At 32.9% G+C, this 72,089-nt stretch overlaps 3 protein-coding genes across 3 annotated transcripts; all 3 read right to left on the bottom strand.

Annotated features, from left to right (window-relative positions):
* Window positions 1-35,419: 35,419 nt before the first annotated feature.
* LOC149534049 (citrate-binding protein-like) lies at window positions 35,420-36,153 on the bottom strand. The gene is made up of 2 exons (XM_089805957.1): window positions 35,845-36,153; window positions 35,420-35,746 (listed from the first exon to the last, which is right to left on the bottom strand). Exons 1-2 carry the CDS (start codon window positions 36,151-36,153, stop codon window positions 35,420-35,422), a joined length of 636 nt encoding a protein of 211 aa, XP_089662083.1.
* Window positions 36,154-40,444: 4,291 nt separating this feature from the next.
* On the bottom strand, window positions 40,445-62,308 carry LOC149534048 (citrate-binding protein-like). Its single transcript, XM_089805956.1, has 4 exons — window positions 62,217-62,308; window positions 41,190-41,287; window positions 40,911-41,110; window positions 40,445-40,825 (listed from the first exon to the last, which is right to left on the bottom strand). The coding sequence occupies exons 1-4, from the start codon at window positions 62,306-62,308 to the stop codon at window positions 40,445-40,447; spliced, it is 771 nt and encodes a 256-aa protein (XP_089662082.1).
* A 4,144-nt stretch (window positions 62,309-66,452) lies between these two features.
* LOC149534047 (citrate-binding protein-like) lies at window positions 66,453-67,696 on the bottom strand. Its single transcript, XM_089805955.1, has 4 exons — window positions 67,626-67,696; window positions 67,265-67,358; window positions 66,934-67,164; window positions 66,453-66,845 (listed from the first exon to the last, which is right to left on the bottom strand). The coding sequence occupies exons 1-4, from the start codon at window positions 67,694-67,696 to the stop codon at window positions 66,453-66,455; spliced, it is 789 nt and encodes a 262-aa protein (XP_089662081.1).
* Window positions 67,697-72,089: the final 4,393 nt, after the last annotated feature.

The following is a 72,089-nucleotide window of genomic DNA, read 5'->3' as shown; positions in this document are numbered from 1 at the left end:
GAAGTTAAGTTCAACAATTAGGAATCTATTTATCATGCCAATACTAATCACACTATTATTATCTACAATTCCACATACTAATTAGTGTACGCACAAATAATAAAATTAACCCTCAACCACACATTTTAAATCAACAAGTATACTATGCATATTTCAACAAAACTATTCAAGTATAATTATATTCAATCTATATAGTTTGAAACCTTCTTAAAATTAAATTTTCATTTTTCCTATTGTTCCTCTAAATATTTGAGAAAGATTTGAATGTCATAATTGAATTTTCTTTGTTCCCATCATTAGAGATTTAAAGTTTACTATATAACAAAATGTTAATAATTTAAAGAAAATAATAATATTAATTTAAATAATAAATGACTTATATGTTAAAAATATCATAAACCTATTCAACCTACAGTAAAACAAATAACTATTCAACTCATATGCAACTCTATTTTTAATATCTATTTTTTATTATGATAATTATTTTCTCATTTTATTTTTACATCTTTTATGTGCCCTAATATTATTTAGGAAAAATTCTAAATAATACAATATAGATAATAATTAATTTGCAATGTGTAGGAAAAAAATGTAAATATTTAACTATAAATTGGCAACATTTCAGTTTCAAGTGCAAAGTATTATTTTCTTATGCATGGCGAATGTTTTTTTTCCATAATGAACCACACTCAAAATATTAAACATAATTTAATTTTTAGATTCTATTGTGTAAGTCTTTTCAATATCAATTGCACTATGTGATCCATCATTGAAATAAGAGAACAAAGATTAGAAATTACATGACAATATTGATGCTAATCTAGAATGAAAAATTCATGCTCATAAACAACAAGAGTGAATTTAGAGTGAGTAATAGGGTGGTCATTTATTCCAATATACACAAAAGGAAAAAAATTTCACTCGAATAGAGTAAGAAAAAGAAAAACTTTGAATTTCTTGTTCTAGATAATTTTGGGAAAATAATACATAATTTGAATTAAGGTTGACATATTAAACCTATCTACCTAAGAATTGTTAAACTATGGGTCTTAGATCCATAAGAAGGTTATATAATAAAATAAAGGGACATATGAGATTAATCTCAAAACAATGTCAAAGTAGATAATTCCAAAAGTTGTTGAAGCAACACAAATCTTATATGTTTTTATTAGAACATGACTGTAATAGTTTCTTATTATAATGCAAAGCATGTAACAAAAAATCCTAATGAAACTACAGTAGACAGCAACAAAATCTCAGATATTCTTAAAAAACAATAGGAAGAATCTTTGGAGACATAACTCTACTACAATATGCATAAAAGGAAAGCAGAAAAAATGCTAAACTAACCAACCATAAGTGTATATCTCTCTCTGCATATACGATAGTGGCATGGACAAATAAAATAGCCCAAACATGTAAATTCTAAAGGCTCCCAACAACCCTAATGTATCCCAAAAAAAAAAATTGTTGTCATACCTAGAAATGGCTGAGAAGCTACACAAAAATCTATATAGTTTGGAGAAAACAAGCACAAGTTTTGGAAATATTAAACATCCAACTAAACTTGAGTAGAAAAATTTCTTTATTCCCTTGTATCCAAATAATGGAAAACTTAAATGAAATATTTATAAAAGTGTACAAAAAAATAAAAGTTATAATCAACCAAAAAAAAATGTTGGGAGAATAGTCTCTTAATAGAAAATATAATATTATTTAATATTATTGATAATAACCTAACTTCTTGAGAGATGCTTAATGTCCTTTCTCTACTCTTTATCATCCTTGTCCTCCTAATTTGATTTCTTATTTTCTTCCCAATGGTGTTTCTTCAACTTTATTTTATGTGTGAAAACATTCACCACTACTTTGTTTATTATTCCATCCACCATCCCATGTATCAATAAAATCACAAAATTAAGGTCATCCAAATAGATTGTGTGAGGGACAACATTTTCTAGAGAAACGATTTGATTGTTGAGGCCATGGATGTAACCCATTAGTTTACCATTACTAGTGTACCCAATTCCTACCCCTTAAGGATATCATTGTATCTAGATTTATATTTACTATAAGGAGAAATGTCCTCAATATGCTTCAATTCCTTAATGTTATCCAAATCAATACTAATTTCCATAGATATCTTCTCTTTAGTTTCTTCTACATCATCTTCGCCTTTTCAAAATTTCTCCTCTTCAAACTGATTTGTTTCTTCAGTGTCCTCCAAATCTTACTCTTGATCAATTTCATAAAAAACCTCCTCTTCCACAATTATTTCTTTCTCTCTTTTTTTAACATCTGGAAGACCTATGTTCACTAGAACTACCCTCCTAATTTTTTTTCTCTAAAATATATATCTTCTCTCTTTACTCCATATTTTTCTCCTCATACAAATAGTCATTATCGACATCCATAAAGTTTTTCTTCAGGTTTTTAGTTTTACTCACCTTTAAAGACACAACCTTTTTTTAAGGTGGGGGGTTTCATTTACCTAGAGTTATGTTAAGAATAACATCTTCAAAGGAGACTAAGGGAGGATTTTTCAAAATGCCATAGATGGATTTAGACTCCTTATTGGGTTTACAATAAGAGTTTAGTTTTTCCTTTAGTGGTTGATTGTTTAGGAGATTATTCTTACTAAGCTTTGGGGAGAGTTAACTAATACTATGTAAGTGATATGTATACTAGTGGAGAGTGCGTGGATAAAATAACATCAATGTAGAACATACATTCCATGATAGAGGGGAGGGTTGTCACCTTTGGTAATACTCTTACTGACAAAAAAAAACAAGTAAAAAAAACATTAATCTTTTCAACATAGAGAATAAGGTTGAGAATAGGAAAGTAGTAGCCATGATCTAAAATATAGAAACCCTCTAAGTAAAAATAATTCATGATATACAAACAAACATGAGAATAAGGATAAGGAAAGGAGGATCTAGTATACCATCATTGGAAGGAACTACCAACAAATCTTCCCCAATATGAAAGAAAAGAAATCTTTTATTTTTTGTTGTCCCAAGAACCCTTGCACTCAACAAGGTCACCATTACACTCCAAACTAGTGGCTTCAATTGTTGGAAATGTAATGATGACCGAGTGACTGAGAGGTGGAGGGTGGGTGTGAATCAAGAACCATTAAAACTTCTTTCTCTTAATCCCACTTTATTAGATTGTATAATCTACTTGCATGCATGGAATATAAAGCAATAAAAGTAAAAACACCATAACACTTTGACACAATATTAGGTAACCCAGAAACCCTCCAAGGAGAAGGTAAAACTAGAGTGGGAATGACACCCACAATGGTTAACTACTATAGTAATAAGGTTTGGCCTATTAGGGCTTACAATTGATCACTTATAGTGATCTACTCAGTTAAGAGTAAGTAGGACTCCTAGGTCCACCTTGTGAAAGGATTTATACAATACAATGAAGGATGCACTCAACTAAGAGATTTTGTAAGGACTATTAGGTCCATCTAGTTAAAGGATTTGAGACTAATAAACCAATTAGGATGAATTAGAAAGTTGATCTCTTCTTTGTAACTTTGTTTTCTGGTGAAGATCCTTTGAATAATATACTGATCACCTTACTATGATAGATGAGTCTTTGTTTTGCCTTTGTACTACTTAGTAGCCTCCTAATCAATCTTCTCTTCCATTATCCTCATTTGCTTATGATAATGAATAATGTAACTTCATGATGATTTGGATGAAACAAGATATCTTCCATATTTATATCAATCCAATTAGTAACTTTGCATTAGGTCAGTTATAATAGCAATTCAAAAGTTTCAAAAATAATTACCATACCAGCTCAATATTGATACATAGGTCCAATAGCTTACCTGCATGATATGCAGACAATCAGGCAATACTGTCAACTTAGCTAACTCTAGCACTTAGTTGACTCTAGGTACTTGGTTCACATTGATCACTTAGCAAAATTTGTTGGCTCGATTCACACTGCTCTTCCTAGTCAGTTCTCATTCTAAAAATAGAATGTTTGAATAACTTAGTTTATACTAGAGCTCGGTTGACACTACTAACTTGGTTCATACTAGTTTACAATCGAGCTATACTAGTGGTTGTTGCCTGAGGGATTGTTTTAGTACTAACAAACTTCCCATGATCACTAACTATTTTGGCACTAATTGACCATATGTCTTTCCATAGGATCAACAATCTCTTGCTTTGGCATTAGTGGCAAAAATACTTGTCGTGCACAAGATTTTCAATCAAAATCTTTTAGCCAAGCTCCCCCTTTGTATGTGCTCTATTCTACAACTTGATTTTAACTAAAAGCTCTATAACTTGGTTACAACTACTTTGTTTTTATTTTCCAAAAATTATTTTTGTTTATCTTCTTTTTAAATATGTTTTATAAAATTCTTATGTTGTACATATTTTCTCCTTTCTACACATATATACCCCTTTATTTGCGTGTGTGTGTGTGTGTGTGTGTGTGTGTGTGTGTGTGTGTGTGTGTGTGTCTATATATATGTATGTATGTATGTATGTATGTATCTATGTATGTATGTATATATATGTATATGTATATATGTATGCGTAATGATTTCCTCTCTCATTCTGGCATTGCCTTGTAAATTTTAGCATTTGTAACAAAATCAAGGTGAATATTTACATACATACATACATACATACATACATACATACATATATATATATGTATGTATATGTATATATATATAGATATATACATACATATACATACATATATATACATATACATACACACATATGTATGTATATGTATATGTATATGTATATTTGTGTGTGTATATATATGTATTCATAATGATTTCCTATCTCATTCTAGCATTACCTTGTAAATTTTAGCATTTGTAACAAAACCAAGGTGAGAATATATATATATATATATATATATACATACATGCATATACATACATATATACATATATATATGTAATACATATATATACATATATACACATATTCACCTTGGTTTTCTTACAAATTGTAAAATTTACAAGGTAATGCGTAATGCCAGAATGAGAGAGGTTTTCTTACTATTTGTTGGCAACATTGGGAAACACATCATGCATGACATTACCGTGGGAGGGTATAAGGAAAACATTATCAACGATGCAATCGTTGTTGGGAACAACTATTTGTTACCATATTTCACTTTGTAGCTGGTTCTTAACCCCAACTTTTCTAGTTAAGGGTAGTTGCATTGGGGACGTATTTAAAAGTTTTAAACAAGAGACGTAAGCGTGTAACTTCCTGCTTATAATGTAAAGCTAAGATAAGTGAAATGAGAATGTGAGTAAGAGAATGAATAAATTTTGTAGGTTGTATAGAAAATATAAATTATTGTATATAGCATTTTTAGGACGGTGTTTCAAAATGGAAAAAAAATATTGTACCAGTGAGATGTCTAAATTTTAAATTAGACTCTCATGAATAGACATGAATTTTCCAAACATAAAATGCATATGAAATTTTGGAAAAAAGTACAGGGTGTTTCAGTAGTGAACCTAGGATTCCAATGATTGTGTGAAACCAACAAAACAATGAAATTACACATCTAAATTTTCAAAAATATTTGCAAGTCAATCGGAAATTGTGATCTGATATGGTAGATCAAACATTTAAAGAGCAAAAGAATGCTCCCATTGAAAAAGAATAATTATTTTAAGACGAGTAAAGCAAATAAAGCACAAAAGAAATTTGAAGATAGTAGAGAAGATACATTATTTTATTAAGTTGATAGTCCCCAGATCAAATAAGGGTGTTTTAAGAAGGAATTCCTTATTGCCAAACCGTTGATCAAACTTTATGCCCATGATATTTTTATTTTATAATAATTTCTTATCAAAAAGCAAAAGAAGTTAACATTAAATTTGTACAATACATATTGGTTATGGTCAAGTACTTTTAGGTAACCTTGTATAAAAGTTAAATATATTTAGTCTATTTAGAAACTAGATAGAATTTATAGTTACAATTGTCTAAAATCAAATTCAATGATACTAGACTTGTATATAAATCTTTAATAGTAGAGATAGTTGGAAGAGAATGAAAAAACTATCAAGGTTTTAAAAAGGATTATTTTTAAAAATATTTATGCATAATTATATCAAAAATTATTTGACCAACTTAGATTGAAGGCAATATCATATACACAATGATCTAGACAATGTGTAGAACCAAAAATATGATACATGATATCTATTATTAGTATATGTTTCAATTTAATCAATGACTCTTGATGAAATAACATGTTGGAAAAAATACATATGATTTACAATTAATATTTTTTTAATTGATAATTAAAAAATATAAATATGTTACGATAAAATGTAAGTTTAAAACTATATTGTTATCAAATGATTAAACTTTCTAAATAACATCTTGCTTAATTAGAATAATTCAACTTATAAATATATTAGAAATATTTAATGAAAGTAAAAGAGTTTACAATTTTTTCAGGAACACCTTATTAGTTTGTTGTTGCGGTTGTAGCTTCTTCATTAACTCTCATTTCCACATCAATTGGTTGAGCATCTAGTCTAGCTTTCCAAAGTGGACACGAGAATAAAACCACATATCAATACAATCCACATAGAAACTATGTTTGTAGTTGGGTAGCAACTCAAGGCTTTCTCCTTTTTGTCAAATTCAAAAAGGCAAACAACACAATGTAAGCTACCAATAAAATTGTCCAACCATCAAAGAAAAACTAGGAAAACATCCACCATAGATCTAATAAACCTTCTGTTAGCGATGCCAAAATGAAATCTTCCAACAATATCATTAAAAATCCATGGGAACATGAAATCCTCACCCATCGCACACCACGGTGGTTTGCAAGATTCCCCAAAATTATTTTTTGATCTATTTCAAATTTTTACAGATGGCCAATAACATAGTAAGAGATTCAAAAATAAACTTTATTGAGTAAAATGAAATGAAGGTCACAAAATAGTGATAGGGAAATTTACAAGGAAAAATAGAATTTATATAAAACTATTGAATAAAAAAAACTCTCCACGAATGATAAAAAAAACCCTTTGTCACCATGTGGCTATAGATTAGTTTGCAAATAGAATGCATGGCATTTTTCACAGTGCACATGTCTTGTTCGTGCTTGGACATCTTGGACTCTCTTCTAAATATGGCATCAAAATTTTTATACAAGTCATTTGTGAATTCCTAGACAAAAGACTCTCAAGTAGAACAAAGGAGGAAAGTTTGATGACATATAGAACTAACTCAAAATCAAGTAACAAGCTCAACAAAATTTTGAAATAAAATGAAGCTTATCAATTGATGCTGAGAAATTAGGTCAAAGTTTTTTTTCTTTAAGTGTCTTTCATGTTTTTTGTAAAGTTGTCAAATAATTGTGCTTATGTTGTGCATAAAATTGACATAATTAAAAAAATTCTTGAATTCATCAAGGAATTTTGAATTTCTACTCAAGTTGAAGATGGTCTACAAAGAATATATTTTTCAAGTTTACAATAGGATAGTAAAGTCAAGAATTTGATTCATTTCAAAATTTAGTTTCATATTGGACTCCTAAAAGAGACAAGCTACAAAAATTATCTTTAAATATTAAGTTGCTGAAATGGAATTTGTCACAATGGTATTGCTTAGGTTTGCCATCTAAGTGGAGTATAGAATGAGATTTTTTGATGTATTGTCTTATTCATATGATATCATTTGATCTCAATATATATTCCTTTAAAATATTGAATCTTTACCAATCTAATAAGTATTAATTTATTCAACTATTTTGATTCATTTCAAGGCATCTATCATATGGTAGATTGAAGGCTTCAATTATGCACTACGACTACTAATGGAGATAAAGTTGGGTTTTTTATATGTGTGAAATAAAATAATCTCAAGGTAAGAGATTTCATTAAGCATTATTTTTAAATATATTTAAAGTTTCAATTTCAAAAATATAACATTCTACATTAGCCATTGTAGGACCATGTAGGATATATCAATTCTTCAAATATTGAAGGGATTGAGGAGGATTTGGATTGCTTATTTTCTATAGTTAAAAAGCATAAAAGCTATTCAATAACTGAAGGGGGTCTGGATTGAGGAGGGGGTCTGGATTGAGGAGTACACACAACTGCATGGTGAATTTTTTTTTAAAGGGTCAAGGGAACTGAAGTGAATTTTCATCAAGTAGTGCAGAAGGCTACATAACATGCAAGACATTATTTTTTTAAGAAACCTAGAGAGTATCACGAAGCTACAAAATATAAGGGGTATTGATAGATTTAAAGACTTGAAGAATATGATTATTGTAGATATTCCTAAAATAAGTTTTGTCAAAGGATTCCAAGTATCAAAAGAAAATAAGTGTAGCTTTCTTGTTACTTGTCCATCTGTGTTGCAATTGTTGTGATTTTTTAACATATTTCTAAATATTTTAGTTTTAATTTTTCAAATATAGTGTTGAGATAAATTAATGAGAGCATTTTTTATTTTAGAGATTACTGTTAGAGCCTATAATTATGGTGGGAAGATCAAACATGCCACTTTATAATGAAGATGTGTTTCACAATGCATTGTCTATGACAGATGTTTTTTATATAATAAATGGTTGAATGTACCCTTACATATTGTGCTAGATCAAGTGTTTGATTTTGGCTATAAGTTTCATGTTGTGTGCTCTGCAAGCTTTTTACTGGAGACATGCAACCATCCAAGTTCCTAGAAGCTTACCAATGATATTCTTCTAGAGTTTCCTAGTATGAAATTTTGTTGCAGTGAAGCTTTCAATTGTGTAATAGTTGTTAATGTTAAAAATTGTATAATTTTAACTCAAATAAATTATTTTTCTCCTTGCTTGGGCCAATGATAAATAGAAAAGTCATATTTAGATATTATTAAAAATAAATATTAAATACTAACTATTATATTTTTATGAAAAATAAATCAATTATTTACTTTCATTGGTATTTTAACCAGTCAAAAAAAATATAGTACCTAAGTGATTCCATAAGTTACCTCCCTCACCAGGAACTAATAATATATTTAGTGTGATCCCCACCTCCTACATTTTTGAATTTTTTTTGTCTCTCTTATAATGATAAAAGTTTCAAATTAAAATTTTCTATGTTGACTATCTATCTCTATATTTTCATTAAAATGATTTTCAAAAAATGCTTCACTTTATATTTGTATGAATATCAATAGACCATGTTCTTTGTTGGTCCTCTGACAATGAAAGCTTTTTTAGGGTAGCTAAAGATGGATTCATTTGAATTATTTAAAATATATTTTTAATTATTATGTTTGTAAATGTCATTCAATTCAGTTTGTTATTGTCTTTACTTGTTCTTCTACTTTCTATTTGGTCCTCTAGCTTTGGCATAGTCAGTCCTCTGTTTTTATTTTTGTTGTGAGTTTTATATTTAAGTGTTTTGATACATATAAATTTATTTAATTCAAGGTCAACCTTTTGAAAATAATCCCACATATTTATATCTTAATTTTGATTTTGAAACATTGTTTTTAATGTGAGTAGTAAGTTAGTTATTTCTCATTCTCTTTTGTCAATTGCATGATTAAATTGTCTATAACCATCTATGTCACTCTTATAGGTAATATAAAATTTGGTGAAAAAGCATAAATTAAGAAATGCTTAGGGAAAATGTGTAGGGAAACTAAGTTGGGTCAATAATGACACTCTTACAATGTTTACTTCCTCTTTTTTATAATACTTCGATCTCCTTGACAAATTACATTTTCAAATTGTCTAAAATCTATCCAAATCAAAGAGTTCAAAATATTGCTTACTATTTCAAATTTAAATGTTAAAATTTGAATTAGTTTATATTTTATACAATAGTATATTAGTCAAGTATTTAGTCTTTATGACCACATTTAGTTGTTTGAAAGTCTATTCTATAGTCACAATATCACATCTACCATTTCATAAAGATTTAAAGTCTTATCATTCCTAAACCTAAAACAAACAAAAAAATTTATTTATGCTATTGTGTGTAGTTTTCATCTCCAATTTCTACCTCACTTTTCCTTTTTCAACTTTTATCATTACACTTTTTTGAGTTGTTAGTAGAAAACACATACTTGCCTTGTTAACATGATATGCTTATTCCTATCAAGCTTTTTTCCAAAATGTTGTAACATTTCGGTGTTGTCAAATGCCTGAGAAGGATTTTACTAGCAACTGACATTTGAGAAGGAGTTGAGAAATGTCTAAAATGGTATGTGGCATGTGTAGACATGTTGGTTATTACTTATGCATAATACCAGAATACCAGTCTTATTGTGATGTCAAGTGTAATTGCTTTCTGCCATGTAGATTTTCTTTAATTTTTATGTTAGTATTCTATGAATTACAATGATAATTAATATGTTCAATAGGTCAAAGGACAGTGAATATGCCAATCTATTTTTCTCTAGCTTATCATTGTCAAAGCATGGGTAATTACATCTTGGAAAGGTCAGTCAAAAATCTAATTTAGCACCCAAAAAATGTACTTTTCCCACCATTAACAAAATGTAAATCCTTCCATTTTTTTGTAATTATTCAAATAAGAATATGAATTTAGAGCACAATAAAATTGAGGAAGCTAAGAAAAATAGAGACAAGGCCGATATAGCAGGTCATGTAAAAGCCATCTTCACAAGCACCATGTGACAAGAGGCCTTCATCGTACTCACTACTATATTATCTATTATTAATGTCTCCACTTGGTCATTTTGCTTTTTCTTTTTTACTCTCCAAGTTTTTCTTGCAAAACTATATTTCAGAGAATGATAGCAATGGAATTTTTGTGGAAACATTTTGTGAATCATCTCTTGGAGAGCCACAAATGAAATCTAACAAGGAGGATATGGGATCATCATAGAATGAGGAGGAAGTGGAATTAGAACTTAGGAAGAGGAGAAAATATTGATAAGAAAATGAGACTTAGAGTTTGACATTTTTCATCATTCATTGATTTTATTTTTTCATAAAAGATCATCTACAACACCAGACAATGCACCAAACTACATTTGTGACACCCTAAAACCCTCTATATCGTGCTAATGATAAGTGATCTAAGATATGCAATATCTTGTAATTTATATTGTTGAAGAGATTTACCAAGAATGTCATGAAATGAATACAAAATCTCTACAAAATAGAATTTAGAAGGAGGATTTTCAAAAAACTCTGATTTTATACAAGTAGTCATGGCTCTATGTATCCATCAAAGAACATTAAAAAAAATAGTTAGATTAATTTTCTTACAAGTATCTTCAAAATAAGTTATTAGACTAATCATCTAGGTCGTCCATTGATGGGTGGAGTAACAAGATAAGGAGGTGAATTATGTTTTACTATGTAGAAGATGAAGAAAAGTTACAAATGCAAACTAGCAACATATGAGTGATAAAGGAATTAATTATGTTTTACCACAGCAATGTAAAAGTGGTAAAAGAAATTATTAGTTATAAGAAAATGTATGAAAGTAGAAAGATTGGGTGAAATTGGTAAATATGTCTTCACACATGGATAAGATGGGTGAATGTAAATGTATAAAATGATCATCTTGTGTAAATATTCGGTTAATTTTGAATGATATATTACAAAAAATAAAAATAAAAATTAACTGATGAATACACATTCAATTATTTTATTAATAATTAGTTAGATTTTATTACAATTTATTATAATATGATGTAATTGAATCAAAATTGAATAGAATAGGATGTAATTCAAATAAGATTAATGGATTTCCAATTTATATATCAAGTGCTATAATATAATGATATTATTCAATTATAATATGTTATAGATATATAGGAATAATATTATTAATAATTGAATTTCATTTTTAGTAAATATTAATAATTTAGATTAAGTTATCTTATTTTGGATTTCAATTTGTTTTTGAAGTATTAGATATCAACCAAAAAGATGGGGGGCTGACCGTGAAGTACAAAAAGGTTGAAAAGTCCGCTAGAGGTTACCTCCTAATCATCTAATCGATACAAACTTTAAACTTCAAAAACCATATAATATCCATAGTTAAATTAACAATACCACCAGTCCTTAAACTTGCAAAAAGAAAAAAACTAAAAAACAAACCAGCAGCACTCAAACAACTCACTACTATCAGTCCCACATATTGACATAAGCATATAATGTAAAACCTCATGGGTAACCAATTGATAGTAACCAATAGTATAACAACAAAAAGAAAAAAGAAAACCCAGGGATAGCTACACTCCTTTCCAAGATCCTCATCCTTCTTCTCCTCAGGTGCAACCTTGTTCACGTCCTCCCCCTCCACCTTGATAGGTTTATCTAAGATCTTCTTCAACTAGTCCTCTGCCAAGAATCCATAAATGGATTGGGTTGTCTTGGTCTCCTTGCCCAGGTCCTTCTAATCTTTATTCACCTAAAAAATTAAAGGGTGGTGGCCATGGAATGCATTAATTTGGTGAAGAATTCAATCAAAGTATCAAATTTCTGGAAGATACCAATGTGATTGTCTGCCAAATCCCTCATTGACTTCTCAAGCCTATCCAATCTAGCCTTGTTGTGGATTTTTCTATGGATATGCTTTCATTTTTTCCTCCCACCTTTAGGAGTATCTTTCCTACCCCCCTCCCCCCCCCCCCCCCCCCCCAGCCTCCCCCAACTCCCCTGCTTCTAGTCAAGGTAGCTTCAAGGATGTTAGAAATCTAAGGGAGATAGGGAAAGGCTTTGTGTCCTGAGGTAGTCTCTTCTTTTTGGCAAGTTTAACATCACTTTCAATAGATTCAAAGCTAGAATTGTGCTTGGGGGGACTTGAATTTTTCCAACTAGAGGCATTTTCTGGTTCTCCTAGCACTCTACTTACACTTCCTAGTGTTTGTATCTAAATAAATGAAGCTAATTTTAACCTTAGAGCTAGGGGTTTTCTTTGTATTTTTGTGGTTGGGACCAGGGCCAAGGTCCAAAGAGACTTGCGGGTGACAGAAGCTAGTGGATTGACTAGGACCAATAGGTTTTGGGCAAGATGATGTATATACAATTTGTTCATGAACCCCTAATGGATGAGATAAAAGGTTTTATCATCCCCTTGTTTCCTCCAAGCCTTATAGATACAATCTTTCATAAAATTCAACAAAAGAAATAGGAAGGAGATATGATCAAGGATTCTAAAGTGAAATTAAGAATGGGGAAATGGTAATAATAGAGTACTTGGAACTGATCCTGAAGGCTAATGTATCTCATAATAGCATAGCAGATGACATCCTAGGGTTTAGGAAGGGATTCCCTTGAAAATGCACCACACATTCACATTGGTTCCTCCTTAAATTTGAAAAAAATTCCCAGACTAGTTTCTTCATTTACCTTGGCTTGCCTATACCAGTTCTTGTTTTCTATGACAAACACTCCAACCTTTGCAATGATTCCCTTTGATATTTTGAACCCATCCCATTGATAATCACTTTCATGTCCTTCCACAAATTAAAGAATTGCATTGAGACATTCTCATCATGTTTCATCATCCCTTCCATAAATGGTAATAGGCCACCCTCCTATAAATAAACCATCATTGCTTCATTGTTATGGATACAAGCCTTCACTCCCACAAGTTCAATACAATCACTAGTGCCCATGTCGTCACCTAGTTCAACCACCAACTCTTTAGAATTTTTTGACATAGCCTTGTTGTTGGTTTGGTAGTTACTTAATATTAAATAAAAAGCATCCAAGATTAAAAGGAAAAGGCAGTGAATAACCATCACAAGTTTGCAAGCTTTCCCAAAAACCAAAAAACTCCCCTCAATGACACGTGTTAGTAGTCCCTTTCCATCCGTAAATGGTTGTTGTTGGAGTAGGAATTTAACAACTTGTCTTTTTTATCATTAATTGATAGTTTTTTTCATCTCGAAAAATATACCTTCTACGTCCTTTTTTTGAAAATACTTAAAGCTCACTGCAATCGAATCATTAATGTGAGTCATCATACAATCTTGTCAAGTGATCCCTTTATGAAGAGCCTTGTCCTCCCACCCACGCAACTAATTGAAAGCCTAGATAATTGAAGGCCTGTCACCTGTTGTGATGATTCATATGGAATTATTGTAAGTACACTCCTTTTCCATCATAACTTGAGTTGATGATGAAAACTGTCTGACGTCCTCCCATTCAATTAACCATGTGACACTATGGCCAAATTTTGCTAGCTCATCCACCATGCCATTCCCTTCATGATATATGTGATCCACATGGACCTCATCGCATTCTTCAATAAACCTTTGGATTTCATCAATTATTACTTTGATCAACCAGCTACTCCAACCCTCTACATTAGGAGCATTAATAATTGACATTGAGTACCCTACCCCATAATGGAAAGCTTGTTAAATCCATGTGCTCTCGCAATTCTCAAACCCCACAGAAGTGTCAAGGCTTTCACTTCATTATTTAAGCCCCATCTACAATTTCCAACATAGGAAACCACCATATTTCCCATACTATTGTGAAATACACCTCCCATCGTAGTGTTTCCCATCATGGCCAAACCATCAAGATTGAGTTTGATCCAAGACTTAGGGGGAGTGTGCCACATTGTCTTCCTTCTATCCATGGCTTTGCAATTGTCAAATTGTGCCACTATTGGGCCTACATTCCAAGAAGAAGCCCATTTCATATCAAGTCTACCTAGGGAGTTTGAGGGGGGCTTTCACTGCTAGATCCCACTATATTCTTTTAGAAGTCTAATAACATGATGGGCCACCCTCGAATAGGTAGTGGCTTGTTCCTTGAAAACTCTATTGTTCTGCTCATTCCAAATTTTCCATGAAACATATGGGGAAAATATAGACCATAAGTTTATGAGGTAAGGGTGGGAAAATTTTACCATCCCAATGAAAAATTATTGCAACTTTCCATCCACACACAACTAGACCTCCCATAAGGCAAGGACTTCCCTCCACACCTCCATGGAAAAAGGGCAGTGGATAAGAAGGTGTGAAATATATTCAACATCCTGGAGACATAAAGTGCAGTAGTTAGCAAGCTAACACTCTCTTCTTTGGAGGTTATCCACAGTGAGGATAGACCCATGCAAAGTCATCCACCAAAAGAAGTTTATCTTTGGTAGGATCCAAGGGTGCCAGACCTTTCTCCAATTTTCTTGGGCCACCTCCCCCCCAAGACAACTGAGGTAAGCTAACTTCAATGTGAAATCACCTAAGGGGGTAAGTTTCCAAACCAACGAATCCTCCACTAGGGTGAGAAAAATCCTGTAATTCTAGAGAAGGTCTTGCAGCTCTAGGGTAAGGCCCAGCTCTATAAGCTCCTAGTTTTGGAATTTAGTCCATTGCTGATCTGGGTTCATAAAGCTTTGAGTCAAAGAGCCATAGAATTTAGTGTACATCTCATGTAGAGGTAGGAACTTAGTGTGCATGAGGGGGTTTTCATGGAGCCATGGATCTTTCTAGAAGTCAATTGAGTTTTCATTCCCCATGATCTAGTGACAACCTATCTTCAAGGTTTTTTGGGTGTTAACCACATTGTTCTAGATCTTGGAACCATAGAGGAGAGCATGTTCCCAATGGGATTGATGGAAAAAAGACCCTCCAAGGTACTTAGCCATCACAATGGTACACCAACTACCCTAAGAATTCACCAATTTCCAACTGATTTTGGTTAAGAGGGCTTTATTCAAGTGTCCTATTCTTCTTATATTCAATCCTCCAAGTGCTTTAGGATGATAGACTTTCTCTCATCTTACCAATCTCATTCTAGACTTCTCTTCAGTGCTAGGCCATAAAAAAATTACATTGGATTCTCTCAAGAATGTCTCTAAATTTGCCTAGGATTTTGAAGATGGGGAGGAAATACACCAAGATCCCCTGCAAGGAGGCTAAGACAAGATGGAGTTTCCCTGCATTGTTCAAAATTTTACCTTTTCATCCCACCAACTTTCTTTGGAAGCATTCAACTAGGCCATTCCAATACTGATTGGGGACTTCTTTTATTGTGAGTAGGAGACTAAGATAAGTGTTTGAGAGAGACATAACTTGGAAACCAAGAATATTGATCACCTTTTCTCTCAAACTTGCAATAGTGTTAAAGAAATACACTTTGCTTTTCTTGTAATTTATGCATTGACCAGATACCAACGCATACTGATTCAAGGTTTCTTTCCATTTTTTGATTTCATGGATAGAGGAGATACCAAATAACAATGTATCATCCACAAACTACTGGATAATTTGTGGAGAGCACCAAGAGGAAAGTTTAATACCCTTAATTTTGCTAAAGTTAGTCAATGAAACTAAATTTATGCTTAAAACCTCTACCACAATGATCAATAGGTAAGGAGATAGGGGTCACCTTGATGCAAACATTGGGAAGAAAGGAAGAATTTTCCAAGAGCTCCATTAATAAGCACTAAAAATACTAAAAATATAATAGAGGTTACTAAATTTTCTATAATTCTAGTAACATTATCATTAAAGCCAAGCTTGGTGAGAATAGAAAAAAGGAAATCCATCCTAACCTTATCATAAGCTTTGGAAATATCCAGTTTAAGGGCCATACCTAGGTTCTTTCTCCTTTCCATTGAATGAATTAACTCATGAGTGGTTATTACTATGTCAAGAATCAACCTCCTTGGCACAAAACCATTCTAGTAGGGGCCTATGAACTTATCAAGAAGGGGCTTGATACAATTTACCATGACCTTAGCAAGAAATTTAAAAATTGTGTTGCAAAGGCTAATGGGTCTGAAGTCTTCCAGCCTTCTAGGGTCTTTCATCTTAGAGATAAGAACAATGAAAATTTTATTGAGTTCCTTCAGCAAATTTCAAGTTATAGTGGATATTGGCTGATAAATTTGTAACAAGAAATAGTGGATATTGGCATATGTGAGAAACAAGACTTATTTTTAAAACTATATGTAGAATAAAATTAATAGATGGTCTTCATCTTTGACTTTCTTTCACCTTTGATAGATAGTTGAAAATAAAAAGTAAAACATATATAGCTATACAAAAATGAGAGGAAACTCACCTAATTCATATTACACTTCAAAAAATATATAATTATTTTAGTCCTTCATTAGTTTGTTTCTCTTGTAGGTGGTGTAAATGGATTAAAGCTTGCATTTTAGGTGCTCACTTTTCTATTCTCATTAATAGAGCACCAACAGGTTTTTTTGCCTCCTCCCAAGGAGTTCGTCAAGGTGACCCTCTTTCTCCATTCTTGTCTATCATTACGGTAGAGGCCTTCAATAGACTTATTAACTATTTTAGTCAAAAGGGATTAGGGAAAGGTGTCAACATTGTGGGTACATTCTCTTCTATAGCTTATTCTCTCTTTTTTAATGATACTTTACTCTTTGGATAATCTACATATCAAGAAGCACAAAGTATGAAGAAAGCCATTGATCTATATACACAAGTTTCAAGACAATGTATCAATGCAACTAAATCTAAAATTTATGTTTTGAATACATCCCAATTGATTACTCAAATAATAATCCATCTACTTGGTTTTCCCCTTGATCATTTACCTTCTACTTATCTTGGTGCTCCCTCTTTTTATGGGATTAAACAAACCCTCTTATTGGAAATTTGTGAGTGATCGTATCAAAAGTAGAATTGGTGCTTGTAAGGTTCGTTGGTTATCACTCTCGAGTAGAATTTTGCTTTTCAAAATTGTTCTCTCTACCATTCCTAATTATTATTTCTCCATTTTACAAGCCCCCAAAGGTATCATCTCTCAAATTGAAATTTTAATCCATACCTTTCTTTGGTCAGAAAATATGAATGGACAACAGAAAATACCTCTGATTTATATTCATGCCATGTCAACCTCTTTGAAAATAGGAGGTGTTGAACTTCCCAACATTACTAATAGGAATAGGGCTTTTGGTGTTGAGCTAGTTTGGTAGATGTGTGAGAAATCCTCTGCCAAATGGTGTCACCTTTTACAAGAGAAATATTTAGATAACTTGTAACCTTGCAGGGTTTTTACTATCCTGGACCCATCAAAAGCCTTTGTTATTTGGGATTTCATGATGGCTTCTCGAGAGGTTATTACTTTATTCATATCTTGGGAAATGAACAATGGGGATAGTGTCAATTTTTGGTTTGATCCATGGAATGCCCCCCTGTCATTATTCATTCCTTAAAGGATTTCTTAAACATAATGATTCAAGCTTGGGGGACATCTTTTTCTAATTATGTCTCAGCTAGTCATAGATTCTCAAGGCTAGTCATTTGGAAAGACTCTTCAATTCTTCCTATATCCCACAACCAAGGTACTTTTTTCAAACAAGTATTAGCTGAAAGGAATTTTTTTATATCTAATCAACCAGATTGCCTCTTTTGGGTTCCATCTAAAGATTGCAAAAACTCTATTAAACAAGGATACTTAGCTCTCCAATACAATCAATTTAATCAGATCACATATCGTACTTTTAAATTCTATTGGGATAGTTCAGTTCTTCCAAAAGTAGGATGCTTTGCATGGCTTCTATTAAAGAACCAGATTTTAACTAGTGATCAACTTTATAGATTAAAATTTTTTTATCCATTTAATTGTGTGTTTTGTCTGCAAGTTATGGAAACAACATATCACTTCCTCTTAAACTGTCCTTTTGCCCAAGATTGTTGGCATTTTCTTCTTAATAAGCTTAATTTTTATATGCCATTACCTAACTCTCTATGGGATTTATTCTAGGGATGGCCAATCCTACATTCTGAATCAATATTTTCATGTCTTTGGAAGTGCATCCCTACATCTATAGTATAGGAAATTTGGTGGGAGAGAAACAAGAGAATTTTTAGACAGGCATTATCTCCAATCCCTCAATTTTTTGAAGGATTAGAGAGATCAATTGTTGAGATTGTTAATGCTACATTAAGTAAATATAAAGGTAAACATATTTTTTATCCTTAGGATGGCTATATTATTCATCGGTGGAAGGGTTTACTTTTTCCTCATCTTCCTACTCCATCATGCCCATCCAAGGTTCCTCTTATCCAGGAATAAACCAAGTGGATTCCCCCAAGTAAGGGTTATTAGAAACTCAATTTTGATGGGGCCTCTAGGGGAAATCTAGGTAACTTAGGTGATGGCATAGTCATTAGAGACTTTAAAGGTTGTGTGGTTGTAGAAAAATCATCTCCTCTCCCTTGAAGTACTAATAACAAAGTTGAGGTCTTGGCCTTTCTTTTTGGTTTGGAACATGTAAAATCACTTTCTATATCTAAGCTACATGTTGAAGGGGATTTGACCATTATTATTAATGTGTGTATTAAATGTCATGTATATAATATTTTCATACAATATAAATTCCATCAAGTATGGCCTCTTCTTGATTCAATCTTTGAATGTTACATCATGCATACTTATAGAGAAGGAAATCTATTAGGTGGTTGTTTAGCTAATTTGAGTACTTGGTGGGGTTTATATTAATTCTTTTCTTTCCCCACTTAATCACCTTGATTTCCCCAAGTTGGTTAATATTATGATAGAAGACTATGTTTAGAATCCTATTGAGCCCTTCTCAAATATTATTTGATAGTAAATAACGACTTCTCTGTGATTTCACATGTTTTACTTTTATGGTGGTCACTTATTCTTTTGAGATGTTGTTTGTAGTTTAGGGTCTTAGATTGCACTTGCATCGAATGATTTTTTTCTAATATCATGGCCTCAATTGGAGTTTTGGATGAAGATCAATGATGGCAACTTTTATGACCATTTTTGGCTTGGCTCTTGTTGTTGTCTCCAACACCAAACAATGAATTGTAATCATATGAGTTTTGGGCTTTTTGTAATCACATTGTTCTAGATTTGGGATCCACAATGACAAGATTCATTAGTATTGATAGATACTCTCTCTAGATGCGGTCTTTCTTCTTCTGCATCATTTTTGTATCAAACAATGATCAAAGTTTTTCTTTTTTGGTTCTTTTCTCCAGGAGCTATTTTTGAACCAGTTATTATTATTAATATAAAGATAAAATTTTGCCCCATATATATATATATACACTAACCATGTAAAGAACTAAAAGTTGAAATATTCGATTAATTTTTTAACTGAAATTACGAAATTTAATTATAACCATAAACAATGTAATAATTATTCAAGAAGATCATCACAAATATAAAAGACGATTGACTTACCACTTGCACCCTTCATAGGTGGAAGCACTAGTTGGTTACATTTTCAAATACTTCATTGTTATTACTATCCTCTTTGTCCATTAAAATGGGGGGTTTGTATCTTTGTTCGCACAAGAAGTGTTATTTTAGAGTTGTATTTGTTGATTAATTACATCTAGAAAATATGTATTAGAGGATTTTTCTCTTGTTATTGCTATGTAGATTATCAATTTTCTAAATTAATAAACATGAGAGAGGGACAAGACCTTCAAGAGATCAGCTGTCAAGGCCAAAAACGAAAAAAAAAATGAAAAAAAATTACTATGAAATAATCAGCTTCTTTGTGATTGACGTGCAAAATAATCAGCTTGTGAAATATTACAGTGTAGCTCCCGCCATTCCTGTGTCTTTTTAGAGAGCTGGCACATATTTCCTGTGGATTGTTTGTTGAAATCAGTCAGAGGTGACGGACAACATCAATCTAGGAAGGTGATAACGACCCCCATAAAAAAGGTGAAGTGATTGAATAACGAAAGAAACTTTCCTGACACTTATTCTCGTCGCTTAGTTTTCTAGTTATTCCCTTCACAAACTTCGTGTGTGACGCTATCGTTGCAGGTGAACAAATAATATCAACATTTTTATAATAACCAAGTCGAAGTTGAGAATTTGGCCCCCTGTTTTTTTTTTTTTCTGTGACAATGTTTTCTATATTAAATTATTTGTATAATGTTTGAAAATTAATAAGTTTAGATATGTTGTTGGTAATTGTATAATTAAACTTATACTTTGAATATTCAAAATTTGTTTGAAATGTTAATGGTTTTTTTATAGTTGATAAATTTGAAGAATGGTTCATAATAAGTGTATTTGGAATCAAGTTATGTTGAGTACAAAGTTCTAACATCATAATAAATGGGGTCAAGATGGTGCCATGAGTGAATTTGGTAGAATAGATACCCTTCAATTATTAGTTCTTAGGAAAGAAGTGTCAACCTTAAAGCTCATATTCTCATATCAAACAACTAAACAACTTTGTAGATTATATAAAAATCTTCTATTACATAAATATTTGAAACAAAACATATATTCATTACACTTAAAGTGAAAAATAATTCTTTACATGAAAAATAAGTTTTTAAAAAAAGCAAAAAAAAAATTGTTTGGCATTTTCAAAGTTTCTAATACATCTTTCATATAATAATATAATCTTTTGTCTACATGTTGAATACTAAGTGTTTCTATTATTTATCTTTTATAATCTATTAAACTGAAACATAGTATTTAATTTATTATTTACTTTCGCAATGATGATAGCATTTCCACAAGATGCACATCTCATTTTATAGCTAATAAACTCAGTCAAATGCCATCCATCCATTAAAAAATTTAATAAACAAAGTATTTTAGATATGCTAGCATACATATAGTAATAATTGTACACTAGTTGTTCAAACAAATCAAAGTGATTATTAAATATATACAAGAAATGAAATATTTGTAGTATTAACTTTCACAATAATAAATATTTAATTAATGATGTAATGAACTTCTCAAGAAAGAGACATGTTGTAGTTTCTTTTAAATTTTATATTTCTGAACTCTAAGAGATAATATGATTTATTAAGAGAAATTTTTAGTATGGATATTTACCTATGGTAAGCAACTTGGAGCTAGGCCAATAAAATAGTTTTTCCAAGAACCTTACTTTTCATATAGGAAAAGATATTGATTAATTTAGTATTATTGTGGTCACAACATGGAGGAGGATAACATAGTGGTAATAAATAAGATAAGTATTTTAGTTAGTTCTATAGATTTTCTAATAAACTAAAGAAGTAGAAAAATTAGATACATTGAAGGTTGATGCTATTTGATTTTACTACAAATTGTTAGTCTATTTTTTGACCTCTTCTTTTATGTTATAGGATGCATAGAATAACTAAGGGAATCTTACAACTAGTTATTTTAAATACCTTGTAATATATTTGAAATAATTAGATTAGTTAAATAGTTTATAAAAAAAATTATATATAATTTTGACAACATTCAAATTTGGATATCCATTTATTCACTTTAAAAAGGTTACATAGTTATTAGCTCAATTCACATGTTCATGTGATGCATGTGCAATATTTTTATCTACATTTCTTATGATTTACTTCAATTATGTCTTCAATTAGTAGTAAATATTTAAAATTAGTATCTAACAAGATCATTACAAATTGTTTATCAGTAATAGCGAAAGTGGTGATTGCATTAAAATATGAAATATTACAAAATGTTTCTATTGTAACTACTTATCTATTCAAAATATTTGATCTATCAACTCTATTTCCTTGGGTGCTCCTATGTATCATAGAGTAACAAAATTATATCTTACATCACAAATGTTTTTATCCAAACTAATAAAACTTAAGTATCACCTCAAATAAAACCTTTACCATGAATGAAAACATATATCTTCCTTAGTTCCTTCTGAGGCAAAAGGTATTGATCTATATTTTCTAGTCCTCACTATTGGGAGGAAGGTGGTTCTCATGAACAAAGAGTCCCACCATTGGAGTTGATCTTAAACCCACATTTAATTTCCTTTACTGCCCCTCCTCTTAAGAGCATTGGCTCCTCAACCTTATCATATCCTTAAATAATACCAACCCAAATGTCTCCCCTATCACAACCTCATCAATAACCTACTCTTCTACCAATCATGTCCATTGGCCACCTTCTATCCAAGCCATTTCTAGAAGAAGCAAATATTTTTCACAATATTAAGATTTTTAACTTTGAAGGCCTTCTCATCCTTCATAGGAAGAATCATTTGCTTGATCACATTATTTCTTTTGTCACTAAAATCCCCTTGCCCACTCTTAACATGATAATCATTTGGGTAGGGAACTGTCAAGTTTTCATCCATATTTTAAATAGGAAGATTCAAATTGCCCAAATTATTTCTTTTGAAAAAATATGTGACACAATTATTTAGGATAGAGAATTCTGGTTCACCCATTACTAAAAGAATGGATACAATGGCCACTAGGATCTTAGAGTTACCATATTATCTATAAACAATTTTAAGGAATTTTCTACTAAAATCTACTTAACCTTATGAATAACAAATTCATTTTCTGGAGTGATGATTCTATCTCACCTTTCTAGTATTATTTCAGCCAAAAAAACCATCTGACATGCTTGCCATGTGTAGGAAAAAAGTTAGACTCCATACTACAAAACCTATACAAATCCCTATACTATTTTCTTAGTGTGCAATCTTGAAAATATCAATAGTAAAAGGATAATAACTTATTGAAACCTAAACCATGAATTTATTCCCTATACTATTTTCTTAGTACACAAACCTAAAAATATTAATAGTAAAAGGATAATAACTTATTAAAACTTAACCATGAATTTATTTCCATAACTTGAGGTTGCATTCAATTTCATGATTAATTTTACTCAAAGTAGTACCTCATACATCTTGGAAATTATTTCACTAAATGTGGATATCTCAAGTAATCACAATTATCATGTTTTGAATCTTACCATCATATACTCCATAACATCGTGGCTTTATGAATCATTAGTATTAGAAGTTAGAGTCAAGCATAGATGCTTGATTTTAAATGCTTAAATAAATCATTATCCAAATTTTCCATATGAGAAAGACATCATCCTATCGTAGTCTTAGGTGGACTACTTCACAACTATTCTCATCAACCAATTTTTTATTGCTTAAATTAAATCCTTGTCTAGTTAAGATGAGGTGGGAATGAGAAGAATTTAACTATATTCAATATTTCATGTGTCCAAATAATATCCTTTAGCTCCCTGATTAGCTAAACTATCCACCAAAGTATTTGATTTATGGATCCATCAATAGATTCAAGAATCTCTATGGTACAATTTAAAAGACATGTTCTATTTTTTTGTTCACTGTTGAACCTATTGATAGGGAATTGATTAATGTGCATAAATCATGTATTCAATTTCAACTTTGGATATGTCTAGAATCTTACATAAAGGGTGTAGTTGATTGATTTAGGGAAGTCCCTACTGAATCAATGGGTACACTTGCTCTTCTATACAATGCACTATTGATGAAACCACATCTAGGATCGAATGACATTTGGCCATATAGAATGTGATCTTGTTATATCATGATTTTCTTAGGTAATCAACTCTCTTTATAGCTACTTATGCTTATGCTTTTACTATTGTTTATTACCTTTCCACCAGTGGCTATGCTGCTACTACTAGTGGTGTAGGTAGTGGTGGATATGGGTTTGGTTCTAGATCTAGAACTACAAAGCGTGTTTCTTTTATGAAAAGTGATGGTGATGCAATGAATGATGAAATACCTTTCTTTTCTAGGTGTTGGTGCAGAGCCTAGTAGTGTAGGTGGGGGTTTTGATAGTGGTGCTAATGGATAAGTTGGATCAATTACTTAAACTACATTGTCAAGTACTTAGACTAGATCAGCTTCTAGCTCTACTTCTATAAGGTTTGGATCCCAATTAACAAGTTCAATTATTAAGTCAACTATAGAATCAACAATGTAATTGACAATGTCGTAAAAAATTAGATAAAGGTATGAATAAACTACTTAAATGACAAGAAAAACTGCTTCATCTAGACCCACTACCTTTTATTTTGTTACCCTTGCATATGCCCGTGATGTATCCATATATTATGCTATTTGTTTCTCTCTATGCTAGTGGTTATGGATAAACTACTACTATATCTATTTTTTCTGTTCATATATATAGAAGGCTTAATCAACATCTAGCTATGGGTCTGGAATTGGATCCAAAAATGGAACTAGATGAAGGGTGGCTAGAATTGGATCGCTAAAATCATAAACTACATAATTTTAAGAGTCAAAACCATAAATACCATAACTAAAAATTGTTGAGTCACCAACTATAGAACTAACTAATTAATCTTGTCCTAGCTATTCTCCTTCCTCTACTACTAATGATTCCACATCAAATGCATCCATTAAATAAACTAGTAAACCATTGGTTATACTATTGGGTCTATTTCTAGAGGGTAGGGATGTGAAAATTATTAGAAAAAGCTATGGAATCCATGCATATTCTTATTGTATATATGTTGCACCTTTGTTTCATCATTTTGATATATTATTGAAATATCCCACCCACTCTCAAATTTTCCCCTTTTAGTCCTAAGGTAGCAAGCCATCAGGGGACCATTGTTTCAATTAGGACTATTGGTTGGTATCTTGGACAGTAGGTTTGGTTTGATATTCTTCCCAATGTGGATACAGTCCCTACTCTTATGCACTTATATAGGTATGTGAAGCATCCTAACCCAAGCATGCACAAAGTGAGTGGGCTTTGTGTGATATCATGTTTCAACCTTTCTCTTCTTCTATTTGGTAGGAGCAATATGGGATCAACATAGAGATCTTTTCATTATTAATCTTATACCATCCTAGTTTGGGAAATGACGAAGCAAATTTTTTTCTTTATTTTTTTATCCTCCTAGTCTCCTCTACCAAAAAAAACAATGGAGGAATATTCAAAACAAACTATTTGTCCCTCATTATGTCATCCCAACCTAAAAGTAAACATTCCTTATTTACAAATTTAATATTTTTGTAACTAACTACTTCAATAACAGATTCTTCTATCTTGATTGGTAGTCTATCTAATGAAAAAAAAAATTGTCTTTGAAGATTTTGTGATTTATCTCCTTCCAAAGCTCCTACAAAAAGAGAGAATGAATACAAATCTAGACTTTATTTTTGTATATAGCAACCTCTAAGGGAATGCCCAAATAAATACAATAGAGTTTTCCATTCTTCGAGTTAATTTTGTATATAGCAATGTCTAAGGAATGCCCAAATAAATACAAGAGAGCTTTCCATTCTTGAAGTTTTCCATTCTTTATAGAGTTTATAACAGAGACCGAGATTCAAAAAATTGAAAGGAAGAAAAATGGAATACTCTTGTGGTAGGATTTTAGGAGTTGTATTTTACCTCAAAAACTTACTAGTTTCCCTTTCTAGCCAATCAATTTTCTTTGAATCTTTCAATTGGATCATTCCAAGACTTAGTAGTGGATTGCTACTTTCTCATTTGATTGTAATGATAAAGACTATAAGTATTCTTAATTAATATAATTTTCTATTGTTATGACAATGTTGATTATCATTTTTCTAAATAGATAAGCATGAGAGAGGGATAGGACTTTTAATCGATCAGCCATCATGGACAAAAAAAAATAAAACCACTAAAAATGTGAGAGAGATAAGACTCAATAATTCTCAGGTTGAAAAAACTAGAAACTTAACAAGGGTCCCAACTCTCGACTACATCACAATCTTAGAGATTTTGATAAGGATCACAACCCTTAAACTACCACCCTGAATTATAGAAAGAAAAGCTAATGAAAGGTCTAAAGAGGAACCTTATTACAAAGTAGCCAAGAAAAGAGAAGACTAAAAGAAGAGAATCAGTTCCTTAGACAAAAGGGAAAGAGAGGGAGAGGGAGTCTGCGGGAATACATTTATTTTCCCATCCACGAACACATTTATGTTCCCTTCCACTTCATTGCGAATAACGTTCAGATGAATCAATCGATCGTGAATAGCAGGCGCCACTACTTTCTCATTGTAGTTCCTAAGGTTTTCGTCCTTAACCAGCAGCGTTATTGACGGTGGATGTTGAAAGCTGAAGGAAACTAGCATGTAGGAACCTCCCGACGTTGCCTTCGGTACATAGATGTCCGCCTCGATCTGCCCCACTCCTTCGAAATAGTCAAATCCCTGCACCATTATAACATCACTCAAATTAAACATGAACATCTAGTTTTGGAGTAGTTAATAGAAAATTCAAGAAGAAAATGATTATTTAGAAATTCAACCGTCATTTGGATTCGTATCCTGGGCTTGCTATTGCTGTGATTGTAAAAAGGGTCGTCTGTGAAGCTGTAGCCCTCCGATGATTCACAGCTTGCTGAATATTTTAAAGAAGATGACGGTGAAAAATGAAATCGTCAGGGCATTTGAAGGAAATGGTTACTTCAAGGGCACTGGCTGCACAGGTATTGTATTTGTATTGGTGGTATGTCTTATCTATAAATTTCATAATCACTTCTCTCTCAAATTTCTGAATGTTTCTAACGATAATGGCAATGAATATTCAGACATTAACGAGTGCCAAAATAGAACCTTGAATAAGTGCGTTGGAGCAGAGAAAGGAGGAATATGCCTAAATTTAGCAGGTTCCTACAACTGTTCCTGTGCAATGGGATATTGGCTTCCACAACGGAACAAGATACTCGTCTACAAGATTAAATGATATAGTGTTGCCTGCGATCGCAGGTAACGGAAGTTAAACATTTGTCTGTTAGCGTTATTTTAACTGTTTGACTTTGTCATATTGATTTCTTTCCGAAGAACAGGTATAATTATAAAATTAATTACAATGTCTCGTTCGGTAAAATACACAGGGTCCGTCTCTTCTTTTGTGTTTGTCTCTATAGCAGCGTCTCTTTTGGTTTGGTGGTTGAAGAAACGGCACTTGAGACTTGTGGAGGCCAAGTATTTTCATCAGCTACAGTAATACATAGCTTCTACTGTGGGAAGAGAAAGTCTAAGACTGTTTTCTGCTAGAGAACTGGCAAAAGCTTCTAATCAGTATTTAAATGATATGGTGTTGGGAAGTGGTGGGTTCGGGACTGTATTCAAAGGCATTCTATTGGATGGGACTCTTGTGGCCATTAAAAAGTCCAAGCAAGCTTTCAGTCTCGAGGGTAACCACGACTTTCCCAACGAAGTTACAAAACTCTCTCAGATAAATCACAGAAACATAGTGAAATTGTTAGGCTGCTGCATCCAATCTAAAAATCCAATGTTGGTATCTGAGTTCGTTTCAAACGTAACATTGTTTGAACATTTACAGTTAAGGAAGCATGTTTGCCTTGGGCTTCACGTCTCCTTCCTTCGTATCCCTTGAAGTAACTTTTGTATGACGTTTACAGGGCATTCGTTTGTGTTAAATCCAGCTGAAATATCCTCTATACTTTGTAAATTTTTGTGAGCGATGGTAATGCTAAGGTAGAAAATATGAGAAACTCGGTGGATTTTAGCTTACTTTAGCTGTTCAAAGGTTTTAAGCAAAATTTATCGTATAATATGGTTATGTTTATTAGTAAACAGCTGACCCTCTTTCATCGGAAATGCCATGTGAGATCAACTTTCTGACTGTTCTTCATTTAATAACTTTATTGTTTGAAATGGTCACGGATAATGTATGGGTCAGAAATCTGAAAAGCCTGGAAGTCTTAGTAATGGACGATGTGGATCTGTTATTTTTTGTTAATGAGACAATTGATTGATCAGAGTAAAACAATTTGATCGATCAGAGTAATGGACGATATGGATCTGTTATTTTTTGTTAATGAGACTATTGATTGATCAGAGTAAAACAATTTGATCGATCAGAGTAACACAATCTGATCAATAACCACCTACAGTTTTACTCTGATGCACTTTGTTTTGTTATTTAATAATCAGACAATTGAATGACCAATCTAACATCTTTTTAAACTTTCCCTGTATATTACAATGCCTGCTCTCAAATTTTATAATCTGTCATCACTTTTATCATAGGTATTTTGAAGGCAAAGAGAAAGACAAATACACAGAAATAATACTGATTTTATTGCCTTACTGCCTTGCACAAATGCATTACATAAGGCCTCTATTTATAGAGGGTATGATAACTTTCTACACACAACACATTTTACACTACATTAAATATAATATTACATATATTAAAAACGTGGGTGGCTGGAACGGCAGAGTGTCTGCTATGTAATTTATTAAGGACGGTGCTGGACGGCAGAGTTGTGGGCTGGACGTCTGCTTTTAATGACAAAAGTTACTACCGCCAACACTCCCCCTTAATTTTTGTCATTAACAAATTTTGCATCAGTAATACCCAATTTCTCTCGTAGATATTCAAAGTTATTCTTTGATAATGGCTTAGTGAATATATCTGCCAATTGATCTTCAGATTTGCAGAACTCAAGGTAGATTTCTCCATTGTTGACCAATTCTCTGATGAAGTGGTACCTTGTATCAATATGTTTGCTCCTCTTATGAAATACATGATTTTTAGATAATGCTATTGCTGATTTATTATCACAAAGAATTGGCATTGGTTCCTCCTGATGATGGTGAAGATCGAGCAAAATTTGACGCATCCATACTGCTTGACATGCTGTGGAAGTGGCAGCTACATATTCTGCTTCAGCTGATGAGATTTTCACTATAGGTTGCTTCTTTGATGCCCATGATATAGCTCCTGATCCAAGGTGAAAGATATATCCAGAAGTGCTCTTCCTGTCATCAATGCTACCTGCAAAATCACTGTCAGTATAACCAATCAAACCAAAATTGTTAGCTTTGGAATATAGAATTCCATATTCCATTGTTCCTACAATATATCTCAATATCCTTTTTCCAACTTGCCAATATAATTTTGTGGTGATTCCATGAACCTTGAGATTAAACTGACACTATATATGATGTCTGGCCTTGTAGCTATCATATACATTAAACTTCCAACAAGTCTTTTAAACATAGTGGGATCAACATTTGAGCCCTTTTCTTCCTTGCTAAGTTTTGTTCCTGTTGCAACTGGAGTTGACACTGGATTGGAATTCATCATTTTAAATCTCTTTAAAACATCCTTTATATACTTGGATTGACAAATGAAGATACCTTTGTCACATTGAATAACTTCAATACCTAAGAAATATCTCATCAGCCCCAAATCTGTCATTTCAAATTCTTTCATCATTTCTGACTTGAACATGTCTACTGATAGATTTCCAGTGAATATTAAGCCATCAACATACGAGCATACAATCAAAATCTAACCTTCCTTATTAGTCTTAACATATAACGTGGGCTCATTGTCACTTCTACTGAATTGATTACTTATCATGTATGAATCAATCCTCTTATACCAAGCCCTAGGAGCTTGTTTCAAACCATAAAGTGCCTTGTTTAGTTTATATACCTTGTTTTCATGCTCACTAACCTCATAACCAGGTGGTTGTTTAATATATACCTCTTCATCAAGAAAACCATTCAAAAAAGCTGATTTTACATCCATTTGATACACTTTCCAATCATTTTGTGCTGCTATTGCTAAAATAGTTCGAACTATGTCAAATCTAGCAACTGGAGCAAATGTTTCATTATAATCAACTCCATATTGTTGTGAAAAAATTTTAGCAACTAGTCTTGCCTTGTGCTTAACAATTTCACCTTTTTTATCAAATTTAGTTTTGTAAACCCATTTGACTCCTATACATTCTTTTCCTTTAGGTAAATCCATTAATTCCCATGTGTTATTTCTTTCAATAGAGTCAATTTCTTCATCCATTGCCTTGATCCATTTATCTTCTTTAATTGCTTCATCAAAATACAATGGATCACAAGAAAATAAAGCAAAATTTGAGTAAATATCTACATTCTCTTCTTCTTGATCATATATTTCTTTTAAGCTTCTTGTCTTCTTACCTTTGTAACCTAGTGTTGAGAATGTTGAATCAGATTTATCACTTACATTTGAACTTGGAGGTGAGGCACCTTGCACAAAGTTCCTTGGTGGAGTATTGGGTGTTGATTGAGTCCCTTGTTCCTTTAATTCATCATCACCTTGTAATATTGGTGCTCCTCTTGTGACTTGTTTGTTATCATTTTCATGCCATGAATCTTCTTCTTCAAATTTAACATCCCTGCTAATGATCAATTTCTTTGAAATGGGATTATACAATCTATAAGCCTTTGATTCTTCACTATAACCAATAAAGATGCATTTTTCACTTTTATCATCCAATTTCTTTCTCAATTCAGATGGAACTAATGAATAAGCAACACAGCCAAAAACTCTAAAATGGGATACTGTATGTTTCTTACCATTCCATGATTCTTGTGGAATTGTGTTCTTAACACTCTTTGTAGGACTCCTGTTCAAAATGTATACAGCACATGCTACTGCTTCTGCCCAAAACTCATTGGATAGATTTTTGACCTTCAACATACTCGTTGCCATTTCCATTATGGTTCTGTTCTTCCTTTCTGCTACACCATTTTGTTGTGGTGTGTACCTTGTGGTAAACTGCTTCTTAATTCCATGAAATCTGCAAAATTCTAGAAAATCATTAGAACTAAATTCACCACCTCTATCAGATCGCAATACCTTGATGTAGTGACCACTTTGCTTTTCAACAAAATTTTTGAACTCCTTGAACTTTTCAAAAGCTTCACTTTTTTGTTTGAGAAAGTATATCCAAATCTTCCTACTAAAATCATCAATAAATGTTAGGAAATATATACTTCCTCCTAAAGATGGAGTTTGCATAGGTCCACATATATCAGTGTGAACTAATTCCAATGGTGTTCTTGCTCTATATGAACCTCCTACTAGGAAGCTTTCTCTATGTTGTTTTTCCAAAATACAACTTTCACATGAACTTGGTGGTTTCAATATTTGAGGCAATCCTTTCACCATATTCTTCTTTTGTAATAAGCTTAAAGCATCAAAATGAAGATGACCATACCTCAAATGCCATAGCCACGACTGATCTGAGTATACTGTCTTGAAACTAACTTCTTTTCCTCCTTGAATGTAATGAATCTGAAGGGGGAACATTCGATTTTGTGTCATGTTGACCCTTGCAATTAACCTGCCACTAGGATTTCTATCCAAGATTGTGCAAACATCATTATCAAAAGAAACTTTGTAACCCTTTTGTACTAGTTGACCAACACTCATGAGATTGTGTTTTAATCCAGGCACAAAATACACATCAGGAATATATCTTTTTCCTCCATTTTTTGTCAACACATTTATAACACCTTTTCCCATTACAGAGACTTTACTATCATTTCCTAGCTTTACTTCAGATTTTACAGAATCATCCAAGCTAGCAAACAAATCTTTATTTCCAGTCATATGGTTACTACATCCACTATCTAGGAACCATATATCACTAGAGCTTTCTTGAGCAACATTACAAGTTATAAATAAACTTCCTGAATTGTTATCAGATACATCTAAGTAAGTAGCACCATTCTTTTCAATATCCTCTTGTTTCTTTCTACATTCACTTGCAATATGACCAAATCTCTTACAATAATGACACTGAATTCGAGATTTATCAAACCTTAATGATGGGTGTTGGAATGAACTTCTGCCACATCCTCTATTAGAACTCTGAATAGATTGATTTGTTCTCTCTTCTTGATTTGGACTTCCACGTCCATTTATGCTTCTACCTCTTCCTCTTCCTTTGTAGCTTGATCTTCCTCTTCCTCTACCAAAAGATACCTGCGATCTAAATGCATTCTCCAAAGAAGAATTGTTATTTCTATTCATTCTTGATTCATGAGATAAAAGTGAGCCCATCAATTCATCAATAGATAGTATTGTCAAATCTTTAGATTCTTCAATGGCAACAACAATGGCATCAAATTTTCTAGGAAAACAACGAAGTATCTTTTCAACAACTTTTTGATCTGTCAAATCATCACCATATGATCTAATTTGATTAACCACATTCATTACTTGATTTAGAAATTGATCAACTGAGTCTAGATCTTTCATACACAAATTTTCAAAATCACGCCTTAAAGTTTGCAATTTAGCAATCTTAACTTTTGATGTCCCTTGATATGTTGTTTCTAAAATATCCCATGCAATTTTAGACTTTTTAGCAGCACAAACCTTAGGAAAAATTGATTCATCTAAAGATTGTTGAATCAAAAACAACGCTTTAGCATCTTTTTTCCTGTTATCTTGTAATTTATCCTTTTCATCTTGTGTTAATGTAGACTCATCTTGTGGTTCAATAAAACCCTTTTCAATAAGATCCCATATGCCTTGAGAACAAAATAGTGTCTTCATTTTTATAGCCCAAAATTCATAATTTTTACCAGAAAATATTGGAATTTGTGGTTGAGCTATACTACTTCCTGAAGCCATATTAATACACAGTTACAACTGCACCTTACAATTTTAAACTTTTCTTTACAAAGCAAATCCACCAAACAAGTCTAAGCCAATGACATATAGCTTAAACAAACAACATTATAATGCTTATTTTCCCCCTTTAACAATTTTTTTTTTAACATTAGACTTCACTCCAAGAAATCAGCTCATACCTTCTTCAAACATTAAACTGGGATCTTTTCTTCTCTCAATCTTGGCAGCCACTAGTCTCCAACTTTAGAAGCTAATAATTATCTACAATCAAGAAAACATTAGAAGCTTCATTCACTACTACAGCAGTTATACACATCAACACATAATTCTTTTCTTCCTAAGCCCAGCTCTTCATGCTCTGATACCAATTTGAAGGCAAAGAGAAAGACAAATACACAGAAATAATACTGATTTTATTGCCTTACTACCTTGCACAAATGCATTACATAAGGCCTCTATTTATAGAGGGTATGAGAACTTTCTACACACAACACATTTTACACATTTTACACTATATTAAATATAATATTACATATATTAAAAACGTGGGTGGCTGGAACGGCAGAGTGTCTGCTATGTAATTTATTAAGGACGGTGTTGGACGACAGAGTTGTGGGCTGGACGTCTGCTTTTAATGACAAAAGTTACTACTGCCAACATATTTGTATAAATTTTCTTCCATCTGTTGTGTGTAACATTGTTACTTTCAGTTCAGGAAACAGGGGTTAAAGTTTTAGAGATTTATAAATTTACATTGACGATTACATAATTTTATTTTGCTTCTTAGATAGCTTTTATGCTATTTTATATTCAAAATTACCTTTTAATATTTACTAGAGATTTAAGATTATTATCTGGAGAAAGCAATTCTCCCTTCTTTTTGTTCATATCAGATGCAAGTAATCCATTCTATTTCTGGGCCACTCTACAGGATGTGTTGTTTCTGTCTTCTAGAAAATCTTTTTTTCCAATCAATTTTACAATTTAGGAGCAGGATGATTTCTTTGGTAGATTGGCTTTTGCACACTAAACAAGCTCGAGTTGTTATGTCTCCATGTCCATCTATCTCCTTCATCTTGAATAGAAACATCACAATGTGGGAATAGACAGTAAATTTATTTGCATCCTCCTTTTTGATGTTAGGGTTCCAATGGACATCACCATCAACCATCTATAGGGTCTCCAAGTAGCTTTCTCGTCATGGAAGGATAGATAATGGTCCACCTTACTCTTGAGTCTACCAGTGAGCCAATCCTTAACATGGTGAGTTAAACTAATATGTTGAAGAGGGGACTCCAGAAGCCCCAATTTAGACTAAAATATTGTCTTCTATCCATTCCCTATTATTCTTTTGCTATGCTTATGAAGATTGTTTTTCATCTTTTGAATTCTATTCCACAGGAGAGAACCTCTAGAAAATATTCTATCGTTAAATAAGGAATAATTACTCTCATAATTCAAGTAATTGGCATTTGAGAAAAAAAAAATCAATTCATTCTTACACTCCATAAGGTTCTAGCCCACTTTAGAAATTAGTGCTTTTTTTATTGATCTTATATTTCTTATGGCAAGTCCCCCAAGCTTCTTAGGAGACCACATGTTTCCCAACTGATCGGAGCCAAGCGATTATTTTTCTAAGTGTCAATCCAAATAAATTTTCTTTGAAGTCTCTCTATAGAGTTTATAATTGACACTAGGATCCAAAAAATTGAAAGGAACAAAAATGGAACACTCTTGAGGTGGTATTTTACAAGTTGTATTTTACTTCGAAGACTTAATAGTTTCCCTTTCTAGCTAATTAATCTTCTTTGAAATATTTCAATTAGACCATTCGAGGACTTAATAGCGGATTGTTACTCTCTCATATGATTGTAATGATAGAGGCCCTATAAATATTCTTAATTAATATAATTTTCTATTGTTATGGTTATGTAGAAAATCATTTTTCTACTAGATAAGCACAAGAGATAGATAGGACTTTTAATAGATCAGCCATTATGAACAAAAATAAATAAAACCACTAAAAAGGTAAGAAAGATAAGGCTCAATAGTTCTCAGTTGACAAAACTAAAAACTTAACAAGGGTCCCAACTCTCTACTACATCACAATCTTGAGATTTTGATAAGGATCCCAAACCCTTAAATTAGCACCCTGAATTAATGAAAGGTCTAAGGAGAAACCTTATTACAAAGTAGCCATGAAATTCCGCTAGTTCTAGCTGAAGTAGAAGAGAAGACTAAAAGAAGAGAATCAGTTCCTTGGACAAAGGGGAAAGAGAGGGAGAGGGAGTCTGCGCGAACGCATTTATTTTCCCATCCACGAACACACTTATGTTCCTCTCCTCTTCATTCTGAATAACGTTTAGATGAATCGATCGATCATGAATAGCAGGCACCACTACTTGCTCGTTGTATTCACTAAGGTTTTCGTCCTTAACCAGCAGCGTTAATGACGGCGCATGTTGAAAATTGTAGGAAAGTATCATGTAGCAACCTCCCGACGTTCCCTTGGGTACATAGATGTCCGCCTCGATCTTCCTAACTCCTTCTAAATAGTCAAATCCCTGCACCATAATAACATCACTCAAATTAAACATTAACATCTATTTTTGGGGTAGTTAATAGAAAATTCAAGAAGAAAATGATTATTTAGAAATTCAACCGTCATTTCGATTTGTATCCTGGACTTGCTATTGTTGTGATTGTAAGGGTTGTCCATGAAGCTGTAGCCCTCCGATGATTGACAGTTTGATGAATATGAAAAGGAAGATGATTGTGAAAAATGAAGCAATAACTTGGAGTGGACACCATAAATGAAGTTATATGGCTCGGATACTTCCTTATCATATGCATTTTGTATGTGAAAATTTGTACTACTAGTCAAGTTCAGCTGAGTATACCCTTCACTTGGGTCCGCCGATCCAAGTGAGACCCAGATCAGAAGCCCGCACAAAATGTGTAGCATCATCATAATTGCAGACTAATCTACAAATGAATTATATCAGATACACCCAACTGGAGAATATGTAAAGGCCAAAGAGGACCTCGTGATCCTCTTCTTTGTAACTTCCGTCGTTTGTCTATCGTTTCAGAGAGCCGGCACATATTTTCTGTCGATATTTTACAGAATACAGCCAAAAGTGTCGCACAACATCAATCGAGTAAGATGATAATGACCCTCATAAAGATGTGAAATTATTCAATAAACAAGAGACTTTTGTCTTGCTATTCGATGGCAACATTGAGAACGACTAACTTTAACCATATTTCACTGTGTGGCAGGTTTTTACCATATTTAAAAGGAACATCACCTCTTCTAGTTAGGGATAGTTGCACTCCGGACGTCTGTAAAAGTTTTAGATTCTATATTTCCTGTAATCCCACCTCATAAATTTTTTGATTTTTCCTATCTCTTATAGTGATGAAAGTTTCAAATTAAAGTATTCTATGTTGACTGTCTATCTCTGTATTTTTATTAAAATGATTTTATAAAAATGCTTCAATTTATATCTGTATGAATATCAATATACCATGTTTTCTGTGGGGAATGATTTTTTTGGGTAGGTGAAGACAGATTCATTTGAATGATTCAAATGACAGTTAAAAAATTTATGTTAACATGTTACTCAATTCGATTTGTTGGCTATTTTTCCTATTCTGCTGCTTTCTATTTGGTCCCTTGTTTTTGGCTTAGTTAGTCTTTGTTTTTATTTTTTTTATGAGTTTGATACTTAAACCCTTTGATTCATACAAATATATTTAATTCAAGGTAAAAATTTTCAAAACAAGTCCAAATATTTATGTCTTAATTTTAATTTTGAAACATTGTTTTGAATTTAAGTTGTAAGTTAATAATTTATCATTCTGTTTGGCCAATTGCATGATCAAATTGTCTGTAACTGTCTGCATCACTCCTATAACTACTATAAAATTTCATGAAAAAGAATAAATTAATAAATGCTTAGTGCAACCTATGTTGGATCAATAATGACATTCTTAAATTTTATTTTTCATTTTTTAATAATACTTCAATCTCCTTGATCAATTACATTTTCACATTTACTGAAACCTATGCAAATCAGAGTTCAAAACATTGCTTACTGTTTCAGATTTCACTTCATATTTTATACAATAGCATATTAGTCTAAGTATGTAGTCCTTGAAACTACATTTAGTTCTTTGAAATTCTCATTTACAATCACAATATCACATCTACCATTTCACGAAGTTTGGAAGTCTTATCATTCCTCAATCCCAAAAAGAACCCCTTAATCCACTCAGCTGTCATCTCCAGTTTCTATCTTGCTTTACCTTTTTCGACTTTTTCATTTCACTATTTTGGATTGTTGCTGAAAAACGCTCACTTGCCTTATTAGTTACATTTTCAAATATTCAAATATTTTGTTGTTATTATGATCCTTGTTGTCACTAACAAGAAATGTGTTGTATCTTAATTGGCACAAAGAAGTGTTATTTTGGAGTTGTACTTTATGATTAATTATATCTTTAAAATCTGTAATAGAGGCCTTTGTGGCACCCTTCCCTTTTAAATTAGTGATGTAAGAAAACTGCCATTCTGGCGGAGTCTTTCCCAAAATATGCCTATTGGTTTAACAAGAGGGAAGCAAGATTTTTCAGTAGGCTTAATTCAAAAAAAAATAGAGAAGCCCAATTGTTATTCTTAATTCCTTTAAATAGCCTATCCTTAGATGGGCCTAAAGAGAGAATCTCCTTTTTGTGGGTGTAATAGGCCCAAAGAATGTGAAACTAAAAATATAAAATGAAAAAGCAAAAATATAAAATGCTGAAACTACTGATTCAGATCATTCGCAAACTTGATACTAAAAATTATATTGAAACAATACTAAATAATATACTAGAAAGATATGAATAATACTAAATCATTACATTGATGTATGCCCATGTTTATATAGTTTTATTTTCCCTTACAACAACTGCTTACGAGAATAACTTCCCAACAACTATATATTGAACTAATTTCATTTATCTAATCTAAATGCAAAAACTAACCTAATTAATGTAATAAACTTAACATTCCCCCCTTATTACATTAATTCAATAATCATTCTCGCTTATTTAGAAACTAACCTAATTAATGTAATAAACCTAACATTCCCCCCTTATTACATTAATTCAACAATTATTCTCGCTTATTTAGAAACTAACCTAATTAATGTAATAAGTCCTACATTCCTAACCTAATTAATGTAATAAGTTCAACATTCCCCCCCTTATTACATTAATCTAATAAAATTGAAAAGCCTTCACCAAGATGATAAACTTTGATGAAGCTCTTTCACCAAACTTTGAAAGTAGTCTGCAACTTCAGATTGCAAATCATAATCCTAAAGTTGAGCTCCTTCACCAAACTTTGAAAGTAGTCTACAACTTCAGATTGCAAATCATAATCCTGAAGTTGAGCTCCTTCACCAATCTTTGAAAATAGCCTACAACTTTAGATTGCAAATCTTAATCTTGAAGTTGCCCTCATATCCCAACTTCAGATTGTGAATCCTGAAGTTGGCCTCATAAAAACATTGTTTCTACCTCTTTTACACAACGAAACATAGTTCCTCCACAATTTTACATCTCCATGGAGTGTGCCTAATGCCTTCTTTGGTGTTGCACATGAGATGCCTTTCCTCCGAAAGTCCACATCTCCTCCGAGTGTGTCTAAGGCCTCCTCAAGTGTCGTAGAAACAATCACCACTAATATGTTTGGACGTCTTTCCTTCAAAAGTCGACATCTCCTCCGAGTGTCTCAAACGCCATTTTGGAAATCCTGCCCACCCCTCACTCAATACAAGGACAATCACATAGCCAAGCCCCCTCTTTTCTTTAGGGACACAAATCTATCAATTCCCCTCTTATCTTCAGGGAGGAATTGGCCAAGCCCCAACTTTACAGGGACACAAATAGTTGCTTCTCATGCAGTAATCATCTCTAAGTGAGAAGCTAGCTTGAGATGATAAAAATCCTCCAACCTCCATTTCCTCCAGCCTCCTATTTTATTGACAATAAATAGGGTCTGGTCATCCAAAATCTATTAAAAGCACTCTTCTCCCCATTGATTAACCTGCTCTAATACCACTATAATAGGCTCAAATATAAAATGAAAAAGAAAAAATATAAAATGCTGAAACTACTGATTCAGATCATTCGCAAACTTGATACTAAAAATTATATTGAAACAATACTAAATAATATACTGGAATGATATGAATAATACTACGTGTTTATATAGTTTTATTTTCCCTTACAACAACTGCTTACGGGAATAACTTCCCAACAACTATATATTGAACTAATTTCATTTATCTAATCTAAACACAAAAACTAACCTAATTAATGTAATAAACCTAACATTCCCCCCTTATTACATTAATTCAATAATCATTCTCGCTTATTTAAAAACTAACCTAATTAATGTAATAAACGTAACAGTGGGCAGAGGCCAAAAGCCCAAAAAAATTACTATAAAACTCACAGAGGTAAGGCTTAGTAGTTATAATGTTGACAAAACTAGAAGCTCAAGATCAAAGCGGTAAGTGAGAAGAACATGAACGCCAACTCTCCGCTGCATCATAATCTTGGGATTTTGACAAGGATGCCAAACACTTAAACTAAATACCCTGAGTAGTAGAAAGAATAAACTAAATACCCTGAGTAGTAGAAAGAATAATTGAGGGAGGCTTCAAACAGGAAACATATTGCAAAGAAGACATGAAATACCGCTAGCTGTAGTCAGAATAAAAGAAGAGAACCTTAATTAGCATGTTAAAACAAGTGTTTCGAAAGTTGTAGATGAGATTTGAGTATATTTCTCAGATAAAGACTTGATTAGTTCATAGCATGTTATTGGATCAGTGTATTTCCATCATCCTCTCACTTCGTTATTGTGTGAGTAAAATTTTGGTTTTATTTACTGGATTTCCTTTTAGATTTTGTTTAGGGTGCTGAAAAATTCAACACCAAACAATCAGTCATCAAACTGCAACCACTTCTATAAAAATCAGTCATTACACGAGAATGAACGATATTTTTCATTTCAGAATACACATAACGGCAGAGATTGTAAGTTAGATTTAACTTATATCATGCAAACTGATTCATGCTCAATTTCTCAGCATACTCTTTACAACAAATAACATATCGATGATTCTTTTCCTTCTAACTCATCTCCAGTTATTACACTTATTCCACACAAAACGTCAACAATCAGCTGCCACTAAGGCTGCAAGTCATTTGGTCCAAAGCTTGATATTTTTCCATCGAGACTCCATGCAAGATGAAGCGTTGTTGTTAGCATACACTCCACACTTAAAATAATGGTTGGCATGACCTCCATCATTAGCCACCATCTTCTCCGTCCCATCCACGAACACATTTATTTTCCCTTCATCTGCATCATGAATAACGTTGAGATGAATCCACTGATCATAAATATCAGACGCCACCACCTGGTCATTGTAATGCGTAAGATTTCCTCCCTTTACCAGCATCATCAACGATGTGTTGTGTGTAACTGCGCCGAAAACTTGCATGACGCAAACACCCGACGTTCCCTGCGGTACATAAACGTCCCCCTCAAACTGCCACACTCCTAATAAATAGTCATATCCCTGCACCATAACAACATCATTCAAACATAAACAAGATAGTTTATAGAAAATCTCCGAGGAAAATGATTATTCAGAGAGAGTTAACCGTGAATTGGATTTCTGTCCTGGGCCTGGTGTTGGTGTGATTGTTAAGAGGTTTGTCGTCGCTGTAAACCCACATGGAGTGGACGCCATCAATGAAGCTGTAGCGCTCCGAGACCTCCTTATCAAATGGCTTTTCTATGTGAAAATTTGCACTAGTCAAGTTCAGTTCAGTAAATCCTTCTGTTGGGTCCGCTGATCCAACTGAGACCCAACTCAGTAGCCCACACAAAATCTGTAGCATTATCATCATTACTCCAATCTAAGGTTAATTTTAATCTACAGATGAATTCTGTGAGATACACCCAACTGCAGGATATTTGAAGGCCAAAATAGACCCTGTAAACGCTGTTTAAGGAATACTTCGGCAATATTCGAGTGCTGATTAGATACGACAAAGAACGTTCACGGGAATTGACAATCAATTGGCAGTTGTTAAATATAGTCTTCTTTGTAAATTATGACTTGCGAAATAAGAAGCTGTTAAATATGACTTGTGTTACATATAATATTGTAAGCTCCGTCATTTCTGTGTCGTTTTAGAGAGCTGACACATTTTTCCTGTCGACTATTTGTTATTCTGTCAAAAGTAGCAGAACATCGATGGAGAAAAATGATAACAACCCCCATTAAAAAGGGAAGTGATTGAATAAACAAGATGATAACTTCTTCTCGTCGCTTAGTTTTCTAGTTATTCCCTTCATGAACTTCGTGTGCGACGCTATCGTTGCCGGTGAACATATAATCTCAACATTTGACCCCGTTTTAAAATTGTGGTAGTATTTTTTTATATTAAATTATTTGTCTAATGTTTGAAAATTAATCTTTGAAAATTGATTTATTTAAGTATAGTGTTGTCTGCTGTATAATTAAGTTTATATTCTCAATGTTCAAAATTTGATTGAAATATTAATGATATTTTATAGTTAGTGAATTTAAAGAAGGGTTCAAAATAAGTCTATTGGGAATCAAGTCTCATTAAGTACAAGGTTCCAACATCATAAGAAATGGAGCTAATATGGTGCTACTAGTGAACTTGACAAAATGGATACCCTTCGATTGTTGGTTCTTAGCCAAAGAAGTTTCAACCTAAAAGCTCATGTTCTCATATCAAACAACTAAACAACATTCTAGATTATATGAAATCCTTTGTCACATAAATATTTGAAACAAAACTTATATTCATTATACTTAAGTGAAAAAAATAAAATTCATGACAAATAAGTAAAAATGAAAGAAAAAATGCATTGATAAGCATTTTCAAACTTTCTAACGCATATTTCATTTAATAATATAATGTTTTGTCTATATGTTCAATGCTAACTATTCCTATTATTTCTATTTTATCATCAATTATACTAGCACGTAGTATTTAATTTATAATTTACTTTCTAAATGGTGATAACATCTCCACAAGATGCACTTCCTACTAAACAATTGATAAACTTGGTCAAATTTCATATATTTATTAATTGTTTTAATAACCAAATTATTTTTATAATGCTAGCATACATATTTTAATGCTTGTACACTAATTTTTCAAAATAAATCAAAGTGATTGTTAAATATATACAAGGAAAAAAAGGTCTACACTTTTCACTTTCACAATAATAAATATCTACTTAGTTGATGCAATGAGCTTTTAAAGAAAGAGACATGTTGCAATTTCTTTTATATTTTTGAAATTTGAATTCCAAAAGAATAATCTTCTTCATTAGGAAAATTTTTTACTTTGGATAATTACCTATGATAAGAAAATTAGAGCTAGGCTAATAAATTAGTTCATCTAAGAACCTTACTTTTCATGTACAAAAATTATATTGATGCATTTAGTATTGTTTTGGCCATAACATGGAGGAGGACAAGAGAGTGATAATAAATAAGAAAAGTAGTTTAGTTAGTTTTGTAGATTTCTTGATAATGTGGCGAAGCAAAATAGTAGATATAATCAAGGTTGAAATTGATCAATTCTACTCCAAATTGTTAGACTATTTTGTTGGAACCCTTCTTTTACTTTGTAACATGCATAGAGTAAGTGAGGCAAACTTACAACAAGTTGTTTTAATTATCATGTAAATAACTATATTAGTTTTATAGTTTATAAAAATTTTATATATTATTTTTGACATATTCAAATTTGGATATCTATTTATTAATAACTAAAAAGGGATATATAGTTATTAGCTCAATTAACATGTTCATGTGATACATTTACAACAAAGTTATCTCTATTTGTTATAATTTGCTTCGATTATGTCTTCAATATGTAGTGAATCTTAAAACTTAGTAGAATGAGATCATTACATATTCTTTATCAATAATAGCCAAAGTGGTGATTATGTTAAAATGTAAAATATTATAAAATGCTTCTATTGTAGTTGATTATCTATTTAGAGTATTAGATCTATCAACCACTATTTATCAACTATATTTTTGCAATCTCATTTCTTGTACCTAAGGAAGATCATATGCATCATAGAGTAAGAATATCATATCTCACATCAGAAATTTTTATCCATAATAATTAAACTTAAGCATCACCTCTAGGAAAAAATATTTACTAGGAATGGAAACTTTTTTCTTTCTTAGTTTATTCTGGCATAGAAGGGAGTGATATATATCTAGTTCAATATTCACTATTGGGAGGAGGCGGTTCTCATGAACAATGAGTCTGTTGTTTGGCTTTGATCTTGGACCCACATTTAATTTCCTTTCCCTTCTCCTCTTGTTAGGTTTAATTGGCTTCTCAACATCATCGTATCCTCAAATAATACCAACCCAAATATCTCCCCTATCACAATTTCAAAAACTCTATTAATAAGGTATTATTTCTACCAATCATCTCTAGTATCCACCTTCTATCCAAGCCATTTCTAGAAGAAGCCAATATTTCTCATGATGTTAAGATTTTTGAATTTAAAGGTCATCTCATCCTTCATAGGAAAAATAGGTTGCTTAATCATATTGTTATTTTTTTCACTACAATCCCTTAGCCCACTCTTGGCATGATAATCCTTTGAGTAGGGAACCACCAAGTTGTCATCCACATTTTCAATAGGAAGATTCAGGTTGCCCAAATAACTTCTTATAATAAAATACATGACACAATTAAACGATAGATAATTTTGTTCACCCATTACTAAAATAATGGATACAAAGGCCACTAGGATGTCAGAGCTAACCTATTACATGTGACCAATTTTAATGAACTCTTCTCCTAAAATCTACTTAACCTCATGAATAAAAAAAATGATTTGCTAGAATGAGGATTCTAGCCAACTTTTCTAATGTTATTTCAGCCAAAAACTATATTTGATGCTTGTGATAATTAAGGATAAGGATAAACTCTATATGAAGAAACCTATGAAAATCCCTATTCTATTTTCTTAATGTGCAATCCTGAGAATGTCAATAGTAAAAGCATGATAACTTATTGAAACTTAACTATGAATTTCTTACCATAATTCTAGGTTGGGTTCAATTTCATGATTAGTTTCAATTAAGGAAGTGCCTCGAATGCCTTAGAAAATATTTCCCTCGATGAGGATATCTCAAAAAAACACAAGTGACATGTTTTTAATCTTATTGGACCATCTAATCCAAAGCACCATTTAATCACAAGAGGCTTTCAAGAAGGGAAATGGTGGAGATGGTTTGGAAGTATCTAAATATTTGTTACATATAAAACAGTGTCCTAGAGGTTGTTCAAGGTGAGTCTTTCAATGTTTCAAATGAGTTTTATTTCTCCAAAATTTTAGGTTAGAGGTGTTTGTGGGTCCTTCTTAGCCTTCCTTAAGGGACACTTGTTCTTCTATAGTAAGGTCATTAGGTTTTGCAGCTTATCAATGGAATGATCTTTTAGAGGAAAATACTCTACAAGATAAAGGATGTGTTTTATTTGTGAAAACTAGGGAAGGTAAATGTTCTCAAATTCAATATCGGTCGCCAGATAGGAATCTTGCTAAGATGGCTTTCTCCTTGGTTGGAAGAAGAAGGCTAGACTTCGTATTTGTTTACAAATGGGTTCTTGCCTCTTGATCCCTCAATGGTTTAATGGTTGTGTTGGCTCTACCTAAGTTTTTCTTCTATTTTTCCTTCTCTCTTTAGAAATATTTCTTAAGTATTTTGGCTTCAGGTTCTTGGTTCCTAGGTAATAATGCCCTCTAGATGAGCATATAGAGGTCGGGCTTTTATCTTGCTACTCATCTTTCTAGTGCAGCCTCCACTTGGGCTTGCCTTATAGGTTTTCCTCTAGAATTTTGGGACGAAATTTTTTTGGAAGGAATAGCCAACTTCTTTAGTGATTTTCTCATTGTGGACATTGTCACTCATAATCATGAATGATTCACTATATTCACTTATGTGTCTTAGTGGTTCTAAGGACTATTCTTCCTGTCTTGGTTCTCAAATCAATGTTGGGCTCTATGGTTCAATTTTTGGAGTGTGAAAATACTATTATTTTTCATCAAAACTATTCCATTTTTGCTCACTTGATTTTAGATATCCCTTCCCCTAAATCTAGTTCATTTGTGTTTGAATACAAACATCACTAAAAGGGGGGGTGATTCAATGCTTTAAAATACTTTTCAAAACTTGAAATAATTACAAGTTATAAAAATTTAATACATAAGCAAGATAGTTAATGAATAACAAAGTGCCACAATATATTAACATGGAAAGCCCCTTAGGGTAAAAAAAAACTTTGAATCTAAAACTTTATTGGCCTCTTGGGCAAATCTTTTAGAGCTACAACTTTGGGAAGCACCAACACCCTGTTTTAGAAACACCAATCCCTTACACGTGAAGCATCAACTTCATGAATACAATAAGCACCAACTTCCAAAATGAAAAAATGAGATATAAAAGTAGAGGATCATCTCTATTACAACACAAATCATGAATCACTAGTTTCAACTTCCTATTGAAAACATAATGCAAGATATACTTCTATTCTCCTCAAAACATCCAATATCCGAATATATTTTCTTTTTTCATTAAAAGATCTAATCAAATATCAATATGAATGAATGAAGAAGAAATATATAACCCTTCTTCTACCTCTAATAAACTTCTACAATGAAAATCAAATCACAAATATGAACATAGAAACATAAAACATTACCCTCTTCTTTGTTGTTAAAAATCTACCTGCAAATTGTTTAGTCTACAAGGAATTCCACACAAATCCTACAACTTTTGTCAAAACCACCCATTGGATGTTTTAGAGAAATGTATCCTCTACTTATAAACCAAGAAAGTCAAAATTTTAGAGGCAATTACATACCCCAAACTTCCATTAGAAAAAAAATTGCTCAAAACTGCTAAAACTGTCATAACAATTTGGTAACTATTTCTGATAAACATATTTATTCTCTTTCCATACATGTGTCATGCAAAAACTAACAAAGACCCATTTTAGCTAACTCGGAGAACTTTCCAAAGAGGTATCATAGTTGGGGTCTATCTTAAAAAAAATCTCATTGACTTTCTCATAGAACAAAACTATTTTTTTAATATCCATTTTCTAAACCAATGTGCACATTAAGTGTTAATTGTTTAACACTTAAGTGTTTGTATTGAATATGTTTTGAACAATATTTAAGGACATCAAATAAGATAATTACATGATGTTGACCATACCATATGCTCATTATAATTACATTATTGACAAAAATGACAACAATCAAAGACCAAATACCAAGGGTTCAACATACTGCCCCTTTGGCATTGATGTTAATACCAACTTCCACTTGTATATCCATGTATACTTGTATATCCTGTATCTATATATGTATACTTGTATATCCATGTATATCTATACTTGTAGATCCATGTATATCTATACTTGTAGATCCATCATGTAGACATCTTCTTCATTTTTCTCCTCCTTTGACATCAATGACAAAGGAGATATGCCAAGGTTTCAATGTAACAAAAAGATAAGAAAAATATGCTCCCCCTGAAATAGGTATCACTCATTTATGAACTTATGCAAGAGAAGAGATGGATAAAACCCCCAATCTTGTTCTTAACCCTTCAAATATGGCTCTAATTCAACATTACCATTCAAGACATGTTCCCTTATGTAATGATAATGAACATTAATGTGCTTGGTGTGTGAATGCATAACTAGATTCTTAGAAATATTGATTGCACTCTAATTATCACAATAGATAGGAACTAGTTTAGACACTATTACTTTCATATCTAATAAAGTTTGAACCATCCAAAGAACTTTTTGACAACAAGAAAATGCAGCTATATATTCAGCCTGTATAGTTGAAAGTATAGTAGATTCTTGCTTCTTACTATGCAAAAACACTAGCTTGTTGCCCAAGAAAAATGTTGCTCTTGAAGTACTTTTTCTTTCATCTAAACAACCTACCCAATCTAAGTTAGTATAAGCAACAAACCTAAAATCATCATCTTTAGGATACCAAATTCTGTAATCCAAAGTACCCTAAATATATCTGAAAATTATTTTAACTACCATAACATGAGATTCTTTAGCTGAAGATTGAAATCTTACAACCAAACATGCATCATGCATGATATCAAGCCTTGAAGTTGTGATATATAGTAAACTACCAATCATGAATCTATAAGTAGTTTGATCAACATTAGGAGAATCATCATTTTTAGTAAGTTTACATCTTGTTATCATTGGTGTTCCCATAGACTTACAATCTTCCATATGAAAATTCTTTAACATTTCTTTTGTGCACTTAGTTTGGGATAAGAATAGCATTTTCCAACTAAGAAATTTCCAACCCAAGAAAATAGTATAGTTCCCCAAGCATGGACATTTCAAATTAAAATTGCATAAACTTTGAAAAACCTCGACTTAAAGCATCATCATTGGATCCAAATACTATATTATCAACATAAATAAGAACAATGAGAACATCATCATATGTATTATATATGTACAAATTTCTATTAGCACCACCTCTTCTGAAGCCAATTTTGATAAGATATTGATCTAACCTAGAATACTAAGCCCTTAGAGTTTGTTTCAAACCATAAAGATGTTGGAATATTCAAATATGGAAAGAGTACTTATGAGGGGGGGGGGGGGGAGGAGGTGAATCATAAGTATCACACTTTAGCCAATAAAACTTTTAGATGGAAGTAAATTGCATGCATGTAAATACATCAAGTAAACATGAAACTAAACACATGCATCAACAACACATAACACTGGAATTTGGTAACCCAGAAACCCTCCAGGAATAAGAAGGTAAAACTGGGGTGGGGATGATACCCACAAAAATTACTACAGCAATATTGTTCAACCACTTCTGATGGTCTACCCTATTAAAGGCTTTGCACTATGTCAATAGTGACCTAGTTAAAGGATTTCAAACACTTAACATGAAGTGTCACCCTGTTAAAGGATTTAATCACCTTTTGATAAGGATCTACAAATAGCTATTAAGCCAACCTATCTACATAGGATTTTCTTTCTAATACAATGGTAAGAGAGTATTAGGTATTAAAAACCTGATTGTTTGTAATCCTTGATTACTGAATGTAGGCACCTTGTTCTAGCTCTTTCTTTGATTTTGATCCTCTAAGATCTGATTTCTGTTTGTCTACCTTGCTTTGTTCTAATCAACTGATTAATGAATTGCTGCTCTTACTTTCTAAGTCTCCTCTCACCAAATACCACTCTATTTTTCCTTTTTAATTCTGCTCTACTCCTCTCATCATTTTTTTAATGAACCTTTCATCTTCCTTAAAAAGACTTCGAAGACTTAGGGTTAGATATGGATCTACGATCCACATTGAATCTCAATTTCTCGCTCAATACTTGTCTTTTGTTGATTGGTTGCATGCCTTTCCAAGTTTTCCAATTGGCTACATGCAAATTGCATAGGAAATGTAAAAGATTTGTTCTTATCTCTATATCTTTCGAGATTTATTTTATGTTGGCTACAAAAATAGTTTACATCATAGTTTGTGCAATCACAAACTCTTATGTTGATATCCTGAGTTACTCGGCTCCTGAGGTATTGCTGATGCTCGGCACATGCTATTTCCTAGATAGCTCAGCACCTAAACAAAATTGTATCACTCGACACTTGTTAACACTCGGCACTTGTTAACACTCGGCACCTACTGTTACTCGGTACTTGTTAACACTCAGCACCTACTATTACTCAGCAATTGTTTAGTGGAAAAATGGTTAAGTGTATTGATACTCAGTTGTCAAAATTATTCTTTAAACTAACAATCTCCCCCTTTGACATGAGTGGCAAAAACACTTAACAAGATCCTTATGACTCCTTGTTAGTTGATCCTGTATGTACACTCAGTGATTTCTATCCTATTTCTGCATTCTGACTAATCAAAATTTGCTATCTCAAAATTTGCCCCCAAAATTTGCTATCTCCCCCTTTTATCATACTTATCATTTCATTCCTGTACTTAACTCCCCCATACTTAATCTCTTCTTATCACTCCCCCATACTTATTCTCTCCCTTTTTGACACTTATGTCAAGGGTCTTACAAGGAAATGCCATACTTGACCAAAAATGTACTATTTACTTCAAGGAGTACCTTCAGAGCTGCATCCCAATTTGCTAGTGCGACATCCAATGACTTATGCTGGATGGCAATCTCTGCTGCTAGGTGTACAAGTCCATTAGATGAAGAAAGATTGGGGTCTTTCTTGAGGACTGTCTCTGCATTTATCTGCTCCTTGTGAAGTAGTTCCAAATGAGTAGTTATTGAGGATTGAATTTGCATCAATTTAGCTTTTGTGGTTGCCTCCTCTGCTGCTAAGACAACTTATTCTCTTTGTGTGTGAAGTGATTGGGAAAAATGCTTCTCACTCTGAGCTGGATTTGTGGGGAGTTGCATGCTAGAAATCTTCAGATTGTTCTCCAAGCTCAGTATTTTCTAGCTAGTGTCCTTGCCTTGGAGCTTCCTTTCTGACCATTCAAGCAATCTGGTGTTTGTTTCCTGGTCTTCACTAGTCACTTGGTCAACTATATCAGATAGTTGCTCTATAATTGGTCTTGACTCATCTGGAGACTATAAGAAGAAAGCTTCTATGAATATGTCTTTGATTTCATTCAAGGTAAGCTTATTCTTGTGTTCTTTTCTTAGTGCTTCTTGTCTCCTTCTTCTATCCAATGCACTCTGAATTTCATTGATCTTCTCTTCAGTGAGAGTGCTAGATTCATAATATGGGATCTTTATTTCTTCATCAAGCTCAGGAACTCCATAGTGAAGTTTCCTGACTGCCTTTGATGAGCTCTAGCCTGGTGTCTTGATTTGTAGCTATAACCCATCTGTGCTTGATTACTGAAGAGTTTGTGTTGGAGTACCAAATTTTGGTAATGCAACCAGTGTTTGTATTGCAGACTCCTCCTCCTTCTTTGTCTCATCTTTTTCTTCATCTTGAGTATCCCTTTTATGATCACTAGGTGTTGTTGAACTTGTTGGTTGTTCAGATGTTTCTTTTATTTCCCCTACTGTTCTACTCAGCATTTGAAGTGTATAAGTGACTATATTTGGTGGAGGTGGTGGTGAAAGAAATAGAATACCAGTAGTTTGTATGGTCGAGGGTGGCACTTGTGCTTTTACCTTGACTATCTTTGTTTTAACTTCTAGATTCTGTAATTCATCAACAATGACCAATATAGGATTTGAACTTAATTTTGCTACTAGTGATGATTGGTCAAGGATTTCTAAATCCTCTGCAGTTAATGGATTGATGTTTGGATTTGAAGCGTCTGTAAAATCTTTTATTTTTAAAATATCTGTAGGTCTGATGGTGGCATGAGGAGTACTAGGAGGAGATACTTGTGTGTCTTGCATACTTTGATCTTATGGCTCAGTTGTATCTTTCTCTTCCTCTTTCTCCTTTGTATGTGCCTTTTCTTCCTTTTCTTCTTCACTCTTCTTCTCCACTAATTCCTTCTCTTTTTCCTTGGTTCCTAACACCTTCTTTTCCCTTATCTTGGCACTTGCCTCTGCCTAATATTCTTCATTATACACATCTTCTATTTTCTTGTAAACTATTTTCCACAATCTTGTGGATTTTGTAACTACCTCTTCAATTTTATTCTGTAATATGTTGAATGCTCTATGCTTGGGAGTGAATCTATTATTATGCCTTTTTACTACATTTGTTACTTGATCTTTAGACAAATCAAGAAACAATCTAGCTAATGTTGACTCCCTTATCTCCCTTTCCATTTGTAAACAAAAATGCCATTTATCCTCTACAATTTTGTACAATTCTTTAGGCATTGATTCATCTAATTCTAGAGGTGTGTGCTTATATTCAGCCATCATAGCATACACAGATTCCTCTAATTTATTTTGCTCTTCTTTGGTAAGCTTAGAAAAAGTTGGGTTCTTTAAACCTTTGAAATCATCATTCCTAATTTTTGAACATAATTTATCAAGAGCAGTCTGAGGTTTGTGTCTTACCACTTGAAATTGATTGTTTTCCTCTGACTCTATCTTCTCCTCATCTGTTTCAGGCTGGGCAACAAATTTTCTTTTCTTAGACTTGGCAGCAGTCTTCTTTGAGTCTTTCTTCTTTCCTTTTTCCTCCTCTTGGGCTTTTTGTGCTGCAGCCCTTGTGGTAGGTCTCTTTGGTGCAGGAGTAGCTACTTTCTTTCCCTTAGATTGAGGAGCAGGAGGAGTTGTGGCCTTTCTTTTAACTTGTACTTCCTCGGCTTCTTCTTCCTCGACACTTTCCTCTTTATCTTCTCCTAACCCTTGAGTCAAACCTTGAGGTTTATCTCCCTCTTCTTCAATATCTTCTCCTTCCTCTTCTGCTATTCCTTCTTCTTCAACACCAAATTTTCTCCTGATTTGTCTCACCATTTTTCTTTCTTCTTTACTGTAGAAGCAATCTTCAAATCTGTTATCACCCTTGATTTAACAACATAATAGGTTCCAAAAGCTTTTGCATTTTTATCAGCTTCTTCTACAAGGAGGGTTGTTATCATTGTAGAAGCTTGATCAATATCAAGTTCATAACCAAGTGGCCTAAGCCATCTTACTCTAGGTATAACTGCTTGTATATAGGTATAATCTATATCTACAAGAAAACAAATGTCCTTTTCATATTTCTAAGTCAATGAGACTGGAATCCTCATTCTTTGTTTCATGGACTTTTTGAAGTCCTCAAAGTAACTAGTCATTTGGGCATCAAAATTTTCACCCATCTGTTCAATGTATCCATTGACTTGTTCAACAATTGTTTTGTCTAGACTCCATCTTACCTTACCCACAGAAGGGAATTCTTTCATCAGATAGAAAAATATGCACACCAAAACTGATCCAAATTTGTACTGAGCTCCCTTGCTCTTCCTTATAGCTCCCAAATTTTTATTAATCTGTTGAAACATGAGCTCCGCTAGATCATAAGTGTGATCTTTTTTAATTATCTTCTATGCAACATCAACTGCTATACAAGGTACATTGTTTAACCTACTTGATTGATAGAATTTGTGTGAAATGATTCTCACAGCAAAATCTAGTAGGGGATCTGTGACTGTGTCAATAGTCATTCCTCTATTGTTCCATTTAGCACCTGTGTTTTTCTCTATTACTTCCCTTTTGTCACTTCGCAGGGTCTTTGGCTAATCTAGGGTTGGAATACCAGTAACCCTATGAACAATTTTCTTGGTGAATTTTACTAGCCCTGACTCTAACCAAAAGGCTCCATCATGTATTCTGCTCAAAACTATCCGTACCCATTCAGTTTTGAAAACAATCAAAAATTCTAGGATTTTGGTTAATCCTTTTCTTTATATTATTGAGAACTCATCTTTCAGTCTTTTGTTCTCACATAGCTTGTCATATGCATTGTAGATCTCTAAATCTCCTATGGCTCAAATTTTGCAGTTATAACATCTGCAAACATCTTGGACCATAACAACTTTATCAGGAATAACTGACAATGCACCTGCGGGATCATTCTTGTATGCTACTTCTGGAATGGGCTTGAATTCAGGTTGTTTAACTTCATTGCTAACCAGCTGTATTTCATGACTCTCTCTACCCTTAGTGGTTCCTGACCTAGATGCCATTGTTTGCCAAACTAGGGTTTACGATTTAAACAAGTTTATAAATTCTGCGTAGCTTGACACTTAAGTAAAATACCTCAAATCGATGAAACTTGTCCTGAATTGCTGTTGAAATCTTCACAAATGGCTTCTAAGCTGACCTTGATCTTCTCCACTCTTATCGGCTTTGCTTCTCATTTGAATGGTGGGAAAATGATCAAAAATCAAATTTATGTACCCTTCAAAACAGAGTAATTAATGCTTAGTGCACTAACAACTGTCTACTCGACACCTGAAGGGTTTCAACATGACTCGACACCCATTGTGTTTCACGTTGCTTGGGTCCTATTGATATTTCATAGCTCGGCATCATCTATCAACTCGGTCGCTGTTAGCAACTCGACACCTGAAGACAACTTTGACAGATCTTGCAAAACTCTCAATTTTGACTTAGCATCTTTACTTATGTTGATTTCTTCTTTGCAGTTCTTCTATGTCTTGGAATTGATGTATGATGTAACTTGGTTTATCAATCCCACACACTTATTCTTGCTTAATTTGATGAAGTGTGATCACTTGACCTATTAGGTGAAGTGATCTCTGCACTTTATGTGCTATACTCATCTTTCTTCTTCCATGTCTTATTCATTTCACTTCCAATATGTCCAACATCTATCTTTGCCTTTCCATTGCTAAACTACTAACATGACCAATTTTTAAGCAACTGAAACATGTAGTTTGACTCAACCATCTTTTATAGTTTCCCTTGAAATGCATTCTTATGCAATTCTGGGGTGTATGTCCATATTTTTGACAATAGTGACAACTGTACCTGGTGTTGTAATCCCAAAATTCATGGTTTGATGTCTTTGCTGGTTGATTTAATGTCCACATAGGCTTTGATCTACATTCAAAAGCTCTATGTCCATATTTTTTGCAATTATGACAATGTCCATCAAATCTCTGAGTCCTTGTGACATTGGATCTGCAATTTTGTTTTATATGTCCTTGCATGTTGCACTTGTGATAGAAACTCTTATTTTTGGGTGTGTTTGATCGATTAAATCTTCTACTCTTGCACACATTAGCTGTATGCCCCTTCTTATTATAGTAATGACAAGTGGGTTTTGAATTCTTACCTTTGTCACTTCTTTGTTTAGCATGCTTTGATGATTCCCCAACTTCAGTGCTATTGTATCCTAGTCCTGATGTATAATGGGCAGATTTTGGGGATTTCAACAACTGTTCAAAATATTTTATGGCTTCACTTGACTTGTTGAGATTCTCTGCCACCTCTTTTTCTCTGTTAAATTCATGCTGCATTTGTTCATTTTGCATCTTCAAAGTAGAGATATTAATATATTTCACATTGAGTTCATGATGAAGGTTCATCATTTGGGTAAGTGTATCCATCTGCATGTTTGAGATCCTTGTCAATTCAGTACATTTTTCTTCAAGTCTATTTGCAAGATTTCTTTTGTCATTTTCCATCATGACCTTATCATCAATTGCTCTTTTCTTTTGTTCAGTAATTTCACATATCATTATGGCCTGTGATTCATGTTCTATCTTGAGAGATCTTATCTCTTCTTTTTGAGCTTTGTTTTTCTCCATCATTTCTGCTATTGCTGCATCAAAATCTTTAGTGTCTCTATTGGAAAATATGTTGGTGGTATCAATCTCCTTGTATTTTATCTCATTTTCGGCTATGGCTAGATCCTTCCTTTTTTTTAATGAATTTCTCAAATTGTTTCTAAATTCCTCCAAGCTATGCAAAGCAAGTTGCACATCTATCACCTGATTTTCAAAGATCTTTCCAAGTTTGAAAGCTTCCATCTTTAGATCTTTTCCTCCAAGTTGTTAGGCTTTTCCTTGTGAGAACCTAGATTAGCTCTGATACCAATTGTTGGAATATTCAAATATGGAAAGAGTACTTATGAGAGGGGGGGGGGGGGGGGGGGGTGAATCATAAGTATCACACTTTAGCCAATAAAACTTTTAGACGGAAGTAAATTGCATACATGTAAATACATCAAGTAAACATGAAACTAAACACATGCATCAACAACACATAACACTGGAATTTGGTAACCCAGAAACCCTCCAGGAATAAGAAGGTAAAACTAGGGTGGGGATGATACCCACAAAAATTACTGCAGCAATATTGTTCAACCACTTCTAATGGTCTGCCCTATTAAAGGCTTTACACTATGTCAATAGTGACCTAGTTAGAGGATTTCAAACACTTAACATGAAAAGTCACCCTGTTAAAGGATTTAATCACCTTTTGATAAGGATCTACAAATAGTTGTTAAGCCAACCTATCTATATAGGATTTTCTTTCTAATACAATGGTAAGAGAGTATTAAGTATTAAAAATCTGATTGTTTATAATCCTTGATTACTGAATGCAGGCACCTTGTTCTAGCTCTTTCTCTAATTTCGATCCTCTAAGCTCTTATTTTTGTTTGTCTACCTTGCTTTTTTCTGATCAACTGATTAATGAATTATTGCTCTTACTTTCTAAGTCTCCTCTCGCCAAATACCATTCTATTTTTCCTTTTTAATTCTACTCTACTCCTCTCATCATTTTTTTTAATTAACCTTTCATCTTCCTTAAAAAGACTTCGAAGACTTAGGGTTAGATATGGATCTACGATCCACATTGAATCTCAATTTCCTACTCAATACTTGTCTTTTTCTGATTGGTTGCATGCCTTTCCAAGTTTTCCAATTGGCTGCATGCAAATTGCATAGGAAATGTAAAAGATTCGTTATTATCTCTATATCTTTTGAGATTTATCTTATGTCGGCTACAAAAATAGTTTACATCATAGTTTGTGCAATCAAAAACTCTTATGCTGATATCCTGAGTTACTCGGCTCCTAAGGTATTGCTAATGCTTGGCACATGTTGTTTCCTGGATAGCTCAGCTCCTAAACAAAACTATATCACTCGGCACTTGTTAACACTCAGCACCTACTATTACTCGGCACTTGTTAACACTTGGCACCTACTGTTACTCGGCACTTGTTTAGTGGAAAAATGGTTAAGTGTATTGACACTCAGTTGTCAAAATTATTCTTTAAACTAACAAAATGGCCTTTTATAGCCTATAGACGTGATTAGGATAGTCTTTGTTTTCAAATCCTTCAATTTGATCTATATAAACCTCTTCATCAAGACAACCATTAAGAAATCTTATTTTAACATCTATTTGATACATTTTAAAGCCCTTGAAAGTTGAATATGCAAGAAAGATTCTAATTGCTTCATTTCTAGCCACTAGTGCAAAAGTTTCATCAAAGTCCACACCTTCTATTTGTGCATAACCCTTACAAACCAATCTAGCCTTGTTCCTTGATATCTTTCCATTTTCATCAAGTTCATTTCTATAGACCCATTTAGCACCTATTACATTGTTATCTTTAGGTCTAGGTACTAATTCCCAAGTTTTATTCTTTTCAATTTGACTTAGTTCCTCTTTCATAGCATTAACCCAAAACTCATCCATACTAGCTTCTTTATATGATTTAGGTTTAATTTGAGATAGCAAACAAAGATTAGTACATTCACTAGAATTAGTTCTTGTTCTCATTTTAATACCTACATGTTTGTCCCCTATAATCTATTCTTGAGGATGATACTTCTTCAATCTTGTTCCTATAGCCTTTGTACGTGTGGGTTCTAGTGTTTCTATTTGATCTTTTATCTCCTCTTCGCCTTCATCAACTTTATTATCTACTTCTTTCAAGTCTTTATCACTATCTTGTAGGAAAGTATTATCCATTCTTGTTTCCTTTTTATCCTACACAACTTCATCCACTTTCACATGTACACTTTCAATTAGTTTATTCAACCTTTTATTAAAACATTTGTAAGCTTTACTTTGAGAAGAATATCCTAAAAAGATTCCTTCATCACATCTTGAATCAAAGCTTCCTATTTTATCATCAGAATTCTTAATGAAGCATCTACTTCCACAAATTCTAAAATGCTTAACATATGCAAGATATCCATACCATAACTCATAAGGAGTGTACTTATTTTTTACCCTTAGTTTTTTCCTATTTTAAATATATAATATTGTTTGAACTGCTTCTTTCCAATACTTCTTTGGTACTTTAGATTCATCTAACATAGTCCTTTTCATTTCTTTTGCTATTCAGTTATTTCTCTCAACAACTCCATTTTGTTGAGGTGTCCTAGATGCTACATATTGTTTTTTGATGCCATATTTTTCACAATAATCAACATAAGCATTTAATCTTCATGTCTGACTCATTTTCAACCATTTTCCTAAAAATCTTAAACTTGTTAAATACCTCTGATTTATGCTTTAAGAATGTTACCCATGTCATTCTTGTATAATCATCTATAAAAAAGCATGAAATACTTTTCACCATTTAACGACATTGTCCTTGTAGGACCACATTAATCAGTATGTACTAATTGCAATTCTTTAGAAGCATAATATTATTTTGAAGGAAAAGATGCCTTTGTTTGTTTACCATATTGACACCCTTCACAAATAACATTCTCTAGCTCAATTATACATGGCATACCTCTTACTTTCTGATGCTTACTAACTTTTACCAAGTTGTCAAAATTCAAGCGCCCAAGTCTTTTGTGCCATAACCAACTTTCATTCACCTGTCCCATAAGACAAACATCTTCATGATTGTTAGTATTTCTGATATCTTTTAAATTGTATACATTGCTTTTAGATTTTTTACCTGATGCAACTAACTGTCCAGATTTTAATTTGGTTTGGCAACCATGGTCATCAAAAACAAATTCCTATCCATGATCAAAAATTTGACTAAAACTTAGAAGATTGCACTTTAAACCATCAACATAATACACATCATGAATGAACATTTTATCACTTTAAACATTAAAGAACGCAAACCTTTAATTTTCCTTGAAGAATCATCACCAAAGCTAACATTTCCACCTCTGTAGTTGATCAATTTGTCAAACTTTGTTCTATTTCCTATCATATGTCTAGAAGAACCACTATCAATTATCCAAAAGTCCTTTTCTTCATAATGTAGAGCCATTTGAACAAAAATAGACTTATTCATCTTAGGCCTCCATATCTTAGTCACTTTAGTATCAAATTCTTTATCAACTTGTAGACTAGCATAAAATTGATCATTCTAAATTGAATTAGTTTTTTCAATTACTCATAACATGACAAAGAGATTGCACTTGTAGCATCTTAGACCATTCATTTTAGGAAAGGAATAACCAAAATGAAACATTGAATTCCTCCTTGATATGTATCTGCAATTACTTATTCTATGTCCATATTAATGACATGTGAAGCAATAACCATCAAAGAAAGAAGTGAACCTATTTGAGTATCTTTTTCCCATGAATGACATGCTTGATATAACCTGATTTTTATCAATAGAAATTTGATTAAAATCTAAATTTTTACCTCAATTTGAATTTGTACCATTTTGATTTGTATCCTTACTTTCAGATTTAAATATCTCGAATAAATATTTATCTTTCTGGTCACTAGAACATTGTCCAAGTTCAAATCCAATTCCTATTAGATCATTAGTTCTTCTTTGTTTCCTTAACATATCATCCAAATTAGTATTCTCATATTTTTCTAACTTTCTTCTATATGTTACTAATTTATTCATTAAACTTGTACATTCCCGATCTTTAGAACTTAACTCTTCCTTAGTGACAAAGTCAATTCTCTTTTGTTCCTCAACTTGTAATTTCAATTCTATAACTTGTTGATTTAAGTCCTTATTTTCTTTTTCAAAGTTCTCTTTTTCTTTTCAGAATTAATTTTCTTGAACAATTAAATTCCTTTTTAGTTCCTTGATCTTTTTGAGTGCATAAAGAAATTCACATTCTTAATCAACCTCAACAAGTGCAACATCATCATCACTATCTAATTCTTGACAAGTAGTTTCTATAGCAATGAATGAAACTTCATTTACATCGCATTTAAAACTACTAGATTCACTATCTAATACATCAGCAATCAAACTCTTCTTCTTCTTCTTAAGAACTTATTTTTGTTATAGAATTTATTTTTACTTGATTTCTCTTTCTCATCTCTACTTCATCATGACTATTATAAAGAGATTTAGATGCAAAGTGTCATATTTTACCACAATTGAAGCATTTTAAAAGAAGTTTACCTTTGTATTTACCTACTCCTTTATTTAATTTCCTTGATAAATGCGCTTCAAGAACATCAAGATCTTTTGATTCTGAAGAGAGTTGCTTCATTTTATTTTCCACCTTGAATGCTACTTCTTTGCTTGTGGATTCCTACTTGCCAAACTTTCTCATTTCATAAGCTACAAGTGCTTCATGAATATCTTCCATTGTATACTTATTAATATATCTAGTTCCTTCTATAGAACATATATTAGAATCAAATTAATTAGGAAGAGATCTCAAAACTTTCTTTACAACATCAATATCATCAATTTTTTCACCAAGTCCTCTTATGCCATTTACAGTTTCATCTATCTTAAGGAGATTGTTTTCTACCTTTTCATCATTGCCCATCTTAAGGTCTTCAAATCTTGATTTCAAATGTTGTATCTTGGCTTCTTTAACTCTATCATTACCATGAAATGTGTTTTTTAATTTGTCCCATACTTCTTTAGAAGAACTATAATGTATTACCTTAACAAAAACTTATTTAGATAAACTATTAAGTATAGCAAATTTAGCTTTCATATTAGTTTCATACTTCCTCTTTTCATCAAGATCTATAGGTAAAGTTCTAGGAACTTTATAACCATTAACAACTAAAGTCCAAACATCAGCATTAATAGATAACAAAAAATCTTTGCATCATTACTTCCCAAAAAGCATAATCTGGTCCATCAAAAATAAGAACCTTAAAAGAACTATCTTGAGCCATAAAAGATAAGTATTCTACTCAACCAAAATATACCCAAAGTTGTCAAACTTGATGTAGGGAACCTTTCTTTGATACCATTTGTTGGAATATAAACACCACTAAGAGTGGGGTGAATCTGTGGTTCAGAATACTTTTCAAAACTTGTAACAATTACAAGTTATAAAAATTTAACACATGAGCAAGATAGTTAATGAATAACAAAGTGACACAATATTTTAATGTGGAAAACCCCTTAGGGTAACCACTTTGAATCTAAAACTTTATTGGCCTCTTGGGCAAATCTTTTAGAGCTATAACTCTAGGAAGCACCAACACCCTGTTTTAGAAACACCAATCCCTTACACCTGAAGCACCAACACCCTGTTTTAGAAACACCAATCCCTTACACTTGAAGCACCAACATCCTATTTTAGAAACACCAATCCCTTACACCTGAAGCACCAACTTCCAAAATGAACAAATGAGATATAAAATTAGAGGATCATCTTTGTCACAACACAAATCATGAATCACTAGTTTCAACTTCTTGTTGAAAACATAATGCAAGATATACTTCTATTCTCCACAAAACATCCAATATCCAAATATATTTTCCTTTTCCATTAAAAGATCTGATCAAATACTGATATGAATGAATGAAGAAGAAATATATAACCCTTCTTCTATCTTTGATAAACTTTTCCAATAAAAATAAAATCAAAAATATGAAAATAGAAACATAAAGCATTACCCTCTTCTTTGTTGTTAAAAATATGCCTACAAATTGTTCAGTCTACAAGGAATTCCACACAAATCCTGCAACTTCTATCAAAACAACCTATTGGATGTTTTAGAGGAATGCATCCTCTACTTATAAACCAAGAAAGTTGAAATTTTTGAGGCAGGTACATACCCCAAACTTTCCCTAAACCAAATTTTCTCAAAACTACTAAAATTGTCATAACAATTTGGTAATTGTTTCTTATAAATAGACTTATTCTCTTTCCATACATGTGTTATGCAAAAACTAACAAAGACCCATTTTAGCTAACTTGGAGACCTTTCCAAAAAAGTATGATAGTTGGGGTCTATCTGATAAAAAACTTTTTGACTTTCTCATAGACTAAAACTATTTTTTTTATAACCATTATCTAAACCAATGTGAACATTAAGTGTCAATTGTTTAATACTTAAGTGTTTTTCTTGAATATGTGTTGAACAATATTTAAGGAAATCAAATAAGATAATTACATGATATTAGCCATACCATATGGTCATTATAATTACATTATTAACATCAACGACAACAATCAAAGACTAAATACCAAGGGTTCAACAAGTTGTTGGGAAAGGAATGTTAGGTTAGAGACCTAGTCTAGCCCTTTTTCCCACTACTCTTGCAGATTTCCATAAGGTTGGTTTGGAGTTGGCCATGTTTGTGGACTTACCTTCCTCTTCCCCTAGTGCCGAAGCTTTTCCATCATCAACTTTGGAGTCACTACTTGCTCCTATTCCTTCACTTGGGTTTCACTCTTTTCCTCTAGTTTCTATGGTTTCCCCTTTCCCTTTTCAAGCTCCCCTTGTTCCTTCTCCTCCTACTTCCATTTTTCCCCTCCCCCCTTCCCCTATCCTCTTCCGTCACCTGCTTCTCCTCTTTTCCTCATGGTTACTGTTGTCACTTAGGTTTGCACCCTTGTCCAAGGCCTATGTGCAAGGACAACCTAGTGAAACATGGAAACAACCTCCAAGCTGTGGGACTTGAACTGCAAGGTTGAGTCTCCGGAGAAGGTTGGCTTCCTCTTACTATCAGAGCGCACCTAACTACTCTTGGAGAGGAAAAGGGAGAAGGAGAGCACGAAAACAAATCTACCTAGTTCTAATCTAAGGAGGTGATGCACCAGAATAGAGTGTTCAGACCAACCTCTGCCCATACATGTGCTACTGAACCAGAATGAAACTAAGGATATACACATCTAGACTTGCTTTAATCAAATAACCACATACAGATCAGAAAACCAAGATGAATGACACAAGGAAGAAGTTCACTTATATATCATTCACAGGCTAGCAGAGATACAGTCATGCAGATTACAGATTTCCACAAAACAATGGCACAGGCAAAGAATTCTTGCACTTTAATACCAATAGCTAAAGGAGATAAGTGGAGAATCAAACAGTTCAGAGGCATAGGGGAATTTTCACTAGAATTGCAGAGAAATAGCAGAGGAAAATTAGAGAGAAGGTCCCCTCACAAAAACTACAAAATGTGCCTTTATAGTTCAGGCATAACTGAGATCTTTTCCTGCTGAAATGACTTCGCAGCTACCTACCATTAAGTCCTGCGGAGGACAATCATGGGGATCTGAAGAAAATTTGATCTTGCACCAAATAATGCCCTGAGAAGACAGAAACGACACCATAACTGTGCTCTGACCAGATAGATGGATCGACTGAGACGATAGAGTGTCTCTCTTCATTTCGCATTCATTTTGGGTAGGTTAAGATCGATCATGAAGATCAAATCGCACAAAAAAATAGATCGCCTTCATTTTTTTTGGTTCATGAATCAGCGGGGTCAGAAAGTCAACCTAGTTTCACAAGCCAACTAGGCCATGCAGGGCAATCGCTTCTTTTCATTCTGCTACCTCGGAAGTCCTCTGCGCTTGACCTCCTTTTATTAAACTAACCGCACCACCCTTGAACTATTATCATTAACTGTGATGATCACAAACCTAACTGCGACACTAACTGCCAGCCGTTAACCGTCAACCCTGGACGAGCCAACGAGACACGTGTCAACAAGGCACTATATCGCCATGGTATCCACCATGTAGCTTTCGATGGTGAGATAGCACCAACCGTTGATCGGCCTTAAATCTGACGATCGAGAAGACTCGTTGTACCACTATACTGTTCTTACCCCAGGCCCATCATACCTGGTGCCATCTCAGCATCCACACCACACTCGAATGACACCTGGCAATACTTGACAGACATACCTTGGCGAGACCTAGCCCTGCTGATCCATGTGGCGAAAGGGCACTATGTCACTATGGTAAAGATCGTGCAACTTCACCATAGTGAGATGGCGCCATCCGTCGATCTAACTTAATCTAACGATCGTGAAGACTCGTCATATTTCGCACTTTGCTCCCCCGCTTTTGGGCCTGCAAAACGCTGTCAACACACCTGGCATCACCCCTGAGGTTTACGAGATAACACGGCCCCACCTGACACGTGTCACTGAGGTGCTATGTTGCCATGGTAAAGACCGCGCAACTTCAGCATAGCAAGATGGCGCCTATCGTTGATCTTAACTGATCTGACAGTGAGCAAGATAGATCATCCCCCTCAGTGCATCAATGAATAGGAATTGGCCACGTACCAACTGATGAATCCTCACTGACATCTGATGGAGCACACCTGGGACTCACCGGACACGCGGCAGAAGGGCACTATGTCGCTATCATATTCGTCGTGCAACTTTCAAAAAGTGACATAGCACCAACCGTCGATCTGCATCGATCCAAGGGTGAAGAAAGCTGTGTGAAACATCAGAAGATGGTGGGTCCAACCCTGTTGACGTCAAGGTCCACCGAGCTGGTAATGCATCAGAACTTCAATGCGACCACCCCTCCATATCACCCATGGTTCCACCATGTCTTTGGTCGGTCGGGCGCTATGTTGCTATCGAAAAACTCATGAGTTTTTTGATGGCGACATGGCACCCCACCGGCATTTCTCATCTCCGGCCCGTGAAACTGACTGCCCATTGTGAAACTTTTTCAACCCGCCAAAGAACCTTGGATGACCTGCAAACTGGACCCATCGGACATGCATCGACAGGGCATGATGTCACTATGCTATCCGTCGTGCAACTTCTAAAAAGCGACATAGCGCTTACCATCGATCTCCTCAGGTCTGATGATGGAGAACCTGCGGGCTACAGAAACCATGTTATAAGGCTTGATCACTTAGGCATTAAAATAATATTAACTCTTGTAATTAGTCGTTGAACAGGCTGGACGTTTGAAATTCAAAACTTGGCGGGGCGAAAAAAACTGATAACAATTACCTTCCTACAACTGCCTCCCCTATTTTTTCTCCCCCTACTTCCTCTCCTTCGTATTCCCCCTGCCCCCACCCTTCTTCTCTTTTAAAGATTCACAAGTCTATAGATTTTGGTGTTCATCCAAAGCTGGGAATGCACTCAATTTGTGATCAAAGATAAAAGACAACAAATAAGGAAGTTGTGAATGGGATTCAAAGAACTTTCGAGCAGTTATGCTCAATTTTCCATCCTTGTTGATTGTTGTCTCTTAGAATATTAGGAGTACTTTAATAACCTCCATTAATATATTGTGGTCAAGAATCTAATTAAAGATCTAAATCCCAACATAGTGTTGCTCCAAGAAACCAAAATTTCAAGTGGAGCTTTTTTGGCTAATAAGCTTATTTGGTCTTTAGTGCAAGTCATTGCCATGGATACTAGTGGTGCCTCTAGATAACTTGCAACTCTTTAGATTTAATTGACTTCTTGTTTTATATTGGTACCATTGAGGGCAAGAATGCTCAACATATTTCCTTCTCCCATTTTTAGATTGGTTTGAAGTGGATCCTGACTAATGTTTACTCTCCTAATTCTCTAGTATTCTCTTTCTCCCCTAGGCTTTTTGAAAATAAACTTTCTTTTATGGTTCTTTCAAGGGTAATCCATGGATTTCTACAAATGGTCAAGTAGTTTTTCATTAGCATGGTTTAGTTTCTTTCTTATTTTCTTCTTCTATGGGACACACACTAACAATGAGATGTATGCTCATGTCTTCTTTTGTTTGTTGCTAAAGCATGCTAGTCAAGATGGAAAAAAGTTATTTGTAAGATAGATTCTATGTTCTAGGATATTCTTTTAATGAAACTTTGTATAATCTTCCTTGGCAATTGGATTTTGATGTTGAACAAATTTTGTATCAGGTTCCTAATTTAAGTCCATTTATTTTTATTCTTATTGATTAGGAATGAAATATGACACACTATTATTTGGCTCAATAGGTCAATATTTAGGAAGAAACTTGAGAAAAGAATAGAAAAACTATACTCTTCCAGTGTAAGTAACTTGGTAGAAATTTGAGATTGTGTTTGTTATGGATTACACGAGATTTTTTAAATATATTTATACTTGAACGTATCTCCATAAATAAATAAAGTTGTTATAACTTGCATTCCTTTTCATGGTATTTTCCTCCTACACTTACTTTTATTTCAAATATAATTTATCCCAATAATTTTTATTTACTTAAATGCTATTACTACTCATATTTCATATTAAATTAAAAATTAACATTAAATTTATTTGTGTATGTGTGTATTATGAACACACTAAGGCAATAATAATATTTTTATATAGTAGACTTGTTTCCTCTCTTCTATTCTATTTCTTCTATTCTATTTTTAGTTTTTCCTCTTCCATTTATCTATTGTATTTTATTTTAACTATAGGTAGAGTGAAATAGATTAGATATTGTAACTTTATATTAGTATTATGTTCTATTTCATCTAGATTTTTTTATTGTAAGAACATTTCCAAATTCAATCACAATTCAATACATTATATTGTATGTGTAATTATCAATTTATAAAAGACAACTCATGAAAATTTATATAATTAGTTTGTAAATGTCAACCAACCATTATAACTTTTAGCAAATATTACTAAACTTCTCTTTTAAATTATCTTGCAACGCCGAACCATAATGACACCAAACCTTGTCGACTCCTCAATGCCTTCATTTAAGCGAAGAATTGGTTTTCCATATATTGATAGTGTCCCTATGTCCAATCCCCAATCAACTAAACGGTACCAAGCAGAGGGTCGATTTGACTCTGCTGATCTATGAACTAACACTTTCCATATTATTGAATTTGTGAGCAATTATAATTATAATATTTCAGTATTATATAATTTTTCATCTGATCTTTAAAAGAACTCGGTAGACGGCATGCTTATATTAAATCTTAAATCTTTTCCGTTTAAAGTGCTGCATATATCACATCACAATTATCCGTCGTTATATATTAAAAAATATACAACTCCAATCGAACAGCAACTGGCTCATGGTCCGCAGCCAGTCAATAATTATGACACATAACTGGGTCGTATCTGTCAGCCAAAAATCTATGTTCGAAGCAGATAAGGTTAAGAAATTAATTTGGAGCTAAGAAAATCTATCTGTTATGAAAATCTGAAACTAGAAAGTTCAAATATCTCTGAACTCGTACATGTTAGTTATTTATTTATTTGTAATAAATAAGACGTCTTCTGTTTTGATATTTGGGCATCACATCAGCGCATCGGAATTGGGAGACGATAAAAACAATTCAGACCATGAGAACAAAGATTTTGGCAGATCAGGAAGCTTATTTCTATCTAAAAGTTCATTGATTCTGATGGGTAGTGGACTTTGACATTAGCAATACCTATTTTTTGTATAAAACTTATTTAGCGCCCGTTTCCTCTGCATTTCAGCAACAATTATCATTACCAAGTTAACCATGAATAGCTTAGGATCAGCAAATAGTTGCTTCTCCGCCCCAAATTGAGCCATTTTTTCATTGAAAAAAGGACTAGCATGATTTGGTCCAAATTTTGATATTTTTCCAGCGAGACTCCATGAAATAAGTGGAATTATCCTGAGTATAGACGCCACATTTAAAATAATGGTTTGCACGTCCTCTATCATCAGCAACACCCTTCTCCTCCCCGTCGATATAAACATAAACTTTTGCTTCATCTGCATCGTGAATAACATTCAAATGAATCCACCGATCATACACATCTGAAGCCACAACAGAATCATTGTAATGCATCAGTTGCCCATCGTAAACACGTAACTGTAAAGCCGTTGCATGTACCGGTCCCGGTGCCCCGAAAACTTGCATGATGCATGTTCCCGACGTACCCCGCGGAACATAAAAATCCCCCTCGAATTGCCGCACTCCTGTTGTGTAGTCATATCCCTGTCAAACAAAATGCAAATCAAAACCAGTTAATACTGTGTGACCCTTTATAGTAAATTTGAGGGAGATCTTTGATCAACTGACAAACCGTGAATTGGATTTCTGTCCTGGGTTTTGTGTTGCTGTGATTGTTAAGAGGCTTATCGTCGTTATAAACCCACATTGTGTGGATTCCATCGACGAAGCTGTAGCGCTCCGAAACCTCCTTATCGAAGGGCTTTTGTATGTGGAAATTTGCACTGGTCAAATTCAGTTGAGTAAATCCTTCAGTTGGGTCCGCCGATCCAAATGAGACCCAAATCAGAAGCCCGCACAAAATCTGTAGCATTATCATCATTGCCTCAATCTAAGCATATTAATCTACATACAAATTCTATCAGATACACCCAGCTGCAGAATATTTAAAGGCCAAAGTAGACCTTGTAAACGTTGTTTGAGGAATACTTCGGCAATATTCGAGTGCTGATTAGATACGACATAGACCATTCACGGGAATCCAGAATCAATTGGAAGCTGTTAAATATAGTCTTCTTTGTAAATTATGACTTGCGAAATAGGAGCTGTACTTAACTATGACTTATGTTACATATAATATGACTTATGTTACATATAATGTAACTCCCGTCATTTCTGTGTCGTTTACAGAGCTGGCACTTATTTCCTGTCGAATACTTATTTAATTCGGTCAAAAGCAGTTGACACCATCAATCTTGTAACATGATAATGACTCCCACATATAAATAAACCTTTTATTAGCCATGGAACATTCAGCAGCGTGACGTTATCGTGGGAGGACACTTCTTGTCGTCGCTTTGTTTTCCTGTTATTCTCCTCCTAGTGTAAGTTTCCATCGTTGTCATGAAAGAAAATAATATCATTTTTGTAACCGATGGGTTTTTAAGATTTCTAATACAGCTACGGTTAAAAGAAGACAGAAGAAAAAGCAAAACAATTTTTCACACATACAAGAATGGATCTTTTATTCAATCAACTTTTCAAATGAATTGGATTTTGCCTAAATATAGAGGGTCTTTCACATTCATTACAGGCTTTCTATTGGTTCCCCTGTTTTTTAAGGGGAACACTCTGTTTTTAATGCAGATTCGTTCTTACCTTACTTAGGTGAACTTCCCATTGAAACGAATAATGTAGACTCACCTTGCTTTGACTGTGATTCTTGCATCTTTGTCCTTTGTACTGCAATATTTTCGCACTTCTCTGTTGTAAAATAATTTTTTAAAAATTGTCTAATCTTTTCATTACGACACACTTCAGTCCTCCGTAGCTTACAACTAGCACTTGCACCAATAGCAGGTGCAAGAATGCGTGGATAGGAATGTAAACAAGTGACGTAAGCATCAAAGTTTCCGTCTATTCTGTAATTATTCTTATCGCAAAATGACAACAGTAGGTATGGAGGAATTGTACTACAATTAAGAACTAAAGGATTGAAATATTCTTCATATAAATACTTCTATTTGGGTAACCTCTAGAAAAATGTTTTCTTGGTGAGATGAAATATTGATGTCTTAATATATTTGAAATTATGATTCTATTGAAAAAAAAAAAGAAAAACTTTCGAAAGAATTTTGGCTCTATAGATGTATTCCACTATTTGAGCGAGATGTTGAAAAACTCTTCTTTCACCATTAACATTTTGAGTCGAGACATCTTTAAAAATAACATATTGGTAAGTGTGTGTAAGCTACAGAATTGTTATAATGAAATAAAAACTTTTTAAGCAAGAATTCAATTTGAAAAATAGAAAAGTTGAATTTATTTAAAATAAGATATTAAAATAAAACTAAATTATATTAAATATCTTAATGATATAATTTTAACTATATTGCATTTTCATATAATCAATTTTTAAAAAAATTATATTAATAATGCGTGCATAAATAAAATAGAACTGAAGTACTAGATGAATAAATAATTAATTCTTACACATTAAATTTTGTTTTAAATAAAAAAATTTAAAAATAAATTATTTTATTTTATTTTAAAAGAATTTACATATAAAAGTCAAATGCAAAATAATTTAAATTAAAAAATTTAATTTTACATATAAAACATAATTGATATTGTTTTCTTAGTAAGGAAATGACTTAGAAATTTTTATTGTTTTATTAGAAGAATGTTTAAATGATTTTTCTATTGTCAAAAATTAGTTGTTTTAAGCTTAAGAGTTTTCATACTTAGACATGTGATTTTATTTCTTTTTAAAAAAAAAATTAATTCAAGAAATTTCTTTCTATTTTCTTGGAAATCTCAACAAGTAATTTTTGGAGAAGAATTTTTGAATCTAAAGTATTTAAATAATTTTTTATGATTATATGAAAAAGATTGATTCAAAATAACATGTTATTTGTAAGAAAATATTTTAAATATTTACAGGACATTTAGAAGCTACACAACTTAGTGGAGTCACTTTGCCTAATGATGACTCTTTCTCATATGCCTACACAAAGGAAAATTGTCTAAATGGCTACCTTCCAAATTGCTCTTGCACTGCATTTTCTTTCATTATCATCCCTCACAACCTTACCAAATATGGGTCGAATCTGGTCCACAAATCTTATTTGTAATTAAGAGATGTTGGTATGTATGGCAATAAATTAGAAATTGATAAAAGATCAAGATGAAAGTAGTATGCTCCATTTAAAGAAAAAATACATTACTGCAATTGATATTTTTTAATTTCTCTATAATTTTTGTTTCAAAATTTTGATTTTTCTCATTTCTTTTATTGGTGAGATCCACTAGAATCTTAGATAAATAGATTTTTTTAGTTTTCAAAATAAATCAAAATAACAAACTATTTTAAAAACCTTAAGAATGAATTAATTTTGAAACCTTACTGGTTAAAAGTTATTAGTCTTTGCACCTAAATAGTTCCACTAGTATTCCTGCCTGAGGCAAGAACTAATAAATAATGTATTTGAGATTTTAAATAGAGAAAGGTAGTTTAAGAAATGTAGGTAGGATTACAAAACCCAGTGAATGAAAAATTATATTTTTTAGTTTAATAGTGGCTTATCAATATTATTGTAAAATGTCATTACAAGCATATATACCATGTGATAGAAGCATTGTATGTAAGTAAAAGTAAGTGCGCCAAATTTGATAGTACAATGTTGTTGTATGGGCAAAACTTGTAGGATTTCTCATAAAATTTGAGTAGTGCTATTTTTTTGAGTTCTTTAGTAAATCTTGTGTATGACAAGTAAAAATGACTTTGTTCCTCTTGTTGCAACTAGTGAACCTATAAAAGAGAAGAAGATATTATTGTCAACAAAAAAATGGTATTCTTAGGTTAGGTAAGTGAAAAAATGAAAAGTGTATTGAGGACAAGGAGTGAAAATGAAAAATATACTAAATAAAAGTAAGAGCAAGAACAATTGAGCTTCTTCTTTCTTTCTAATAATATTGTCAAGGTTGTTTAAATCATTTTTAAAAAGTGCTCAAAAGAGAAGGCAGGTTCAATTTGAAGTCTTTGTAGGGATTTGACCCTATAGATGGTTGTAAAGGTGAGTCCTTGTCTTTCAATTTTACCTATATCAATGGTGGCCCACTCTAGGGTACATTTACCTCAAGTAATTGGATGGATTGGAATAGTTTTTGGGTTGTTGACATCCCATGGTGGACCATTGTAGATATCAAAAGTGACAATAACATATGTTGGCAACTTTGGAGGCTTAGAGGATGGGGCATATACAATGTCCTTTACCTCACCAAGAGATCCATTGAAAAGACCAACTTGTATCCATAGGTTTATGGTAAGCATGACACATTGGAATTTACATAGGAGAATGTCTTGCAAGAGCTAGTCATCTATATAAGTTTCAACATGTTTGTGTTGTGTATTTACAACTACACAGAGAGCAATAGGTGCATTTAGTTGTTTGAGTTTGTTTTAATTATGTAAACCAACTAGGTCATTAGTGGAAAATAAATGTATTGCTTGGTTGTAGTCCACTTGCTCATTTGATGGTAGGTGTTTATTTGTGTGCATCATTAGTAATTTCTAGTCATCCTTGGATGTTTCTACATTATGCATATTTTGTAATCCATTGCAAAATTTAATTTGTGTTGGATCACCACGGTCTTATCTAAAATCTGTTTGCAATAGTTACAATGATATTAAACTTGAGCCAAATATTTTGAGCTATTAGGTGTACTAAATAGATAGGTTTGTCCATAATAGGTGGATGCTGGCAAGGTCTTCAATTATAATTATAGATAGACCCCCAAAAGAAATGTGTTGTTGATGGGGAAATGCCCCACATAACCTTCAATCAATTTCAAGTAGCAATGTTGAGCCTATGAAACTCATCTCATAAAAAAAAAAAATTGATACTTTTCATGTCTTCTTGGAAAGTTGCTAACATTTTCCCTTGTAGAGGTTTCATTTCTCTAATTGGAATATTAAGGGTTGCATGTATATTAAACATGTTGATTCCTATTAGTGCAAGAAATAGGATTGGAACTAAGCCATATGGAGAATTATTTTGGACATATGTTTATATGCAATTAATTAGATATGACTTGTTCATTCCTATTGTACCTTACAAGAGCATGTAAAAAGGTTCAATATAACAATTCGCTATGGAGTGGTCTAAAATGAGTGAAAGGCCCAACTGTTGTTTAGGTGATAGCTCATAGTTGTGATTGAATTCATGTGTTGGGGGTGACAATCCTATTGAGGCATCTTAGTTCTATGAAAAAATTAGTTTGCATCTTCATGCAATTGTGAAGGAACATTGTGACCTTCCCAATTGTGGTTGTTGTCAAAATCACATTTTCCTAACAAGTCAAGTTCATTGAAGTTCAAATTATTGGAAAGGGTCATATGAGAAAGAAGGTCCCACTCATGCAATTGTGATGAGTCTTGTAGAGAAAACTCATCCTCACTTTTATTCTCTTCTCCCAAGTCATTTTCAGTTTGGTCTTTGCGATCAATATGCCAAACATTTTATTTCAGCAATGCCATGGTCTTCTAGTGACTAATAATTTCTTCTTTTGAAAGACCAATATTTGTTGTGACTATGCAGAATTTTTTCTGCAATAGGAGCTCACTCCAAAAAACTAGCTCAACATTTTCAGAGTCTTCAAGTGGAACCACATAGAATTGTGGGAAGACTTGGACAATTGCTTTGTCTTCTCTAGGTTCAATTTACACCCTTTTTGATTTGTAGAATATATATAAGATATAACTGAATCAATGAGTGAAAGTAGTTCTAA

This window comes from Cupressus sempervirens, chromosome 10, assembly GCF_028749045.1.
Source record: "Cupressus sempervirens isolate cs-2001-9-10 chromosome 10, ASM2874904v1, whole genome shotgun sequence".
Classification (NCBI taxonomy): domain Eukaryota; kingdom Viridiplantae; phylum Streptophyta; class Pinopsida; order Cupressales; family Cupressaceae; genus Cupressus; species Cupressus sempervirens.
The sequence above is the reverse complement of the archived record's forward strand: the minus strand, read 5'-3'. Positions and strand labels throughout refer to the sequence as shown.

What these genes read in the sequence shown, in the direction of transcription:
- LOC149534047 (XM_089805955.1), bottom strand. Translation starts at nt 67,696, where the DNA reads ATGGAAACTTACACTAGGAGGAGAATAACAGGAAAACAAAGCGACGAC. An exon ending in AAGTGTCCTCCCACGATAAC is followed by an intron (nt 67,359 to 67,625) that starts GTCACGCTGCTG and finishes TATATTTAACAG; the next exon opens with CTTCCAATTGATTCTGGATT. An exon ending in GGACAGAAATCCAATTCACG is followed by an intron (nt 66,846 to 66,933) that starts GTTTGTCAGTTG and finishes TTTGTTTGACAG; the next exon opens with GGATATGACTACACAACAGG.
- LOC149534048 (XM_089805956.1), bottom strand. Translation starts at nt 62,308, where the DNA reads ATGAAGAGAGACACTCTATCGTCTCAGTCGATCCATCTATCTGGTCAG. An exon ending in TCTTCTCAGGGCATTATTTG is followed by an intron (nt 41,288 to 62,216) that starts GTGCAAGATCAA and finishes GTATCTAATCAG; the next exon opens with CACTCGAATATTGCCGAAGT. An exon ending in GTATCTCACAGAATTCATCT is followed by an intron (nt 41,111 to 41,189) that starts GTAGATTAAAAT and finishes GTTGGGTCTCAG; the next exon opens with TTGGATCAGCGGACCCAACA.
- LOC149534049 (XM_089805957.1), bottom strand. Translation starts at nt 36,153, where the DNA reads ATGATGATGCTACACATTTTGTGCGGGCTTCTGATCTGGGTCTCACTT. An exon ending in GGATACAAATCGAAATGACG is followed by an intron (nt 35,747 to 35,844) that starts GTTGAATTTCTA and finishes ATTATGGTGCAG; the next exon opens with GGATTTGACTATTTAGAAGG.